Source organism: Amblyomma maculatum, chromosome 3 (assembly GCF_055883805.1).
Source record: "Amblyomma maculatum isolate TAMU_Amacu chromosome 3, ASM5588380v1, whole genome shotgun sequence".
Classification (NCBI taxonomy): Eukaryota; Metazoa; Arthropoda; class Arachnida; order Ixodida; family Ixodidae; genus Amblyomma; species Amblyomma maculatum.
Genome location: NC_139346.1, coordinates 209,951,411 through 210,023,499, shown reverse-complemented (window position 1 = coordinate 210,023,499; position 72,089 = coordinate 209,951,411). Strand labels below are relative to the sequence as shown.

Here is a 72,089-nt window from a genome sequence, read left to right as displayed (position 1 = left end):
CAGAGCAGCGGCGCGCATGGCGCGGGTCGTGCTGCTGGCGCCGGTGCTGCAGCTGCTGCTGCTGGCGCGGCAGCCACCGCCGGCCGGCTGCGCGAACCTCAAGGAGCCGGCGGCGGTTCGCGTGCCCGTGTGGCCCGTGAAGCGCGCCGCCGTGCTCGAGGGAGACGTCGTCCTCGGAGGCCTCATGATGGTGCACGAGCGAGAGGACCGGCTCACGTGCGGTCCCATCATGCCGCAGGGCGGCATCCAGGCACTCGAGTGCATGCTCTTCACCCTGGACTGGGTCAACCGGCAGCCGGACGTGTTCCCCTTCGCTTTGGGCGCCTATGTGCTCGACGACTGCGACAAGGACACCTACGGGCTCGAGCAGGCCGTCGACTTCATCAAGGGTGAGCCCCTTCTTACATCGCAGCCGCCAATATCGCCGGCCGCGCTCTCGCTTGGGCTAGGTTTGCCTTCGTGGCATCTGCGTCGCGGCCGCACGAAGGCGCACCTCGTCCGGGCGAGCGCCGGCCTCCGCCATCGATCGATACCCACACACGCCGGCTTGGAGAGCACGGCCTCTGCGCCATGCCCGCATTGCCGCTGCCTTCCCCTCGGTGCTCACGCGGCGATGGCGCTTGTGACACGAGGCAGTGTGCGTACCTTGCCGGCGGACACTCGGCGCGAGCTGAGAGTGGCTGAAGTCATTTGTCATTCACGGAGACAAAGAATGCTCGACAATCTCAGCCGAGCGTGTGGCTGACACTGCATGCGGCACGCGTGTCAACGCGAAGAGCAGGCACGCTGTAGGCGAAACTGCAGCTAGGCTCGCGCTGTAACGCAGTGTTGCTTGGTCGTCTCGCAACAGGTGCGATCCGGCGCGCTACAAGTCTGCATGCCGTGAGCGCATCGTATGTGTCCTCGGAATGCAACGCGTAGAACGAGCCGCGATGAGGTCTTGATGCGGCGCGAGCGAGGAACGCGTGAGACAGATTACGTACGGCTGCTTTAAAGTGAAAAGTTTAATATATAACCTTGAAAAGTTTAATATATCCTTGCCTAAACATGCATAGTTGGCACTGTTAAGCTTGCAAGCACGTAAGAGCGTTGTTGTTGTTGTTGTTTTATTTTTCACGTAAACGAAATCAAGGTGTTCGAAGGCGAGGCGAGGGCCGCTCTGGTGCAGTGCGGCGAATCGAAGCGGTATGACTTTTTTTTTTATGACAGAAAACAAAAAGCGTGATTAAAAGCGACTGCAGTATCTCACCAGTATGGCATGACGTATCGTTACGCCGGTATTACACCATTCGAGTGTAGACAAGTGTATATGCATAAGCTTATGACTGACTATATGCGCTAATGTTATAACGCACGCACTATACATAAAAAAACATGTCCATCCTCTCGCGGGCTGAATAATGCGCAAGCGTGGAATTCTATTCTGCCGATTCAAGGCCATGCCTTGGGTGGCCCACGTCGGCAAGGAGCAAAAGCGGCTTCGTGGTCAAGGCGGTGTTCAGGATTTCGGCTTTCGCCAGTGGCCATGCTCTGCGCGCGCAGCGGCGTGGCGGGGTGCGGAGTGGTCAGAGCCGGTGTGTGTGTTTGTGTCTGTGGTTCGTGGCACAGGCTCAATGGGCAACATCGAAGATGGCGCCTACCGGTGCCCGGACGGGTCGAGTCCCGAGCGCGTCAAGCAGACCGTCATTTCGGGCGTGCTGGGCGCTGCTTCGTCGGTCACGTCCATCCAGGTGGCCAACCTGCTGCGACTCTTCAAGATCCCACAGGTGAGCCGACTGTTTTTTGCAGACGCTGCCAATGAATGATCACTGAAAAGTCAGGTTTTCCTGGCCTACTCACATCGTTGATGCATCCAATTGAGTATGCCAACAACGCAACAGTGCTTGATGCCAAGTTGTGTTGATGCAGCCTGGTGTCCAGACTCAACTAAGATTGAAGGCGTATATGTCTTTTTTTTTATTCTTCTCACGAAGAATTATTAGTACATCATGAACCACCTGCGGGCATCAGGTAAACTTCCATCACGCAACATCTGTCTTCAGTTTTTTTTTCCTCGCCCACGAAAGCTACTTTCTTCTTGAGAGTCTTTCCTTTGTCATCTATAATTATCGACACAGATGAACTTCTCTTTGTCCTCAGGGTCCCTTTAGGGGGAGATACGGATGAAAAAAATACGGCGATTTTCATTTCAAAGTACCAATTTTTAGTTCTTGCTCATTTTATTATATCTATAAGAAACTGCAAAAAATAACGATGAAATACGCCAAGTTTGAGCAAACAAATTCCAGGGGTTCACCTCAAGTCTGCTTAGGTGCAGTAGTGCGAAAATATTGCGTTTTCTCTCAAGCCGCCTGGTGGATTCGCCCGACACTACGCTAGCGGACCTCGACCGCACTCAACATACGTGCATGACGTATTTACCTAAGTTAAATCAAGGATCGGCGCAGATGCAGTTTCATGAAGATGATGATGTTCACTGCACAGAGCGAGAGGCGTGATTCCGTTCTCTCAACGGTAGGGTCCTTTGAGCAATCTCACCTGGCGACAAATAGCCGAAATATTGTCAAAACGAATAAAAACGCATCTACAGGCCGCCATTCCCATCGCTGCTGGCACAGGTTGCGGTATGCGACCGGGTTAAATCGGGCTTAAGTACTTCCATGCAATAAAGAAAAAAAAAAGCTTTTGTGACGCAATGAATTAATACCACTAATCTCAGCATTCAAAACATCTGTTCAAATCTCTTGGGTGCATTTTTTTTTTCATTTCTTTTACAATTCAGAACTTTCAAATTAATTACTAACATCTTTCCTGGGGTGTTTTTCCTTTTATGTTGCATTATGTGATGTTTTTGATTCTTAATGTCCCCAGCATCAGCCTTGAACAGAGCCAGGGGTGTCGGTATGGAAACGGTTACACTATGATTCGCCTCTACCATAACCATTTCCAGCCTTCAATTAGAGTATTTTACCTTTAGGTTGCATTCATAAACACGGCTCGGCAACAATCGCCGTTTAACTCGACGAGAACAACCAGTGAGGAGAAAGAAGTTGCAGGACCCTACCGTTTAGAGAACGGAATTACACGAGCGAGAGTGTGTTGCAGTTGGAACTTGATAACGGGGAAGATGTTTACTGCACAGCGCCAGAGTGTGTTCAGTTTTACACAAGGCGTGATCGGCAGCGGCTGTAGTATAGTGCTCTCGTGCCTAGGCCAGGAAAACTGATCTGTTCGTTCTGGTGCGGGTTCATAGCCCAGTCATGGGACATCTTTTCCTCTTTGACAGTTCGTGCGGACATGCAGGAAATAATTTTGTATTAAAAGTAAACAGAGCTGCTTTCGCGGCAGCGGCACCGTTCCATCATAAGAATTGAATAGCTGTATTCACGTCATTGCGGTTGTGCAGACTGGTAGAGAAAAGGCCTTCCTATTTCGAATGCGTCATTTGGTAGTTTCGTACCAGAAAAAAAAAATTCGTTTTTCGCATTCCCCAAGAAGTAAATCGCCCTTGTCTCTTTAAATCACGCAGCACTAAACTTTACCAGTGGCCAAGGAAACTATGTTGGCCGCGTGTAGGCGCTCAATCTTGTACCTAGTGGCGCAGTGAGAGCCTTACTTTTCCTGAATGTCTTCAAGGATAGCTTCGTAACTGCAAAAATAAATGCGTACTGGAAGTTTAAAATGTCCATGCTTCTACATTTGCCATTTTCTTACAACTTCATTGTTTTTGCACAAACCCTTTTCACTATAGGAAAAAATTTGAAACAGCGCTAACACAAACAACCACAAAAGATAGACGACCGACGAGACACAAGCGCTGTGTCTCATCGGTAGTCTATCTTTTGTGGCTGTGTGTGCTAGCGCTGTTTTAAAATTTTCCTATAGTCAAAATGAACCAGCTCGTCCAAAAAGAAGTGTTAATGAATACCCTTCTTGTCGAATCACAAATCAAATTCAATATGGATGTGCTTTACCGTGCACAGAATACAACTGTACTACCTTTATAGCAAGTTATAGTTGCGAAAAGGTCTAAGGTTTGTTAAAGCTATTGCAGTCCCAGCAAAAATGGGTATTTTGAGGAATATGGCGTTTTTTTATTTCAGAAATACTATACGTGACGTACTTTGTTCGCACTGCATAAAAGGAATCATGGCGAGAGAAATGAATTAATAACATGCAGGAGTACAGCAACACGAACAAACACAGAGATGAGGCACAGCGGACGCTCACTTCAACTTCTTTACTCCGGGAAGGAACGTAAGCATTAAAAAGATTGCGCAGACAATAAACACAAAATAACACATATATAGAACAAAATAAACACGCAGAATACCGAAAAACTAAAATGGCATGCGAGACGTCTATCGAATAGGCACTCACCGAGTGCCTGTTTCAAACGAATCAATCTCAAGACTTTAACCATGTAGTACAAGGGGAAATGGCAATAGCTTTAAAAACTAGCAAATGTCTCCCAGCTGATCAAATTTCAGGCATATAACAGCAATATTTTAAAACCTTAGTTCTGGCACATGTCCCCTAGTGCACAGTTAAAGTTCTACGATTATTATTAGTCGGCAGCCTGACGCTGAGATGATAATAACTCGACCGTTTTGTTGTACATAGTGCTATCGCGAACTAACACAAAAGAGATGAAGATAATGGGTCCGAGAGCACGCCTACCAAAGTGAACGCTGTCGACAACAGAAGAGTAACATGGGCGGAAAGAAATATCCTTGAGATATATCTCAAGCCGACCTGGTATGTACTTAGTCCATAAGTACAAGTGGGTGTTACAATCACGTTCCATATTTTCAAAAGCCTAAACCATAACATCAACTAACATTTCTTTTTTTTTCTTTTTTTTTTTCTTACTGGACATACACTACACACACTGGAAATTAACAACACCAAAGGAATCTGCAGCTCGCTTGAGAGCATACTCATGAATTACAACGCTCGACACCAGTATTATGGTTAATACCCGCATCTGGGACTGCAATTAACCACTGCAGTCTGACCAGCCGGTATGAATATAACAAGACAAAATGCCACGGCAGCGAAGCTCGTCTAGCAGCTCCGATGCAGCGCAGTCCGAACAGAATATGGAGGCAATCGATCCGTGCCGGAAATTAGCCTATTACAGTCTCAGGGGAACGCAGCGCCGTGTGAATCGTTTAGCGCTCTCGCCTTATGGAAGTTGTAAGTGTGTGTCGATACCGGTAGAAATGCAGGCGAGCTGCGAGGCGGTCGGAAATTTTCAGCGACAGAAGCGCAGTTTCCAGTTTCCGCAACATTAAAGAAGTGGAAATTAGCAGAGGCTTTACATAATACATATCAAATACTCAGCAGTGCGTTAAGGGCAGTTAACGGAGACACGTGCGTAAAGTATTCGTCTTTCTTTACCTCTTCTTTTGTGAATTACAACAGAATGAAAGAAACGAAACGAATGCCCGCGCTATTCTAGAAGCGCGCCAACACATGGAAGGCGCCGCTTCTTTCTTCGATTAAATTCGATCGGCGACATGAATTATGTGGACTCTCTGTCTTCACAACCTTCGGCAACGGAAGTTCTTTGCTACATACTCCAGTGGCGCACCCTTCCATTTCTTTTACTTTCACTCGGAATACGAAAGTAATTGCAAGAGATGACGGAAGAAGGTAACAATGAGACATTATACCGCTAGCGGAAAGGTAATTTTAGGGTCCTTTGCAGCTCGAGAGCAAAAGTACTACTTTTCGCCGAGATCGACATGCGTTCGCGCCATCTTTCACGCTGTGGAAGGTTTTCCCGCGTAACGAAGGAAGGCTGCTGCTGCTGCAGGTGAGCTTCTTCTCCACGAGCCCCGAGCTGAGCAACAAGCAGCGCTTCGAGTTCTTCCTGCGCACGGTGCCTTCGGACAAGAACCAGGCGCACGCCATGGTAGAGATCGTCAAGCTGCTCAAGTGGACCTACGTGTCCATCCTGTACGAAGAGTCCAACTACGGGCTCAAGGTGAGTGCACTCATCTGATCCTTTTACTGGCTGCTGCTGCTGCTGCTGCACGCCAGGAGTTTCCACGTGAATTATTATTGAGCGAGTATTTTAATTTCCTGGCGGTGGGAGGAGGGGGTGGGGGGGCTGCTTCTTTGACTTCGAGGTATGACGAAGTTTTTACGAAAGAAACAGACGCACTTACCGCCGACGTAACTGAATTATTAAATCTTTCTTCCAGAGAACTCGTGACAGTGACGTCCTTAACGCAGTTGAGGGGTTGTCATCGCTTTGAAGTGAGAGCGGTGTAGTACAGTATCTGAGATCCGCGAAAAAAAAAAATATTGTGGTGGTTCAACTATCTTTGAACAATGTCAAGAGCGTTATCCATCGCTGCCGCTTCGATCTTGGCTCAATTCTGCGCTAGGTAAGCTCCTCGGCAACGAACTATAGTCTGGCTTCTTGTTCGACGATGGCCTCGGCAGCTTGTCTAGCATGGTTGCGGTTCCGTCTTTAGCGGGAGTAGCCTCCTCTGCACGAATTCGCCTCTTTTTGTCACGCCGCCTGATATATTCGCCCGCCACTAAACTCGTGGTCTCAGTCGCACTCGCCCAGATGGCGTATTTACCTAGGTTAAATAAAGAGGGGCGCAGATGGAACTTCATGAATACGATGATGTTCATTGCACAGGGCGACGGTGGGTTGCAGTTGGAACTTGAAGAAGACGATTATGTTTACTGCACAACGCGAAAGTATGCTGAAGTTTCATACAAGGTGTGATCGGTTGTGGCGATAGTATTGAGAGAAAAAACAGAATGATATGGTGGATTGAACCTCTCAGCATTTGGACGTCCCACAGTTGGCAATCTTTTCTTGGTCAGCAGGCTGTGGTGCGTGGTGCAAGTGCTACATTGTTCCCGTCTAAATGTGCAAAAGTTGCAAGGGTGTTTGCAGTGTTCGTGTCGGGTTCCTCTTGAGAAAGGGCAGGTCGAACCAGTCTGCTTCGAGGCGCACGCGCTGGAGAGCCTGGTTTATGCCACTTATTTGTGCGACACTTAGTTAACCGCCTTTTTTTTTTTTTTTTTGACATGCTAAGGATTCCTTTTTCAGTTGAGACTGGGCATAGTTTTGCCTGAATTTGTTGTTACATCCCACTGTATTCAAGATCTTTGAGAGAAGTCGTGTGAGCTTGCTGTTTTATTCACACACGATTTTCATTGGATTACCCGAGTATGGAAAAAAACTTAGAAGCGATAAATGTGAGACTCACTGCTCCGTCAACCATTGTACAGGACCATTTACAGTGCAGGCCCATGCAGGTCAAGATGTTCCAAAACTAGTTAAAAAAAGTGAACATTACGCCTGCAGCCAAAACATTCTTTTTCAGACTACATAGCGGGACTTTACCAGTCAAAGCGTGGTTGCAATAGAAAGGATTTTTTTTTGCTTGTGGGTTGGGGAGTCCACTGTATACTATACGAAAATAATGAAACCATTCAGCTTGTTTTCTTGAACTGCTGGGACGCAGTTTTCTTCTGGAACATCCTCCAAAAGCCTCTTAAAAAAGCTTTCCACTTAACCCTCACGGTATCAGGTATCTCCCGAATCGAAAACGAAGACGGCATACCATATGATCTTGTGAAGGCGTCAGGCCTGTATAGTGTATGGAGAAGTAAGATGGTGGTGCGTCACGCAGATCTTGACGCGCGGACAGTGAGATATTATTTCATGGAAGCCATTGCAAAGCATTATGAAGTTATCAAACTAGTGAACTCAGCACCTGACTTGCTCCCGTATATTGAAACATTAAAGACATTGAACATTGAAAAATTAATACTGTGCTCTGGTACATGGGCCAGGAAAGCTGATCTGTTCACTCTTGTGCCGGAGCAATATTTGTTGAGGAATATTCTGGAGCAATATTTTTTTTCCCGGCTTTTTTTACGATTTAGTTACAACCCAGGTCACGTGGCATGCGCTGTTGCTATGCGATGGATTCGCGCCGTTGCCATGGCGACCACCATTGTTCACGCACTGCGGATTAACGCGACCTCTACTAACGTGAGCAGCAGAGCTAAAGCTCTAAACATGGCGTCCACGCACGCTTTTCACTTGCGAAACCAGACGCTTTCGGCGACGCCAGCGTCTCACTTTTTGGTCTCTTTTAGGCTGTAACCGTACCAGTTTGGTGAGAGTGGTCTCCTTGCAACTAGAACACGTGGTTCTCTATCGATACAGGTCAACATTTATTAAGGCGAAAGCCTTTAATGGCTCATGCTGTCGTGGACAAGACGTGTCCCGCTTTTGCGGCGGCTGTGATTGGCCGAGGCGGAATGACGACATAGAGGTCTCGACCAATCCCAGAGCACCACCACAGTATGCGCGATTGCGTGCCTTATATGGCCATATGCCAATCAATGACCAATTACTAATTGGAGGTTAATTAACGAATTATTCAATAATTGACTAATTGACGACTAATGAAATGATCAATTATCCACTTAATAACAAACACATTAACCAATGACTGATAAATTAATTAATTACTGATTAGTGCCAGTTGCGTAGCAGAATGTGGCACTCAGGCTTTCCCCTTTCACTACTTTAGTCGTTAAAGTCCCTCGTAATTTATTAGCCCCCAACGCCCCCGTAAGATTAGGGGCTGCGGATGCTTACGAACGCAGCGAGGCTTTACATACATGAACCACTGTTCGCAGGCGTTCAACGAATTGGAAGAACAGCTGCGCAGCCAGAACATCTGCATCGCGGTCAAAGAGAAGCTGACCAAAGACTCCGGCGTGGCCGCTGAAGGAGCGTACGACGCCATCATAGACAAGCTTCGCTCCAAACAGCGCGCCCGAGGTACGTAGTGCGTGCGCAGTTTGCGCGGGCGCCGCGCCCGTCCGTATCTGAACGGGCAACGATCATCCGTCGGCGCAGGAGTGATCGTGTTCGGCTCAGACCAGGAGGTGGCGGGAGTGATGCGCGCCGTGCATCGTAGGAATGCCACGGGCCACTTTGCCTGGATCGGCAGTGACGGATGGAGCGCGCGCGAGCTCGTCTCTGACGGAAACGAGCCGCAGGTCGAGGGCACGCTATCCGTGCAGCCGCGCGCTCACGAGGTCAAGGGATTCGACCAGTACTTCCGCGCACTCACCCCGGACACAAATCGCCGGAACCCCTGGTTCATCGAGTTCTGGGAACACTTCTTCCGGTTGGTATCTGCTCGCACACGCGCGAGCTTGTCTGCTTGCCGTGCGGGTGTCTTTCACGCTGTTTCACGCGAGAAGCATGGTGACGACCGAGCAGGCAAAAAAGAAACGAAAAAAATTAAGGCAGCGCTCTCGCAAAGTGGGCCGAGTATCAGAATCAGGTGTTATAGGCGTAACTGTTTGTCTCCCAAATTTCATAAGTGGAACAGAGGACAAGGGATGACAGCACAAAACAGGACGTGGGCTTCGTTGTGTGTTTAAGGAGGTTAAAAGAGAATTTTGACGTTACACGAGAGTTAATGAGCTCATGAGGTCACGTGGCCGATGGCATTGAGTCGTGTGACCTTGTGCCGCAAGTGCCGCAATCTCATTCCATGCGGACAAACGTTCGCTGGTAATGCAGGATGCACGTCAACGCACTGGTCCGCACGCTATCGACGTCAAGCTAGGCACGCTACCGGGAGACGGGCTAGCGATGTCAGCGCCATGACATGGCGCTGGGAAGTTAAGCAGATTTACAAGAGCTGCTAGCAGAAGGCTGCTTAACTGTTGTGCGAATGGATGCCGGCATACGTGCGACACACAAGCGCAGACTTTCACTTTTATTTCATGAAACGATTCGAGGCACTTAAGCGTATCTAAATCAAAGAGGTTAAGCGCATGGATAAGTGCGCAGGAAGGACAAATGTGTAAGCGAGAATAAAAACTGCTCGCTGTGATGGCTCTGTGTTTATTACGCTCGGCTATTGTGCTCGAGAATCCGTATTTAATCCCGGTTGTGGCGGCCACAAAGGAGTAACGCAAAAGGTGCCAGTGTGCTCCCGATCTCAGCGCACAATCAATAAATTATTCTCAACTTTTCATTATGGCGTCTCACATATTATCGCATGTCTCGTTTTGGGACTTTAAGTCTCATAATTTCAATTTTACTAAAATAAGAACCGTGAAAATAAGGTACACGTAAAAGTTGTATACCACAGTGTCCAGTTCTGCTCGAACAACCATATCTTCGGAACAAATCAATCACTGCTTTGCGAAAAAAAAAAAAAGTAATTAGCTAGTATGTAATACAACACACGTAACAAATAACAATGTGTCATCGAAAGAACTCAAAATAAATAATCAAGAGAACCAAACGTGCTGGTAGCAAATATGTCAGGACCTAAGCTAACAAATAGCAATAACTCACAAAGCCGTGCTTGTGCTCAAAATGCTCAAGGATGCTGCGGTACATAAACAACATGAAAAAAGAAGAGACCGAAAGAGAGATGAAAACAAGCAAGAAAACACTAGAAAAATTGTAACCGTATAAAACAGCGAAAGCAGCTAAGTGTACTCTACAGGCTAACACAAGAAAAACTAAAATTTTATTCAGGACATCGAGTCATCATCGTACCTTTAAAGGAATGACATAGAAATAAAGCAGCATTAAAAAGAATGCCAGCGAAACACTGTGCCAATTCGGGAGAACCTTTCTTTCGTGGCTGCCCCTTGTGAACACACACGTTAATGTTAATGCGATAACATTACCTATAGCGTTCCACATTCCAATAAAAGCCGTGTGGCGTCCTGCATCTGTCATGAAAATCTCTGACTGGTCGATAGAGCGTATTGCGGCTGTCATTTGACGAGAGAGCTCGCTTGGGCTCGCGACGTTGCACACCCCGTCGACCAAAAAGAGCTCTGCTGAACCACGTCACCTTGTTACGTTGTAGACATTTAGGTACGTAGCTGACAGGTACTTTACCACGTGGGCGATGGGCAGGTGACATGGCTAAGCACTAAATGGCCGCCTGATTAGTAACGTGGTAAGAATAGGTGACAGCCGAAACGGCAGATGCTCTGACACGAACTTCATCCACAGGTTCGCGACTTCAGCTAAACAAGTGTCTCTGCTAAAATCCACTTTCACTGAAAAGAAAAAATAGGAGGACGTATAGGCTTCGTCTTAAGAGTGTACGCGATACCTCTACACCACAGCGGAGCCTTCCTCTCAGCGCAATAGTTTAGAGGCCCTATGAAACGGCCTCATATCGAGAAGTAGATAACGCCACACATTTCATTACAGCAACACAATTAAGAGCACTAATTAGCACTACTGATTAACGATGTTGTTTACTGCTACTAATTATCGCCACTAACGAGGACAGCTAATTACTTAGCAACAATGCGTAATAGCTATATGGCAGTGCTTTTATCGCATCAAATTTTATTGATATTTACCAACGTTATCCGTTCTTTCGGGGCAATCTTTTATCATGAAAATGGCCAGCAAAGTATGAAATCAAAAATGAAAGGCAGCAAAAAGGAAGAACTATTTGACACAAACACAAAAAAAAAAAAAAATGCTGTGAAACAAAATTCACTATGCACTTTGTGTGTAGACAGTTTTCACAGAAAGTTACAAGTTCTGAACCCCTTCAGCTGTATAACACCTACCTTTATTCTCCATTCCAGAAGAAAACTTAAACGTCATCACTGTATTGAAATAAAAGGAGCACTTTATTAAAAACATCCAAGCGAGCATGTCCGTGCGGAGAGACAACAGCTCAATGTGCCGGAACGAAGACCGCAAGTGTTATGGGCAAATACAACTAAATCAGTTAAGCTTCCCGAGGGACAAGCGCAAACTCTTATTTTAAGGCTCACCTAACGATTCCCCAGCAACAGAACTCTATGTTTGCGTCCAGAAAGAGCAATTTTAATTTTCCACTCGAGTTAACGTATCCCGCTAAAAAGCCTGCATATGTTGACATTCGTGGTCCCGATGCACAAGAACTTTCTAAGTAAGTGTTTGCTTTTCCGATCCAGCACTTACCGCGAACGACGCTATGTTTTCTCAAGAACGCCGTCGTTTTCCTCCTCTCAAAGTTCAGCAATCGATTGGTTGCCTCTTATTCCTCATCCCTTGTAATCTCTTTTTTTTTTTTTTTTTTTTGTCCTGCCTCGGGTTTCAGCGTCTAAAATGTTGAAACTACGAGCAGCGTCTCCGTGAAAGTGTTTGCCAATTTGCCGAGATGTCTATGGTCTCGCAGATGTACCCCCGTGTACGCTCGTCTTGTTTCTTCTGAAGCCTGTATCTTATTTTGGATTTTTTTTTTCTGTTGTTTCTGAACCTCTTTTAGGGCGCAGCTCTTTGGCGCCCGTTCCTGGGTTTCGCGTCGGCGTCGCCGTTGGCCTTGTAACCAGCTCCGTCCCCCTTGCAGCCCCCCAGCTCAGCCCCACTCTTCCTGCGTGGCGCCGACCGCGCGTGTTATCTGATTGCTGCACGCGCTCCCCCGTTCGCCGCTGCTTATACCCACCTCCCCCCCCCCCCCCCTTCCTCTTCCTGCGTGGCGGCGAGGTTGCTCTCCAGTTGCCGAAATGCCGGCTCGCTATCAGTGGGTCACGGTGCGTGCATCCCAAGCCGAAACGCAGAGTCATGTTCTCTTCACTCGCTAGCGGCGTCAGCGGCATCAGTCAGTCGCTGCTATCTGTTCGTCGGGCAACGTTCCTATGGGCCCACGTGCGGCCTCCCCCAACCTCCCGATAACTTAATTGCTCTCTTCATTTCTCCGACCACAAAGCTCCTTTTATGACAGCCAAGAACTGTTAGTGCAGTGTTTCCTGAAGGAATACGTGTGAAAAATTAAAAAAAAAAAAGTTGTCTGTAATTGCACATACGTGTCTTGATCGAAATCTTTGCCTCACTCTATCGAAAAGGTGAAACAGCTGATGAGTGGCGCTCAAATTTCGCATTAGAAAGTAACGTAATTGTCGGCTTTTTGTGTGTGTGTTTTTTGTGCTTCCTTTTCGCACTGTCATTTATTTCTTACGGCGAAGAATAAAGTGTAAGCTGATACTGCTGTATGAGCTCATGCCACATCAATGGCACATTCATTATAACAAACAACTGTAGTAAAACTGACCCAGCGCGTTATAGCGCGCAAGCTTACAATAATAATGCATTTAAGTTTATATTTGCAGCTGGTATTTCAAAATAGGATTAGTTTTACAAGGAAAGTTCAGAAGGCACTAGAATCGCACAAAGTTCTTATTTTGACATAAAAAAATACCGCTTCACAGCACGGCTCCTTGCCTTAGTGTATTTGGACAAACAAAAATAGAAAAAAAAATCTCGAACTTACCACCGATGCATGAAGAATGAAAGCATTGTTCAAAAAAAGTAGTGTGCAGTCAGAATAGCGGACTCGCAGACGTACAGACTATCGCCATCGCTAAGGTAGCACCGCTTTCTTCGTCATTACTGCGGCATTCCTATTGCGGCGATAGACGCAGCAGTTTGTACATTATCCAGCTCTCGCTGTCTTGAATAGTCCCAACCGACTCTGCTTTCATTTTGCACTAACAAAACAATGAAGCAACGAAGTAGGTCGTTTTCTTTAGGTTCCCTCGCCGCTCACATTTTCCTGTAAAGGGTGCACCACCGCAGATAAGGCTCCCCTGAGGCAAAGCCGTCTTTCGAAAACGGTTTTCTTGAAATGGCGTCGTTGCGCCTTGATTGAAAAGAGGTCGCATGAGCCTTTGATGGTCACCTCCTAAAGGATATACGTGGAGTGTATAAGAGAGGGAGAAAGGGAGGAGGAACGAATAATCCTGGTTTTGGCCTCATGGACGTAAAACAAAGAAAGAAACTCAAATCGTGCACGCCCAAGCTGATCCGCGGTTGAGGCAGACGGTACGCTGGGGAGTTTGGGCCATCTAGCAGCTGAGACCACTGGTCTTGCAAAATATGCTAATGCCACCTTTAGGGGAAATTTGCTCCCGGTCGGCGGCGTCGGTGCGAGGCGTAGCGAGAGGAATTAGACGAGCTGCTAGGGCGCGTCATCCGAGATCGCGAATGAAGCTTTTTCTCATTTGGCGGTCTCACGCAAGGTCGCATTATCATCTTGTGGTCGGCCATCTTGGACAGCCCTTGGTGGGCTCGCCATCTATTTCCCTTGGCTGTGGACCAATTTTGTCCCTGTAAATGAAATCAGATTTCGTTGGCTGTGCAGTTGGTAGAAACCAGTCAGAGTAATAATGGTGACCGAGTTTTTTCTCAACCATGGTTCAGAAATAATATTCAAGCAGGTTTATCTTCATCTCCACATGTAGAACAGGGAAATGCTTGCGTTTTCTGCTCATCTCACCACTCACCACTGAAATGTTGAAATGAGCGACGTTAAAAACATTTTACCCGCAAGTGGTCAAGGTAATTGTTTAAGAGAAGCTGTAGAGAGAAAGGAAATAATGAAAATCACAGGAAGCAAATTCTTAAAGCATCCACAGAACTATACTACCCGCAGGTATTGTAAGACTGTTTTTCTTTTTCCCCCATTTCACAAAAAAATGAGGCAGGCAAAACTGTGCCAACTGCGCCTGCCATTACGTCTAAAAGGCCTGTTCAAGCACGCAAGCAAGGCTTCCAGCAATGAAGTATCGATTAAATTACCAATTATTTATAGGGTTGAACGCAGGAGTTGCTAATTGCGTGTATATAAATTACAGCTGATCTTGCCACTGGGGCGGCAAAAATGCGCGAAGCGCTTGGCAGTACCACCCAAAGTGCATGTTCCGGTCATATCGATCGTAGCAGGGAGATACACGCGTTATTCTTCAACTGTTTTGTCCTGGCAGTTTTGTATGACGCTGCCGGAGAGCCATTCAGAAGAGCGTGTAGGATGCGCTTGGTGTGACCACGCGATGTGTACCCTAATTCAGGGCGGCTGGGCTGTGCGGTGTGCGTTGGCGGGCTCAGCCGAAATGGAAATCAATGTCGCGTGACTCCAGACGTTTCTGTGCGAGGAGTCAAACGAGAATTTGTGGCTGCGAAACGCGACCTCCGCCGCTTAGACGCTTAAAGTCTGGTCAGTAAATTTTAATCGGTCCTTAATAACTTTCCTTCACTACCCTGTCACTTGCGAAAACTTTTCGACGCTATGACTAAAAAAAAAAAAAAACTGTGGAGGAGACTTAAGTTCAGTCTTTAAAGGTATGACGCTATGCGTATCAGCCCACATATTAAGCCCCGCTTTAACAAGCCGCATGAACGTACATGCGTGGCCTAGAAATAAGGTGAATGCAGGGGTCCTGCACTCAGACTGATATCAGCCTCCTTTATGACAGGAACGACCCGAGTTGGCAGCTCCTGTCAAGCGTAATATCAGGTAACCTTACGTTAGGTTAAGTGTTCGGCCATGTCAGCTGCCAGCTACCGCCTGCCAGCGCCATGCTCCTAATGTTTCGCTCACAAGGCCAACGACGGCGCGGCGCCGACACCGGATTTTTGGTGAACGGGGCCTCAACGTTATCGCGTTAATAATATCCACTGTTATATTCGTTATCTTTCTCTTTTTTTTTTTGCATTATATACCCCAAACTAATTAGAGTAAAATTGCACTTGTTGCGTATAATTACGACGTTATAATTATTTGAATGCTCAAAATAGGTTCCTTCTCATAGTAAAGGAGCCTGCACAAACCAGTACGCGCCGGCTCTGATGTTAGGCTAAAAACATTAATGCAATGAAAGCTGAGAGCAGCACGAGGAAAGCTGACTTAATTATGCAAATAGACACCTAATTACTTGCTGCTTTCTTTCTTCTGAAGCTTCATACGTCTCCACATATCTTTGCTGCCAGCAAACGCGTGGAGGGATGAGTATTGGTCATGCCGCGCACGCCTCGCCCCGCTTGAGACTGAAATATCTGGAGTGAACTCTGATTGCGCATTATGTACGGTAAGGGCTAAGCAAGTATGAGAAGAGCTCTCCCAAACGACCATTTTCTAGTCCACCAGCCACTAAAAAACTAAGTTTGGGAAGCAAGAACAGCAGTTATAAATAATTCGGAAAAAAGAATACGGTCAAATCAAAACAGCACAAAGGCCAGCTGTCGCGTGCTGCAGGCAACGGTTTAGTTATCAATCGAATATTTTATTGTCATCAAACAGATTTTGTGATGCCCACAGAAGCGAGTGTTTCAGATGACAGGCTTATAGAAGCAACGATGTTGACCCGGGCGAACTGCAAACTAGTTCGAAATAATGCGCTTCAATATCAGTCGCTTCGCAAAAGCAGATTTCTGACCCGCCTCTCAGTTTTCCCGTCTGGCATGCAGGCAAAGAAAAACAGGCGTTGAGATGTGATAAGGCTCGAAATACCATGACTTCTTGTGACATACCCTTAGACATGGCAATTTGTACGATTCCTGCAATAAATATAAGTGACAGCTTCAGTCGAAAAGCCACCCGAATCGCTTAGTATACCGATTAGGCTGGTTTTAATAACACACGCGAGCTTCCTCCCATGGTGCGTGTGAAGCAAAGGTATCCAGAAAGCCGGCAGTATAGGCACAATACAGCATTCATGAAAACGGTGTTCGGTCACGACTTGCGTATGGACGAGAGCTACGACGGCTCAACATGACGCCTTCTAATGCTTCAGTGACGTGCCGGTGGGCAGTACTGGTTGCTGTAAACACAAGCATCTAAATGGTTTATCGATGAAAAGAGACCGGATATCTGCATTGAGAGATTTGCCGGAGCGAGCCATAAGCAGCTGCTTGCGAAGTTTTTCGAAAAGGAAACCGCGATAACGGTAGCATATTTTCTTGGCATCCTAAACAAGCAGACAGCAGTCTGTGTATCGACGTCGCGACATGTATACACCACCTCTCAAATAACAGACTGCTTGTACACACTCTGAGGAGTTTCGGCATTTAGAGCATATATGCGAACACCATGCGAGTATGAAAAGGCGTTAGTCAGCGTACACACACGTGGTTGGCACTGAAATATAGGTAGATTTATGTCACTCAGAGACGGCAACGACGAGTTGAATAGAGCTTAGGTCTGATCGACTAAGCCGACGGCTGTCACCGAAGGGAGGTTGAGCAGAAGATTCTATGGAAGGGAGCGAACGTTGTCTAAGGTTAAAAAAGAGCACTACAGTCGCATTGAAGTTTTAGAAAATATTGACGACTGAAAACCAACTGCAGTCTAAAAGGGACATTGCAGACCATAATACATATTTTGACGATAGCGTTTTGTCAAGGCGCATGAAGCGAACCATTTCCTCAAGTACGTCACCGTGAAATATTTTTTTTTTTTTCGTGCGTTTCTTCACCTCCAGCGCTTCTGTAGGGACCTGCTACAACCGGCAATGCCAACTGCCACTTCTTATTGGCTGCGCACGTGATGCGCTATATGTGTAAACGCCTCTTCAGTGCAATATGGGCACTGCAGAGTTGTCGGGTAAACAATCAACGTCCACGTGCGTCGCGTAGGGTATCTGCTGTAACGACATTTCCTACGCAGCTGCAAATGGAACAACAGCCTCGTGACTCCATACAACCAGAACCACCAGCAGAACTGCACGGGCCGCGAACGCATCAGCGACAACAAGAGCTACAAGCTCGAGGGGCAGCTGCAGTTCGTCAGCGACGCCGTGCTGGCCTTCGCGTACGCGCTGCTCGACATGCACAAGGCCAAATGTGGAAGGGCCAAGGGCCTCTGCGAGAGCATGCGGCCTGTCAATGGCACCGAACTGCTCGCCTACCTGCAGCGCGTCCAGTTCAAAGGTGGGCGAGAGTCCTTTGCCATGCTTGATCTTCGGGCATAAAGGGACGGAAACGCGCGAACCACTCCTTTGAACGATACGACAGTGTCAAATATTTTGGAGCCAGCATTGTGACGATATCTGGCAGCCGGAAATAAAAGCTAGCGAGTAGCAAGACCATTGTGGTCTAGCTCAGTTGTATTAAAAGCCAAAGGTATCGTATTTCAAAAACTCTCCATGTGTTCAAAGCGATCAAAAACTCCTATTTGTTTTATTTTTTTTTTCTTGCAATCGCAGTACATACAAATACCTAATGTCCAACCTCTACTGCTGTAATAACGATAACGTGCACGTGCAGTACACAGACTCGATAAGCATAGAACACGTGTCGTCGTGAGGTCAAGAACCGGCGATTTTTCGACGAACCCATGATGTTCTTCTGAAGGCACCCCTTTAATTTGCAAAGATCATTTTAATCCGTTATCGCTGGTGGCCCACTCGTAAAGGACACCCTGCGTCAAAGTAGAAAGCCGAAAACAAGTGTGATTAAACAAAAGCCTTCGTAAAAATTGTGATTTATGGCGACTAAATATGACTCAGCAAAAGTAAAATGACTACGAACGGCTTTGACAAAAAAAAAGAAAAAAGAAGACGATTAAGGATGTCTCCGCACCAATGAAAATGAATTACGAGTTAGCAAAATTACAAAGGCAAAGGCACCACGTAATCCAATGCACTCTCATCACGTAATAATAATAATAACTAAGTGCGCCCGTAATTTTTATACTGATTACCAAAAGTTATCACCACTTCCCTTTATTATCACACCTCCCCTCGCCCTCCCCACAAAAAATTTAAGCACAACCCCCTCCCTCTATTTTAAAGTCCTGGGGAAACTTCTGTCTGGGTTCCATCTTAACACTGCGGCGACTTTCCTCCCTACGCAGGCCTGAGCGGCGACCAGTTCCGCTTCTCAACACAGGGCGATGGCCCGGCACGGTACAACATCCTGCACTTCAAGCAGGTGGAGCCCGGCAAATACCGCTGGGTACCTATTGGCGAGTACCGAGACGGCACACTGCACCTGGACCTGGCCAAGCTGCAGTTCCAGCTGGGCTCCAGCGAGATTCCGCGCTCGGTGTGCAGCGACCCCTGTCCGCGGGGCTCGGCTCAGCGGCTGGTGGAAGGAGAGCTGTGCTGCTGGCACTGCGTGCGATGCTCAGGCTACACGTTCGCCGCCGAAGGCGGCGTATGCGCCGACTGCGCACCGGGCACGCTGCCAGACGCACACCACGAGCGCTGCCTGCCCGTGCCAGAGTCGCACATGAGCCCGGACTCGCCGTTGGCAGTGGCCACGCTCACGCTGGCCGCCGTAGGCTCAGTCTTCACCTTCGCCACACTCGCCGTCTTCGTGCGCCACATCGATACGCCCGTGGTGCGCGCCTCCGGCCGCGAACTTTGCTGCGTGCTGCTCGCCGGCATCGTCATGTGCCAGGCGACTGCGCTGCTCCTGGTGCAGCGACCCAGCGTGATCGTGTGCGGTGCCCAAAGAGCCGCGCTGGGCCTCTGCTTCGCGGTCGTCTACTCTGCCATTCTGGCCAAGACGGACCGCATCGCGCGCATCTTCCGTGCGGGCCGCCGCAGCGCCCAGCGACCCGGTTGCATCTCGCCCCGCTCTCAGCTGGCGCTGTGCGGCGCCCTGGTGTCCGTTCAGGGGCTCGTGGCAGCGCTGTGGCTGGCGCTGCGTCCGCCTCGCGCCGTGCACCACCACCCGACGCGCGAGGACAACCAGCTGGTGTGCCTGGCGTCGGTGCAGCGTGCGGGTTACGCACTGGCGCTCGCCTACCCGCTCTGCCTGGTGGCCGTGTGCACCGTGTACGCGGTGCTGACGCGCAAGATACCGGAGGCGTTCAACGAGTCCAAGTACATCGGCTTCGCCATGTACACCACGTGCATCATCTGGCTCGCCTTCCTACCCATCTACCTGACCACGTGGCGCCACGTGAACCTCAACCTGACCAGCATGGCCATGGCCGTGTCGCTCAGTGGCACGGTCACGCTCATCTGCCTCTTCTTCCCAAAGCTGTACATCATCGTGCTGCACCCGGAGAAGAACGTGCGCCAGTCCATCATGGCCAAGTACGGTACGCTCAAGAACCGCGTCGAGTCGGCCACGCAGTCGGACGGTACGGCCCGCACCCGTCGGGAACCCAAGGCTTGGTGGCCGCCCGCGCAGTTTTTTATACCGGTGGTTGTTTGGCCAGCCACTTTACATCTACACGCGACAGCGCACGGTAAAATGCAGACAGTCTGATTCCATAGTCTTCTGCCTGGGAGGAGCCTCAGCAGACCTCGGCAGCAAAAACTTGCGCCATTCGATCGATCTTGCTGCGAGACGCAGCTGGCAAACAGTAATCAAAGTATCGTACGCAGTTGGAGGCACACAGATTCCACGGTGACTGACACGCGTCTAATTATTCGATCAATCGTGTTCCGATCTGGTTACCAATGCGAGCTAAAATGCTATGCAGTAAATTAAGAGAACAGTCAGTCACTTCAAACTGGTAGAATGTTAAGGGATCAAACTTCCGTGGCGTCAGTCGAGGAAAATGTATCTGCCGAATTCAAACTGTTTCATAAATCATATGCAGCTGATTAAACCAGCCTTATTACCCCGCAACGCCTGAAGATACCCTTTTTTTTTATTTGCACACAGAAAATGCAGAACATGGAGCCCCGCGCCAGGCAGCAGATCGTGGTCTCGGAAGCGTGATCCTTAACCAAGCCGCTGAAGACTGATAGACCGAGAGAACGTTGCTAAATGGAGACTGACAAATGCATTTTTCGCCGGGAGGTTAATCGAAAAAGCATACAAATCTCCCAAGGTCTAGCGCAGTTATGGAGCGCGTGATGTGAACAGCGCCTGTGCTAATAACGTGTGACTGTACAAGGAAATTTAAAGGGGTGGGGTTTACTGGGCTGCTATTGTTCTTGCTCGGGGTTAGGGACCTGTCATCGCTAGCCTGCTCAAACCCGTATTTTGTTAGGATACGCATTCTTAATTCGCTCCCCTCTACCACTGCCATCAGCCATCGCCTGCGACGTCAATGCAGACTGCGACCAAAGGCCTTTGCCACGCTATAGAGACCGGTAATGAACCGGTAGATTGAACGGTGCGACAAACGGATGTGGCGAGCTTACCTGGCAGAGAGAGTGACCCGAGGAGCCGGTGGTTCCGGAAGGAAATGTCATCTTCAGAAAACACTCTAAACGTGCGACCTCCTTGCGCATGACAAGTCAAAGTACATAACAGTCACGGACATCTGGCTAATGTCTTTTAAGAGGTGGTTGTTTTTTAAGACAAAGATTAAAAACGGTTTTAGGAATCTCACTTTGGCCTCGATGTTCACTATGAAACGCGTAAAATCAGATTCCAGCATAGGTTTGAAAATATATATAAATTAAGTTGAATTAGAGTGAAGCACACCACGTTTCAGTTACGGTTACTTATCGTGCACAGGAACCCTGTTGGATTCGTGAAGGGAATCGTACGGGTCATGCGGCGCATGTTCGGTAAAGCTGGTAATTTAGGGCTGTTTAGAGTCGTTACTAATGGTCTATACACGTGCCGTTATGTGTCGCCCACTCATTACATTGTAAAGGGGTGATAATAAGGTGAATAGAAATGTCCTCCTATGAAGGCGGCGCTGATGCGGGGCCCCCTTTCTTTGCTTGCCCGTGCAGCAGACTACGAGATGAGCGACAAGCAGCGGTCTGCCTGTTCGCTCGTCTCGACGAATAGCCGGGCCAGCTGCGCTACGCAGACCGACGAGCACGATTTCTGGGACATGGATGTCCAGCTCTGACCATCCGAGCACGGTAAGCTCCATCGGTGTTCCTATGTATGCGTGCGCACCGAGCCACATTGTTCTAGCATAGATATCTTATGAAGTAGTTAAATCGAAGTAGTTAAATCAAATTGGGGCTAACGACAACGCGCATGCAGTTCGTTAAAATGGCTGCGCTACGATAGGGAGAAACGAAATAGCTAACGATGAATGGACGACATATACCACTCAGGGGCATGAATGGGTCACGCAAGTGGATAAAATGCATGTTTCTCTGTTTTTGCGCCATGAACGGTGGAACGAAAAGGGCTGAGAGCAACTATCAGGTGTCATCTGCAATCCGCCTGTGAATCAGAACGAAATAGCAATGAAATGTGTCTTGGTTGTGTCGTGACAGTCCCACTTCGCTAACAGCGGATTGCTCGCGCAGTTTGGCTCTGTCGAAAGAGAGCAAGAACGGACTTGGGGGATATTAATTTTCACCAGCTTCCTAGCCACGCATAACTATTTTGGAGAGGTTATAACAGCAGACCTTCGCCCATGGCTTGCTTATGTTTAAGCGTCCAAATCTGGCCAGTAACCTTATCAGAAAAGACCTCACACACGCTCGCAGCGTTCGAAATGGGAGACGTTCAAGTTACGCTGATTTTCTTTAGTGCATTCGCGATGCTGGCAATTATATGCAAGGCAGCTTTAAGAGAACAAAGTTCAATCATTCCAATTAAACAGGAAAGCAAGAATTAAGTCTCTTTTTATCTGGATACGCCTCCCCAAATAAAAAGAAAATGTTTGATTTATATAAAAGTTTAACACCCCAAAGCGAACTGGGCTATGTGGGATGCGAAAGAAGAATAACGCGTGCACCTTTTCAGCCAAGGTGGAAAGGGCGAAAGTGGCGATGATGAAGTCGCCGTGAATGGAAAACAACACGCGAAATGGCTATAAATAGGACTCGATAGGCAGCCAATACAAAACAGACAAAATGCGCTGTGGTAATTCTCACCTCAGGAAACAATCCGTGCTGAATGATTTGCACTGTGCGGCGTATGTTTGTACCGCGCTAGCTTCGGGGAAGAACTGCATGGTGCCGGCCAGTAACCGGTCCGCTCAGTGACACGCGATGCGCGTGGGAATCGACAGCAATGAGGCGGGCAGGTGGCGTTGGCGTGAGCAGCCACTATGAAAAATGAGCTCGCGTGCCAAGGAAGGTGCCTAAAGAGTGACGATCCGCCAGTCATATCTTCCCGGCGTCGATATGTTCCTCGGCGCTCACGTACGCAGCGCCTGTCGGCCCCCGCACCAATACGCCGCTTCCCACAATGCGCAGAGCAATGAGACATCGATTTTTCGCTTTGTGGTGATGGCGGCGTAACAATAAAAAGCATCGGCACTAGAAGGGCACCGCGCTAGAATGAAGCGTAGGAAAGAAGACACAGCTACATGGAGGTTTTGCAGAGAATCATTTTTAGCTGACCAGTGCGCGCGCTCATTTTCTATTTATTCTGTTTGCTGATCTATACACAACCTTAACAACAAGACGCTACTGAATTTATTGACTTTAGTATGTGCGGGAATCATTCGCCAGTTCTTTCGATCTCCTCATTATTTTCAGGGAAATTGGCTGAGCGTGCCGCTGCTCAAATGACAAGGGTTAATCGTACGTCAACATTTCTTTACTTCATTCAGCTTACAGTTATAACGATTAGCTTTCGCTTTTCGCCATGTCCATAGCAATAAGTGCTTAGAAAAACCAAAAACCCATGCGCGTGCCTGGTGTATCCGCTTGAATAAGAAGAAATCTTGCCGGTTATTAGTACTTGTACTGTGAATACAAGCTTGATATATAGTGTCCCCTTGGATTCATGATAACGGGGTTCATCATTTCAATTAACGCGGAGACTGACGTGAACAACAAAAAATAGCGGTGTGTAAGGCTGGCTGTGTAGCACAATGCGCTCGAAGCCCACCCTCTTAAAATAACCCCTATTGTACTGGGGCTAAAAACGGTTAGCCACGGCGCAGCCACTTTCAAGATACAAATCCTTCGAGCTTCTAGTATTTTCTTTCAAGCGTATCTTCCTAGAGATAAGCCCCATCAGTACCCAAGGTTTCTGACATGCGATGGAAAATATCAAAGACTAACCCGCACGCGTCTTACTGCAGATACTGCCGTCTTTCATTCACTGCCTGAAAGTGCAGTACTCGTTAAGCCCGACTCGCTTTTGCAATTTCAAAACTACACTGAGCCTTATGCCTCCAAACTGCCCTCTTAGATATAATGATTATTTTTTCGCGGTATAGCATGCATCTATGGCAACGGTTAATCACTGCGGTCACAGCTGTGATAGTAAATTTAAAAGCGCTCCATTCCTGATCATGGTCATGCAACAATGGAGAACGAGCATAGGGCGATGATATTTCGAGCTAAACTGTAAACCCTGTAAAGAAGTGTGCATTCAGTTATTGATTACTGCTTCATTATGTGGCGACCTGATTTCTTTTTTTTTTTTTTTCGTTTCTTGTCCAGTTCTCTTCTTGGTGTGTAATTTCAATTAAAGCAGCAAAACGTCAAAAAGTCGCCTTTCTGTGCAAACTGGTTCTTCGTTTTCATATCGAAGGGATTTGTAGATTGCGCCGAAAGTCGTTTTCACGAAACGACTTGTGCTAGATATGTGAAGACTGCATTACGATGGTCGTGCTGGCCATTGGCCGCAACTCCTGGGAATATTTTATCTACAAACAATATTACGGTACTGACGCAACATCGGCGAGACTAAATTTCAAGTAATGTGCAATACTAGGAACAAAAACGGGGCTGATTAATATTGTACTGTGCTCAATATAATTTGTAACGCGTCCGATTGGTATCAACCGACACTTCCACTTTACAGTAAATCAGTTCACCTTCACATAGATGACCCAACTTGCACAAATTCTGATCGAGCTCACCCCTCCGAGCACTGCAAGCCTACTGATGTAAATGGATACAGGCATCCTTTGATGTATCGAACAAAGTGCACTGAATTATTCAGTGCACTTTATTCCTTGCACTAAGGGCTAACTCCAATCATTTGTCGCATGATTGAATTTGTAGTGTACTCAGAACTGAGCTCGTTCCGTACTTTGCGCGTTGCAGTAATACTGAAAGCAATAGTACATTAACGTTTTCACAAGAAGAACGAGACAAGTACAGGCTGGAACGTCTCATTAATCAACAAAAATTCATGCAGCCCGCGAAACACATGCGCTAAAACAACAATAAAAAAGAAGCACGACATCAAATAAAGCTCGTTTCCATGTGCAATATCAATGAAGAGAAGATGGCGCAAATTTCGAACTCTCCCCGAATAGAAATCCGCCTCAGTGATCATCCTCTACGACGTTTCGAGCCAGAGTTATGGTCATATTATCTTAGCTTAAGTTAGCATGCAGTAACTGCTGACTCAAATCCCCCCCGCCACCCCCCACCCGATAAAAACAAACAATAGGAGTGCCGCCGTTGTGCTGATAGTGCCCTTAGTGCGACCTACTAGATGGCGCCAGCTGTGTGTGTTTCGCGCGCCCAGTACGCAATGCTATGGATGTCAGGACGCAACTACAGGTTAATTCCTCGTACCAGCATTGAAGCCAGCGTCCTCTTGGCTCAAAGCCCACTGAATAGGTATTAGACGGCTCCGAAAGCCTTCAGTTCAGTGTACATATGTAGTGTCTCACATGAGCAACCCGCTGCTAGGTGTGCCTGCTTCGGACGAAGGAAAGTTTAAATGCACAACCCCGAGGACCAGTTTATCCGACGTTCATTCTTGCAAAAACCGAAACTATGGCCCTTTCTTTGCGCGTTGACGTTGGCGAGAAAAATGAGTTCAAACATTTCCTTACATTCATGTTTTCTACACTTAAGCTGCGTAATCTGCGATACGCCTAGGCTATTCCACTGCAGGAATGAAAGCGTGCTGGCCCATGTATAATTGGAATAAAGCACAGATTGTGAGGAAACTTAGTTTTAATCACACGTGTGCTGTCGCGCAAGACAGCGAGTAGCATGCAGAGAGCAGCAGCGAGCATGCGATAACTAAGCAACATACACAGTTCTTGCTGGTTACATTTACGTCTGTAGTGCAAAGATGTAATCAATGCAAGATGCAATTCTGGTAGTGACCTGAAGTGGTCAAGCGTCTCAGCAACATAGGTGGTCGTTCATGCACGACTTGATAGCGATTGAAATAAAATTGCAGTGCGTGGTAGCGCAGGTCCAATAAGTTGCCGTTAATGCGCAGTAGCAGCTCGGCGCCGGGTTAGAAGTTAGCAATCTCGTACCTTCGCTATGTCGTTACTGGAGCTAGTATCCACAGTTAGTATTTTTTCATCTGACATTATTTTGGAGAAACACTTAGTACAAAAACACATGAAAATTTCTGAAAATCGTCTGATAGTAACCGTTCCACGTAGGGATGTTCATCTGCCTTGGTGGACGGGACCCATGACGGACAATAGGAGCTGAAATGTAGCCGTTAAATGCATTACTGCATCAAAAGATCGAGATGACCGTCTGTGGTAAATGACGGTGTGAGCGTGGTCTCGGAAATCCGCATTCCGCATACATACCCTGAGCAAAATTTACCCGTCACAATATCGAGACACCTGCCCATGGTGTGGTAGCAAACCTTCGCTACACCACATCACGTGTCAATGTAAAAATAACGACAGCTTTCGCAAAGACCCGAGTGCGGAACAGTGGGAGAGCCGGCTCTCCAGCGGCGATTTGGATTGCCAACTAGGTTTAATCCAGCACGCCCAGCGAGCAGCGAAGCTCAGCGGAGCCCTGGAATAGGGGCACCGACCCTGTGAGAAGACGGAAGATGGAACTCTTCCGCTACTAGCACAAGACCCTCCTAGAGAAACTAACGTATTTCCTATCCTATCCTATCCTATCCTATCCGCATACACAGAACTTTGTCGGCGTAGAGTAGTTTATGCTTGCGAAATTGACTGCAACTAAAAAGAAAACTGAGTCTGAGCCGCAGCCCGCTGAATCTTCTGGCTATTACTCCGCCTGGGGAAATTGGGAGAACGAAATAATTGTACAAACCAGTCTCTAAAAATAAACGGAAGAAAACAACATTTTGCCACATATTATGGGATTCCGAAAAGGCCTGTGTACACAAAATACCTTCCTAAGAATTAGAGAAGCAATTAATAATATAATACCCATCCACGAGAAAAGCTTCTTTTCGCCCTCGATTTAGAAGGAGCCTTTGACCATATATGCCACAAAGCTACCACATATGAGCTGAATGGATTAAAGTGTGCGAATAGGGTCTTTATCTACATCAAGGCTTTCCTCTCCGTCAGAGCAGCCGTCATATATAGGGATGGGTAAAGTTCGTTCCCAAACCTTCCCGTAACCAATAATGGTACTCCTCAAATGGCTGATAAAACTAGCAAGAAAGCTACAGACTCTGCCCGACATAAGCACTACGATCTATGCAGATGGTATAACCTTATAGACTACACAGGGCTCTTTAGCGCAAAAAGAAAAAAAAAAAACACTGCACGTATCCATAAACAGGTTTCAAGAATTAGTCGTGGAAAGAATGCCCGGGGCCATTAGGCTCTACAGACTACCTTACACATCCAGGGAAGAACTTGAGCTTTACGTGTGAGAAAAAAATATTATTCAAGTGGAGACAAGTGATCTGGCTTGAAAGTGACCTAAGATAAAACCATGTATGATAAGTACTGTCAAAACAGCAGTTAATCAAATATCAGGAGTGATCCTCCGTATTACCGTGGCTTCACAACGGTATGGAAGAGGGGGATACCTATGTGCTTGTCGAAGCCCTAGTTGTAAGCAGGACAACATATGGCCTCCCTTACAGAAGCCAGGGCACTGTACAAAGTGGAGCTATCGAAACAATCATTACTTATAAAACCTCCCTCAGTCTTCCAGTAACGTATTCAACAGACCGACTCATAGAGCTTGGTCAACACAATGTTTGTCCTCGTACTTCAAGGAGCCCTCCTAGAAAGTAAGAAACAATGGCTTAGCAACACATGCGGTAAGGACGATCCCGTCTAAACTAGGGATACGGCAGGAGCTGGAGGCCAAAGATACCAAAACCACTCTAACGATACAAACCCGAGAAAATATCTTCATTTTTTCAACTCCACGTCACACTCATCATGCTTATCAGCATGACAGACGACAAGCGAGAGCAAAGCAAGGTCACTAAAGAAACTAGAAAAAAAATCGAGAGGATGTCTAAGTGGATACTGGGGCCTACACTTCGCAGGACAAGCTCTCAGTGACTTCAATTAGTCATAAACTAAAACCGGCTATCCGAGCTCCTACCTATGCAGAAAACACTCCTTTTGCAGGATGTCTGGCAATAACTATCCCTACCAAACACAAAAGCAAGGATGAAAAGGAGTCCACCCACATTACAATAGGCTCTGAGCGACAACCCAAGTCTCTCTAAATGAATGACTTCGCTCGAAAGCCACAGAAATGCTTGGAACTCTAAGCGAAACTCACAAAATAATCTCGACACCAGGTCACAGACTAGCTGGAAATCCCCGGGGTATCCAACGATCTTCCCCGAGATCATTGCCCCGCACCCATGCCTATGGCATCTATGCGGGCGGACAGACGGACAATTAGGCTGAAGAGCAGCAAATACCCAACCCCTCACAAAAAAAAAAAAAAAAAAACTCAATTCCACCGAAGTCATACACTGGAGAAAAATTCAGACCAACACTGCCTAAAACTTGTTCATAGAACGGGAGAAAGAAGATGGCTACGTGCGCAGTACGAAAGAGTACTAAACAAGGGCAGAAGGGAGTCCTCAGCAAGCAGAGCCAACGTTTTGAAAAGTGGACTTGTCTTCGTCTGGGCAGCGCGATCACCACTAGCGGGTGTTTAAATACGCTTTTGGTTTCGAAGAAAAAAGCTAGCGAGGGGGGAAACAAAAGTAGGTCAAGGAGTGAAAAAAAAAAAAAAAAATGTTCCTTCGGTGCATATTTCTCAGCCTGCAACCAGTGGTCTCGTGCCCTGAAAAAGAATATAAAAAGCGGCAACAGCAGGAAAAGCTACATTACCGGGTAAATGCTATTCATCTCACAAACACATCTTATCATTAACTCTAACCATATGAAAACGCATGTTGCTGATGAGGAGCTCGCCCTACGCTCTACAGCATATAATCGAAATCCGCAGCCAAACCAAAACACTTAACAGCGTCTAACACGACATATGAGAAACGGTAGGTGGACTGACCAGCAAGACCCTGCATTACAAATTAAACTTGGTTCAGTCAGCAAACGCCAATACCCTTGACTAGGCGTACCACTCAAGTTCCTCGACCAACCTTTCTGCATCACATTAAGCGTTTTATCTCTCAGTATTACTCCGCTGACCAAATGCAGCAGTAAACAAAACCAGATATTCAGTGTTTGGGTATACCAATCAAAACCAGAGGCATCAAACCTTATAGCAAGCTTGCGTTTAAAAAAAAAAAGATTACTGTGCGTGTTGTGCGTTCCTTTCGCCAGCACAATGCGCTTGCAACAGTTCCGGAGAGTAAACATTTCGATATCTCTCTCGCTCGATCCAAAGGTCTATATTTCTCCTTGTCATTTGCGTTTTGTTCAGGTAACCGAAAAAAACATTACCTCTATGAAGGAGTAATTCTGTGTGGCAGTCACGCATATCGGCAGGCCTTCATTGCAGACTTGTCACAGCACCGATCGAGTTCGGGCAAAAGAGACGATATTAAAGCTGTTTTCTTTGCGAACACAAGACGCCAAATGTCAGAGCTATTGTTCAAAATCTCTTCGTTTTATTCATAGTGCCACCGAGTATGTTTAGTCATTAACAGCCGGTGTGCCAGCATTATGGCCAAGAACAGAAGTAGTCGAATGTATTTGACGATAGGAATATACTTCACGACAAAGGCCCCATATTATATACATGCATCGATCGTTCGGCTGAGGGCATCGGCTTCATATGTTACCATTTATTCAAGCGCTCGCCGGATTGAGTTCGCTCTAGTATTCCGCAAAAAAATGTGAATGATATGAGACGGCAAATAATATAAAGCACGGTATATGAGGGTTCTACGTCCTAATGTAACGGATGAGCCATGAGGGACGCCATAGTGAAGGGCATCGGATTAATTTCCACTACATGTGTTTCTTTGGTGTTTTCCTATACGCTACCACGCACATACGTGAAGTTAAGATTCTTAAACTTACACCGACACTGCGTAGCGTATACGGTAAATGAAAATTGGTCTTGAGGAAAAGAAAGGCACAGTAATTTTCCAGTTTCTAGATGCAAACCGAAGCCCACACCGCAGAGGAAAGGGTGAAAGATGAAAGAGGGCAGGTGGTGCCTGCCGTATACGAGAGGGCTCAGAAACAATTTCAACCCCCTGGAGATCTTTACATATACATACATCGCGCAGCGCAAGGACGTCTCCATCGAAACGCGGCTGCCGCTCCCGAGATCGAACCCTCGTGTACGAGCCGAGCCTATGCGTAGGCAGTGAACAAAAATAAGGAGTGCAATATATGATACGCCATATTGTATCAATAAACAGCCACTATAACCTTCGAGAATAGAATCCCATCGTGACAGTGCAAAGGTCCTCTTTTGCATAATCATATGCAACGAGCCTACATACTGCCTGTTGCTGCGCACTCCCACTCCCCTCTTTACTACGCGGACGTTCGCCGGCGTTGTGACGTGCTTTTCGCTCGTAACGCTCTCCTTTTACTTCTACGCACTTCGCTGCTTTCTTTTTATTTTTCTTCAAGAGAAAATACACTGAGAAAGGCGCGACAGCTAGCAAAGTACAGAGAGCCCCCGCCACAGAGTAGTTTTGCAAGTTCGTCTAGCTTCCTCTGCGCTGCATATAGTAGTTTGATACGAGATAGATTGAGGCCTGTTCAGACAGATCGCTGCTGTCCGTATCGCGCGAGTCGACGTTCGTGGGAATCGAAACAGACGTCAAAAAGCGCGGGCGAGGAAGCGCGTCGAGCGCAGCATAGGCAGAGAGCGATCGTGCAAGATGTTTGATCGGTTCTCAAGGAGATACAAGTTTAAAAATAAAAACATTGATATTGCAATTTTTCTCGGGTATATTACGCGGCTAGGCGCCTGAGGGTAGCTTGCAAAGCTCTGGTGTGTGTGTGTGTGTGTGTGTGTGTGTGTGTGTGTGTGTGTGTGTGTGTGTGTGTGTGTGTGTGTGTGTGTGTGTGTGTGTGTGTGTGTGTGTGTGTGTGTGTGTGTGTGTGTGTGTGTGTGTGTGTGTGTGTGTGTGTGTGTGTGTGTGTGTGTGTGTGTGTGTGTGTGTGTGTGTGTGTGTGTGTGTGTGTGTGTGTGTGTGTGTGTGTGTGTGTGTGTGTGTGTGTGTGTGTGTGTGTGTGTGTGTGTGTGTGTGTGTGTGTGTGTGTGTGTGTGTGTGTGTGTGTGTGTGTGTGTGTGTGTGTGCGTGTGTGTGTGTGTGTGTGTGTGTGTGTGTGTTCTCTGAGAAGCGTTCGTTGCAGTGGCACTGTGCGCGAGTTACCGCTTTAGGCCCGTAAAAATACTGCGTGCAAACATTTCCGTCAGCTGTTTTTCAAGAAGAGATCTGCCAGTTTTGTATCCACGCTTTTCGTATGCACCTTTTTATTAACCAAAGAGGCATGCCTCAGGCAGAAGGCACCTTTTGGTGGTCTCCTGCGCACGACAGCTGCGGCACGAGTGTAATCGTCGCCAACATATCGACCTGCCGCTGCAGCGGGACCGTCGAGTCACGGCCGCAGCTGATCTCGTTCGCTCGACCACAGTTGAGAGCAGCGCGATCGTGGAGCGCGAACGCGCTATTGACCTGTTTGCTTTTGTATTTCGCGGGCTTTCTTTTCTTCGGCTATGCGAATAAAAAGATACACCTTTCCCTTATCGCAAATAATAAAATGGGAGTTTCTGAACGTGCTCTCGAACTTTGCTAATTCTACTTATTGTCTAAAGTCAACTGAGTATTATAGTATAGCATGATCAGCGATCCGCCACAGCGTCTCGCTATCACCCTCAAGGCAATCGAATGTATGGTGTACGGTAAGGCGCATACACGACAATAGGGCTGACTTTCCCGTGCCGGCTTCGCTCAACCAGTGAACTCACAGAAATCTTCTGAACCGCTGAGAAGAGCATCACAATGCGGCTTATGACGAAATAACCATCGTTCCTCATTGGGAGGTCGCAATGAACGCTTTCCTACTGACGAAAGATTGTCCAGCAGTTGGCTGTGTAGCGTACAAATGCCACACTTGAAGGCAGGCACGCAGCTTGTCCTTCATTTCCTCCAACATTCTGCGGACTTTGTCAACTACTCCTCGAGGGAGAACATGTGCATACACATCTCACACACAACTTCATATTCCTTGGACAAGAAAAACCTACATGTGAGACGTGCAATGAACGACTGACAGAAAACCACCTTTTATAATATCATGCACGAAATATCAGGAAATCGGGAGGAAATATTTTATGTGTTTCTATAATAAACACATTCCATTTCATCCAAGTCTTTTGCTAGGAGAGAATGCCATTGTTGAAATTTCTTCTATTTTTGATTTTTTTTTAAAGAAGTAAAGCTAATAAACAAACTCTGAGTTATTTTTAACAAGAACTGCTTTACCCTGAGTTTGGCGCATGATGGCCGTAGTTGCCTATGTGCCATAAAACCCAACACAACCCACACAACCCTACCCAACATGTGCACCTTGATACCAAGTTGCAGGCTTTGCAGGAGTCTAATAAAATCTTGATGTTCAACAACGAAGAAGCTTTAGAAAGGTCCTTTGACAAACTTTGATATAGTGGAGTCTACCTCCTGCTGCGACGCAGCGGACACTCGCTTTCCTTCATAGCCTTCTAGCATCCTCTGTCTATGGACAGACAGAGTATTTGACAGCGCCGTCAGCAAACAGTTTAAATTATCCAATTCCGTATTCTTTTACCGCTTATGGATGCGTTTTTCAATGAAAAAGATTACCTGCGTCATTAATCTACGAAGCAATAAACATGAAGTGCAAGACAACAAGAGAACATACTTCATCATAAAGTGGACTTTATGGCGAATTATTCTGCTTTTCTCAGCTCGCATTTCATTTTCCATGAAAACTGGTAACCTTGAACAGTTCGTGAAGAACGATCTGCATGGAAAATTTCGCTTCAGTGATCTCCCGGTCTAGAGATGCTACTTTTTGTTGTTATTTTTATGCACAAACAACACACATAAATAAGGCACTCAATGCGTCGTGGCTTGTGGATACCAGGATGTGCCATGCTCGGACACCACCACCAAGACGCGTACGATCATAATGCCCAATTTAGAACTCCCCTACTATGAATTAAAACTTCACTACGTCAAGTATTTAAAAGAGGTAAGACAGCAAAACTAGAAACAAACACCGCTGTGGTGGCGCAGTGGTTAGGGCGCTCAACTACTGTGCCCAAGTATGCGGGATCGAATCCCGGCCGCGGCGGCCACTTTTCGATGAAAAAAGTTAGGCGCCTGTGTGCTGTGCTATGTCAGTGCACGTTAAACAACCCCAGGTAGTCGAAATTTTTGGAGCCCTCCACTACAGAGTCTCTAATAGCCTGGGTCGCTTTGTACGTTAAGCCCCACAAAACAAACAAAACAACAAACAACGTCCACGACTTCCAGTACTCTGCATTTGTCACTACTGGAATGTAGAGATGCGACAACATAACCAATTGCCCAGTATCTGAATATATTAGACATGTTTATTGGCTATATATTTGACATCCCAAATAAAGCGATACCAAGGAAATACGCGGATCGTTAATTCTATGGCTGATAGCTTGCCAGAAAAAGGGACAAAGCATATAGCTTTCTGTGCAAACGATTTACCATCAGAGAGCTAGTGACGTTCCCCTCGTAATGTACCAGAAAAGTGTATATTAGTGCGTTTCTTCTGAACATTAGATAGTAAAGCATGATTAAAAAAAAAGGCTTACCCGCAGGTGATCCAGCTAGTTTGATGAAGCCTTAAGACAATGTCTTAGGTTCTGGCAGACGTAACTCGCACTTGGAACGAAGACCGCGCAAAAAAAAGGACAACTACAGAGGAGGACCACCACACGTCACCTACTAGCCTAGCACCATCTTGCACATTACGATGACATTTTCGCTTATTTTGGAATACAAAATAAAGCTTGCGATCCGGCCCGGAGGCCGGATCTCAACGTCACTCACCAATTTTACTAGCTCAAGTCAGAACCAGACCCCGATGTTTACCCCAAACGCACTTCCTATGTCCCTCCCCGGCCTCGTGGCGACGACGCAACTTGAGAGCAATTCGGCCTGCGTGGGTGCACCCACGGTTATATCTAAACGGGGTAGTGTCTCCGCACGCTCACTCTTCAGGTCTCGCGGATTACAGAAGTGTACCGTCTAATGGCTTGCTCGGCTTAAGAGTCAAGTTCTCCAACTTGTTTTCTCGCAGTAGCCTAGACAGGGCAGAAATTTCTACAGATTCCAGCTAATAGTTAAATTGCGATGTGCGCCGCTTCAGCTAGGCGTGCCATGCTTGGGAGTACTCGCACGTTACGTATCGTTTGCTTCTGTTCCATCTGTCTACTTGAACGTTGACCAAACATGCCGTCGCCCGGGTTGTCTAGAGCTGTTTGTGGCATGCAAGCACATGTCCGCGGCCTAACAGATTACGGGCGGGCAGCAAACGCCTTGTCCAGACTCGGCAACAAGTTGCCGCCAAGGATTGCTTCAGCTACGTGTTCCCACTCTTCCCCACCCTCTTTCCCACCAATGCATTAGAGGGACGAGGCGCCGGCAGTCCGGCGAACGGCTCTGCCTGCCGATCACCTCTCTCACACGTGTCGTTGAACGCGAGCGTATGCAGTTCTAAAAGGTACCCAGCTTCCCATTCGTTAAACTTGACTTAAAAGCCGCATGCACACCCTCATGCAATGATTTTGTGCGCGTGAGAAACGCGTGCTTGTCGCGGAGCTGTGTGCGTGCGTTAAGGTGTGAAAGCTACACAGCTTTGTCTTCGTCGCACTCGGGACCAAAATCACGGTGTTTGCCTGCGCACACGTTGCCCCTCACCAGAGTGTACGGCTTCGCTGGTCTGGTTGCCCAGCCTTGCCGTGCTTTTGTCCCTTTTTCAAGCCATGCGGCCACGGGAACAAGAGTCCAAAACAGGCAGCACAAGAAGCTGCAGTGGCGCATTTCCAACAAAAGTAATTTCGAGAGTAAATATACTACTTTCACTACGAAATTATTGGTCGAACGTAGCGAATTACATTGCAATTATTGGAAAAGTAATCAAATTATTGTAAATACATTACTGAATTTATTGCCACATCTGGTGGGTCATCGATCGATCAGATGAGGAAACGTAGCAAACGGTTCGCAGCTGCCTGCTACAACCTAACATGCTGTGTTCTTTTCTGCTTTTTCCCACACCAGAAGCTCTGGCCGAAGCCGTCCAGTAGCAGCAGCGGCGGCGGCGGCAGTGACGGCGGCTGGCCGAGCTGGACACGTGCCAAGAGCGCGCGCGACGCCGACACCCCAAGCGCGCGCGTGGGACGCCTCAGTGCAGGCGCCGTCAGCGAGAGCCGGGACCAGCGGACGGCGCGCCGCTACACACACATCACCACACACACAGGAAGCAGAACGAAAAGCCCAGTGCGGATCGCAATAACCCTGCTCCTGCTGGGACCACATACAACCAAAGAGAGGGGGGCGACCTTCAGCCACCAACACAACGTCGACGACGATGGCACGCCGGTGACGACGACGCTCTGTGATGACACTGCCGCGCAGATATGTAATATGTCTCTATTTCTACACGATCAATCTCCTTCGCTCTCTCTCTCTCTCTCTCTGTCTTCTACACGCATAATATAAATATTCATATACCGCAAATTATATACATATTATATTATACATATATATTATACATATACATGGACACGGCCGAGAATCTACAAGTGGCACTCATCATATCGTCTCCTCAGTTGTTGGTGCATTTATACATGCGAAATAAAAGCCTACTGTTTACGTTTTCACAAAACAGACCTTTGCACTGCGTCCATCAAGGTGGATGTGCCCGCAAAAAGCCGTCCTTGCAGCCACGTGATGAAGTTGCCAGTACATCCACTGTACAAGCTTGCAGGGGCTAAGCAGCTGTCCTACCAGCAGGCATTGACTCGACTTCGGAAAACAGACACCAACCAGGTGATGTGACGGGAGCCCAAAATTCCCTGAATAATCATCAGACCAACTACATCCACTACGGGGTAAAGACAACTCCCATATCCTTCCAATTAACCCGGTCCTTGCCAGCTGCATTCATATAATCTCAGCAAACTTTCTAACCTCACCCGTCCAGCTAACTTTTTTCCGCCTACCGCTACACTTGCCTTTCCTAGGAGTCGTCTGTTCCATATAGCGATCATCGCTTTATTTCGCCTTATGCTCTGCTCATGGAGCCATGCCCATTTTTTTCTTCTTGATTTCGTCTAAAATCTTAAATTAGTTTTCCGTCACACTCTGCATGCACGCTTCCTCTTATTTATTTATTTTATTTATAAGATACTGTAGGCGAAAGGCCCAGGCAGGAGGGGCATGCAAGACGTAGAGTACGGTGAAATACAAGCACAAGATACATAAACTGGAGCAATGGTACGTGATCAGGGCACAAAAGTAAACAAAAAAAAAATGATGATGAATTGATGCGGTGCCTTTACACCTATCATTTTCCGCCGTTGTCCTCATTTTAAGTTCAACCCTTTTTCGCACCACCCACCGGTAGTGGCGCAGTGGTTAGGGCACTTAACTGCTGTACCCAAGGCTGCGGTACCAAATCCTGGTCGCGGCGGCCGCTTTTTGATAAAGGCGAAAATCAAAGCGCCTGTGTGCTGTGCGATGTCCCTGATGGTCCAGATTTACGGAGTCCCCCACAACAGCGTCTCTCGTAGCCTGAGTCTATTCTGGAAGTCAAAACCTATAAGCCAAACCAAACCCTTTTCTTACCAGTAGTATATAGCTGTTATATATTTTCCTATCAAGTGTATCCTGGTATCAGCTGTCGTTCATGGTCTGAGAGAACTTGCCAAATGCGCTAAATTGCTAATTCTTCTAGAAACTTCCTTGCTGTCCGTATCCGCGGCCACTACCTGACCACAGTAGACGTATATTCCCTTACCACTCCGGGCGCCTCAATCGCTATGTATCGTTCCTTTCCGGGGCTGTTGAACATGACTTTAGTTCTACACATATTAAATAACTCTAGACATACCATTCTGATTTTCACGTCCATTAATCATCCTTTGCAATTCATCCCCGGAGTTTACTTACCAAGGCTGTCATTAGCGAATCGCGAGGTATCCTGCGTCAACCTTTATCCCTAAATGTTCTAAATTCGTCTTTGAAACCATAAAATTCCGAGCAAGCACCTCCCACCCTCGCGCAAGTCGAAATTACCGGCTAAGTAGGGGGACGGCACCGAAGTTTAAAATGGCGAAGGCAAAATTTTCGCACCAGAACAAAGAATGGAGCGCAGTGCACATGGATTATATTTAAAATTTTATTTATCTCTGATCGGGTTTAGAGGTGTACGCCGAGATGTCGGAGGCCGCCGCCGACGCAAAACTGTTCGCCGCGCCGCCGCTACAGTCACTATATATCGGCGCGTCATTTAAACGTGTTCTTTCGACATAGCTCCCGCAAATTACAACAAATACCAGATATAGAACACTCTTTATATACCGACGATATTATCTATATACACAAAAAAGGACCCCGCCGGCACAATTCAGGACAAGCTGCAGCAAGCAGCAGATGCGGTAGCGGACCGACATACACTAAGAGGGTAGACACTCTCAGGTAACGTCAGTTCTCCGTTCAATACACAAAATACTGGAAGTCCATCTGCTGCCTAAAAACATGCACCTGGAGTTTCACCTGCAGCGTCGGGTAGCAAGAGCCCAAGCATTAGAGAAACAGTATTAAAATCTACCACAAACTACGCATTACCACGCGGCAGAATACGGAGATAAGAGAGTCTATGCCGTTGCATAGTCGATCGCAAGTATCGCTTACAAAATTCAGCAACGATAAAGCACAAACCCCACAGGAGGCCGAAGAGCTCTGACGATCGTCACGATGAACTCCTAATTCATTTTCAGCGACTCGAAAACAGCCTTTGTGGGTTCATGACGTCGTAGGCGAGGAGGTGCGCTACCCCGAGCCAAGTTCGGCTCGCGAGAGGCCCCATGCACAGAGGAATTACGAACTACCAGCTGAAATATCCAGAACCCCCCTCTACACGATGAACTCCTAATTCATTTTCAGCGACTCGAAAACAGCCATTCAAATTTTCACAAAAGACAGAATTCATCAACCCGCAGCCGATATTTTGAATGCTCTTGACACTAAAAATGTACGTTCGATCAAAATTTTGTGGGTTCCCGCGCACAAAGGTGGGTTCCCGCGCACAAAGTATGCCCGAGGATTCGTCGTAGGCGAGGAGGTGCGCTACCCCGAGCCAAGTTCGGCTCGCGAGAAGCCCCATGCACAGAGGAATTACGAACTACCAGCTGAAATATCCAGAACCCCCCTCTACACGATGAACTCCTAATTCATTTTCAGCGACTCGAAAACAGCCATTCAAAATTTCACAAAAGACAGAATTCATCAACCCGCAGCCGATATTTTGAATGCTCTTGACACTAAAAATGTACGTTCGATCAAAATTTTGTGGGTTCCCGCGCACAAAGGTCATCCTGGAAATGAGGCGGCGCACCAGTATGCCCGAGGATTCGTCGTAGGCGAGGAGGTGCGCTACCCCGAGCCAAGTTCGGCTCGCGAGAGGCCCCATGCACAGAGGAATTACGAACTACCAGCTGAAATATCCAGAACCCCCCTCTACACTAAGCAAACCCTAAAGAACACTCCTCAGACAACTTCAGACAAATGCGCGCTTTAATCCAGATAAATTAGCACAGTGGAATCCAGGCGAATACACTGATTGATTTATAGGAAGGGAAAGGCGCGGTAACTGTCTCTTATTTTCTGTGGACACCTCAACCACGCCGTAAGGGAAGGGAGGAAGGTGGGAGTGAAAGTGGAAAGAGAGAAAGAGGAGGCGAATACAGCCCCTCATGTTCCCTTTGCGGTGAGCGGAGGGCAGATCTATAGAAGACATCATTTGTAAATGCGAATACATGCAACCGCTGGAGGGCCTGCACATTACTAATTCGGAACAATGGGGTCGAAATTGCTTAGCTCTGATCCAGGCCGGCAACACGCCGTCATAGCCTGGCCCAAGGAGGTCGTCGAGCGCCAATGAGGGACGACCACCCCTCGGGCGGCTTGAGGAGAAGCGTCCTCTCACCAAGAAAGAATACCCAATTTCTCCCCTAATAAAGTTTCCTCCTCCTCCACCTCCCGCCTAGAAAGCGGCCAGTCTGCTCTTTGGCGCGTGCGCATTTGTTTATGACGTTTTTGAGAGTTAAGATTCAATTGAACTTTTGGACTGGGCGGGGCTGGTCAGTGTCGCCTGTGCGTGGTGCGTGATATGAGCGGAGAGGGGGAGCTTTCCCGGAACGGCGCGGAGATGTGAAATTAGTGGTCATGGGGATGAGGGCGCTTACTGTGAAATGTAATGTATGTACACATGTGCGCACGCAGCACAATTTAGGGTCCATTAGAAATGAAGAAACATGGGAGTTCGAGGTTCTCGTTCTCAGTTCGGACCCAGATAAGCAATATGAAGTCATCAATCAAGGTCAGGAAGCCGCCAGGTCACAGGGATCCTGGTCGACTACTAGGCTTGGAGTTTAAAACCTTACCAAATATGACTAAAGTTTCCTATCTCTCTCATTCTACTCTTCAGGTCACAAACTTTTTAACAATTAACTGGGAGCGGAGTGTCAGCTGAATAATGGGTGTGTGTGGGAAACTAAAGAGCAGCGTTTAAGTGCTCAAATTCTGTACCTCAGCACAGCACAATATGCAGCTGTGCTCAAATTTCGCCTCACCGAGTACAGTAATCGCCTGCCAATTTTATTGCGAAAGCAATACTACTCTAGGTTTCGAGCCTTCAGCGTAGCGCGGCGGTAGCCACGTACGTCTTACCTACGTGACTCTAGGGCGAGAGCTGGGCTACCAACTCAAGCGGTCGGCGTAGCGCGGCGGTAGCCACGTCCTACCACGTGACGATGTGACGTCCCACCTCACGTGACACAAATGCGAGAGATGGGCTCCCAACTCAAGCGGTCGTCGTGGCGCGGTCGGAGCCACGGCTCAGTTGGCAGGAGCTGCCAACTTGGGTCTCTCGTTTCACATGGGACGGTTATGTCAGAATCAGCCTGCAAGGACCCTGGCATTCACGTTACTCCTAGAGCCCAATAAGGCACGTTCATACGGCTTGGTTAAAGAGGGGCTTTATATGTGGGCTGAGGAAGAAGAACGCTCGGTCATCTGCAGCTAATGCTTTCGTTCAATATTTGGTTCAGCAGCATTGAATTCTTGTAACTTTTTTTTTAAATTTTTTAACTTTTTAGACGTGTTCTTTGATGGTTTTTACTTTTCTCGTCATAAAGAAATTGTTCATTTTTTTAACCATCAAATGTGATATCGCAACATTCCCTTTTCTTTAGCTTTAGATTTCAGTTCTTGTTAGCACTGACGCATTTGTCCTTTGAAGGAAAAAATTCTAAGGACGATTACGATACTCCTTAATGCGAAAGCTGCTTGACTGATTGAAAAACCTTTATTGAGGTGCAGAAAAGGCGACGAGGAGTTGATCATGGGTGGCCTCCTCTGTACAGACTGCCAAAGAAAGCCTGGCAAATCAGTCCTCGCTGAACCGCCAGGTCAGAGCTGAGCAGACAGTTCTCCCACTCATCCTCAGAGATGTATGTTGTGATATGCGGGGGTTTCTGTCCCTTACATCCCGCGGTGACGTGGTAAGTAGTAGGGGTGTCATCACACCATGAACACGAGTCTAAATAATCGGTCGGGAATGTGAGGTGTAGGCTACGTAGGTTAGTGTACGTGTTGATCTGGAGGCGGTGCCAGTCTCTAGCCTCCTCGGCGTAAAGCAGGCGGTGTGGCAGTCCTCCCCCTCCCCCATTGAATATGAAATGCGAAAGGAACTCTAGAAGCTCAGGAATAAAAACAGACAGCTTGCACTCAAATTAGTGCACTCGAAAAAGCTAGGGCAGATACACCGGAACCGGTGTATCAACCAGGCGGCACAGTCTGCTTTACAACTGCAAACACAGCATATCATTGCCATGGTTACACACCAGGTAACTCAGAATATTAAGGCATGGATACAGACTAACCTGCACCTCTGTCACCGCTCCGGACTCATGCGCGAGATTGGGCATCCTACCGAATTCTCCAGCACAGCAGAGGATGATGAACACGAAGAGTTTGCAGACTCCTTTGATACCCTGCAGAGTGCTGGCACGATTCCCTTAGTGAGTCCTCCTGACGCAAGCACACCTCAAAAAACAAATTAATCATGGCTAGAGACGGGCAAAGGAAGTCTAAAAAGACCGAACCAATCTCTATAATACAGTGGAATTGTAGAAGCTTTAGTGATAGGCACAAACGAGCCAACTTGTGCCTCGACTTTGAAACTCTGGACTACCTTGTCGCTGTGGTTGCATTGCAGGAATCCGGCGCCCAAGCCAAAAGTACTGGCTATGTTTACTTACCTTAACGTACCCCGATTTGTGATTCTCTACTAGTTCCACCAGTATAAACATCAGCTCATCTGTTCAACTTCATGAGCTTCCAACACTTACATGGATCTACTAATGCCTTTAACAAATATTTTTTACCGGGCACAATTCAAGAATGGAACCAGCTTCCTGAACATGCTGTACTAATCAAATGTGACCCCATAGATTCAAACAATGCCTGATATGTCATCTTACATAAACATTGCAGCTTCATCTTTGCTTTCATTATAGCCCCTCTATAATTTCAAGTGATTTATGCTCCTGTCCTAGCCATCTATTTTTGCGTTATTTTCATGAATTATCTTAGACCCCCTACCCGTTATGCAATACTCCCATCCAGGGCCTTCAAAATATATCATGAAATGATGAATTAAGAGTTCAGAACACTGCAAGCAGATTAGGATCCCATATTGCAGATGACATGGTGGCAATTCTCTAGCGCTGAGCCATCTGTTCAGCTGCTCCTTATCCTTGTAAGAAAACCTGTGAATCAAAATGTTCGCTTTGCTTGGTGTGATTTTACCTGCAGACTAAGTTCAGAGACCAGGAGGTTTTCATTCACAGGTTAAGGACGATAGATCACACACAGCTCTCACTGTGGAGGATCCAACCTGTAATAAAATTTGCAAATGCAAAATGAGGCACGTTTACTCAGTCAGGGGTGGAGATATGTCCGATAATTTTAGTGATTTTGCCTTGCACACAATGCATGAGACCACTAGCAGTTCTTTTTTATAAATAGCTCCTTAATTTAAGTGGTTTGAACTTGCAAATGCAAGCCCAAAAACTGAAATTTGAAACTAAAACTCGCGGAGAGTTCGCCCACAAACATGATTCATAATCGTCCTATAATTTCTTATGCCCCAATCAGTGTCACAAAATGATTAGGAAATATGCTTGGAAACATTGAAGAAATGCATAAATCTCTTATACAGTTATATTATCAACTGTAGTTTTCGAAATTCCAGTTCAATGTTATCGCTAACCCTCCTCCCCCTCTTCATGCCCAAGGAGACAATGTTTCAGCCCATGCAGTGCCAAAAGCCTAATGTATCTGACCTCGGCCGCCGCTCTTTAACGTGACAGAAGCATTGGAGCAAGAGAAAAGGTAGTAATTAAGTGAATTCCAGAGAAACCATCATACAAATTAAGTGGCTTTAAAATGCATTCGAAATGCACCCTGCCGCTTAATATTTGACATTTGTTTGAATAAGCAAAAAGTATGCATTACTTCTGCACATCAGGAATCCAGGGTAGAACGAGATGAAGGAGATGGCTACACAATATGAAATAGAACTGAACAATGGTTGTGGGGGAGGCTCGGCTTGCAAGCCAAGCCAATGTTTCAACAAGAGGACTTGTCTTCGCTCAGACAAAGACAAGTCCCCTTGTCACAGTGCTGGCTAGGCTTGTGAACTGAACTCTCCCTCAACCATTGTTCAGTTTGCTTTCATGCTGCATGTCAGACAATGTGTACTTGAAGTGCACATACTTTGCATATACACACAGGCAAAGTAGTTCAAATGTGCAGATGCGTAGCTCTCCACATTTCTCTGCAAAACTAAAGATTTATTAAATCTCTTCCACAGTAAATCCTCTCAGATTTTTCATTTACGTCAACCAGTTTTTCATATCGCATTTTATGTACACTTGTGCTTGCTGTACAGAGAAGCAATTATACAGTTTTGGTTATTTTTACGATTTCTGAGAGTGCAGGTCAGTCTTATTATGGCACTCTAATGCAGTTAAATCAACACAAAACCACAGGAAGAAGATCAAGCGCTTGTACTGCCTTCGCTCAGAGTTTTTGTGTTGTTTGCGCTGCATTAGAGTATCGAAACGACGAACTATTAGATCTAATAGTCCGAATTGCTACCCTTCATTCGGCCAGTCTTGATCAGGCCCTCGTGCTGGCTGTAGCAATTCTGCATGCACTGTGTACAACGGATGCACTATCCCTGCTGAATTTTCAATTTTTAGGAATGGCAAAGCACATGTTGCACAACAAGTTGTGAAATGCAAATGCAGCAGCTCCATTCAGTTGCACCCATTTAAATCGACGGATAGCATCTAGCAGCAATCCTAGTTTTTCAGGAATGGACTTTACAAGAGAGAGTGTCTCAGTCCAAAAAATTGACTGCACAGTGTGGAACGCTGTCAATATGCCACAGCCAAACTGACGCAAAGTGTTAGCATAGCCTGGCTCTAACCCTCAGCTATCGCTTGTCAATGCGCAACAAAGACTAGCTCCTGACAGATGCAGTATGCCATACAAAAATTGTCGTATTTATGCATGTGAATTATGTTACCAAATGCTGCAATTCTGTGTCAAAATAAACACAACATTCAATTGGCTGACTCACGCTAGGCCTAGTCAACCAGTTAGTCAAATTCATGTCAACAAAGGCCAAATAAATAACAGCAAGCCTGAGGACATCGATTGGCATCCATCTCAACGCATATGCTGCTTGTTTTAAACGATAGAGAAAATGGAAGCGGCTCGAAACGGGCATCAAAGCTTCAACAAACTGATGGTGGGTCATGTATGCAGACAAAAATTACATTATGCAAGTCCATGTTGCCAAGAGAGTGTCATGATCAATATAAGTGGGCTTCAACAGACACTAACCCTTTGAAACGATAGCGACAACAAATGTGACGTCGCCCTGAATTGCCAGAGAATGGCGCCGCTCTATTCCAGAGCAGCGAGTTTGACATAATTTCCCAATTTTTATCATAATGATGCACTTTTTTGGTTTGGCGAAGCTTGGCACAGTTGGAGTAAGGGTGGTGTCATTGACTGCATACATCTATGTTATGTACCTAGAACAACCAATACTATCCAGATCAGTTTGAAAGGGTGCAAATAAAAAGGATAATGTATATGTAATAGACAAAGAAGCCAAGCTCGACAGATTCAAAGGGCTTCAATGCGTTTCTTCAGCAAATGTATCCAGCATCTCATGATAGGTGCAGATATTTTTGTAACTAGGAATATGTAGAAATGTAGTTCTAGGTCTGCTCCTTTTGATATTTTGTGTCAACTTAAAGCCTGATTGCAGTCACACAACCAGAGCCTTGTCAAAAAAGACATTCTGAAGTGATGGTAAAAGATTTGTCTTGCAACAGAGTTGGTACTTCTGATACAATACTTTTCTCACAGGGACAGTAGTCCCATAAATCAAGCTCTTCATTCATCACATCCCAAGCATCTCTGTCATGATATGAGACAGTTACAGTTATTAAGGTCAACTTTTTCACTACAAGGGTACCGGGAAAATGTCAATCATAAGAAACAATAATTCCCATTATCTCAATAGAAGAAAGCTCGCCATTTGAATGTTCCTCTCTAAAGGGTAGGCAGTTTAGTGTTGCGACGTCTTGCTGACCAAGGTACACAGGATGCACAAGAGATTCACAAGTGAGTCAAGCAAATTACCTACTGCAAACAAAACTATCTGTTCAAGCACAATTAAGCATTCTTATCATGTGACACTGACTGACGAAATAGCCAATCAAAAGCTGGGAACTGCATGAAATAAAATACATACGAGAGAAGAAACACAATGCATGCAAACCTTCTCTGTCAATATTTTCTTCAAGCAGCTATAAACTGCAGATAAGCATTACATTGTGAGCTTGCAGAAAGCAGTCATTTAAGAGAAGCAAAATTACCCACAAAAAGAGAGCACATCCTCCTGTGAAAAAAAAAGGAATGGAACAAACAAAATAGTGCACCTCATGAAATTAAAGGGCAACAAACTGGGAAACCAAAACTGAAAGTAAGTTTGGCCAACCTGTGACGTCCTGGACGCAACCATAAAACCTATTGTGCGCATTTTGATTAAGTAAACTAGCAACTGTAAGTTAAAGCTGGAGCCACTATTTGTCTAATATGCCCAAAAGGAAGCTCACATTTTCGTACTGCAGCAAACACATGGCAAATATAGACGGCCGTGAATCGTGATGCCATGCATCCAATGTTGCCCATAAGAATCGGCCCAATCAGGGCCACGAAATAAAAAATCCCAAGTTAATTTGCACTGCAACAAAAAACACTCAACTACTACGATATCAGGTACAAATGACCAGCAAACTGAAGCAAACAAAGTGGAAGTGCTAGAAAAATCCTAGGAGAACGAAAAAACAGCTGATACAAGTTTCAACCTCCCATCTCAACCAACCAAGAACGGAACAAAATAGAGCAGAGATCTAATAATGCAGCTTCCTAAATGCTGCACCAGGCTGAATTTAGAGTGCTCTAATGGGCCATGGTTGTGCACTATCAGAACATCAATATCCCTACAGCTTGCCGTGTTTGATGGTACGCGCCAGTCACCGCATGCAGTATAAACATAACTTTCCTCAGTGCCACAGTACTATTATAACAAATAATTGCCAGATTCCTAGGTATGCACTCAGTAACATTAAACTAGCTCTCTTTTTACCTTATCTCTTGCCTCGTCGACCACAATATTGAAGAACAAAACAATACCCCTCTAAACGAGGAGTAAAGAGCATGCTTGCTAACAGTGTCCAGCAGCACCTGTGCCAAACGAAATGTACTGATCCTCTGCTCCTGCCACTACCAGCACACCTCTTGGTCAAGCAAAGACAATATTGAGCCAAGAGGAGTAGGAACAGCACTTATATACCACCCCACATTTTTGCTGCTGCTAAAAAAGTAAGCCTTTAACTATGAAAAAAAAAAACTATATAGAAGGCCAAGGGCGATTCGCACGTCAAAGTCAAGGAGTCATTCACAAGGGCACTTGTAAATGCAACCTTTAGGCCACTTGTCTGTGCAGTAACAATGAGGAACAAGATTTGTCGTGGAACCGAATTAAAGTCACATGCAACTGCAACATTCGTCCCTGTATGGGGAGGCATTGGCCCCACGCTGCTGCAGTCACGCCTTGAACACGTGCACCACGCGCACCACATATTGCCGGCAGATGGGGCACTCGCTGAGTTGCTTGCCACAGCCCGTGCAGGTGCACATGTGGCCACAGTCCAGGATCACACAGTCCACACAGCCCTCCATGCAAATTTTGCACAGGTCCTCCTCAACCAAAGCGTCATCTGGACGAGCACAGAGAAGAAAAGGGAGGCGAGAGAGAGTGTGAAAGGTCAACTAGACATGCAGACAAGCTGGTAACCACCATAAAAAAAAAAAAAAAGAATCACGCAAGAATCGTGAATAAAAGCAAAGGTCTTAGGACAAAGTTCAGCACTCCATCTGTATATCTTCTCCTATGATCCATCCTTCCTGAGCACCTCTTTTGTTGTCAATTCTTTGTTTTTCTCATAAGAAAAGAAAAGTCAGAAAGAGCCAGCCTAAAGCTAGGTTCCTCTATCCTGAGTCTCATCACAGCAGCAGATCAATAGATATGGTTCTTCATTGCACAGCCCGAGGTCCCAGCAAAACACTATAGCAGCGCTGGCTTCGTTGTGATAGAGGCAAAATTCAGAAAGCCCGTGTGCCAAAAAGGTTTAAAGGAATGTGAGGAGACACTATGAACGCTTGAAATCAATCTGAAGCTTTCCGTCAGAGCATACCTCATGGCTTTGCAGTGCACCTCTGGTATGTTGAAATCAATCAGTCATTACGTACCTCCCCTCAAGGCCAGGCCTTTCTAGTGGTGCCGAAGGCAGAGAGAGTGGTACGGAAAGCTATGCGAACAATAAGGCCCCACTTCTGATTAAGGCATAGCTTTCGCTTTAGCAATATAATGCTGCCCCTTACAACTGATAACTAAAGAGTGATTAATTAATCGTCTAGTAGTCATCAAGCTCTACCACATCAAACCACCTGCGCAGGACCACACAGACGTGCAAGTTTAACAAAGGTATTAAAAAAATCATCGGTGGTATGTGCTCTTAAATATCACGAGCCAACCTTGGCAACCATAGTGCAAGACAATATATTTAGTTGTTGAACTGACTGCCCGCCACGGTGAAGAGCAGAGCATTCCCAGCACGCTCTAGTACACGCACTGACTGCGACGGCGCAAGGGTACTGCAGTGCAATGGCCAGCTGGTTTCAGATGCAGCTAGACCGGCTTTCAGTGGTGTTTAAAGCAACGTTTATCTGCATTTTAGATTGCCAGTGTGCATAGCAAAGCATGACCATTAGATTCTCTGTTTCTATCATGAGGCAGGCACCATGGATGAACAAGTTTTGCTAAAACGAGGCTTTGTGTCGTGGTATGATGCCAGCCATGATAATCGCTGTGGAAGCTCTTGTGTTGTCACAGACCAAGCACATGGGTAGTCACCGCAATCTGCCGTAAAAATACGATTATAATACAAGGTTTTTTTCCCGATTTATCATGTCAGGTTTCCACCTCATATTATATACAAATCTGAACAAATTGGAGCCTAAATTCACAGTTCTCGCCTCGCTATTAATCACCGCTATCAGCACCAAGCTTCCAGCGAGACGAAGCATTATTTAGCTGTGGCATTGGCAGACTGGTTTAATGGTTTCCACTTCACCACACTGACCTAGCGATCCTTACAACCACAGTGCCTGCAACACAGGTGCGACTGGAAGCATGCTGAGTACACCTTGCACGATGTAGGGATGGCAAAAGGATCACTCGGCATACTGCACGGGTATCTCGTGGACCATTCCAGCTATGTTGGCCAAGCCCTACAGCAGAATCGCGAACGCCAGATCACTATGCATTCCAAGCAGTGCGTTGGTCGCAGTCTTGAGAAATGCGGGATACCAAACACGTTTAGAGGTGCCAAAAAAGATTTTATACACAAAGATTACTTTTGGCAGACGATACACGGACCAGACAACAACGATCACGAAAATCTTTTATCTGAGAACACTTCCTGGGTCCACATGCCGCTCGCCTGCATGTGGTGTTAGACGCGAACAGGCCCGAGTGCGGCACATGATGGCCGGCAGCTGGAGCGCTGCTGTCCCGCATCTGAGCTGGAAGTGGCCTACTGGTTCAAAAAGAGCCAGAGGACCAAGTGGCCGCTATTGATGGGGTGAATGTAAGCTGCTCTTCTCCTCACAGTGCGTGAAATTCTCCAATCGTGCGTGTCAGCGTGAGAAGGGAAGTAAACCAGCACCACGGCATGTGAAGGTTCGCGGCACTATTCGACACCTGGTGCACGGTTGCATTAGATGAGAAAGTGCACAGCGCACATTGTTTGTGGGGCAACCGCGAAATGTAGTGCAAATAAATATTTTTGCTTTTCCTTCGCCCACATTATATGCAGATGAAAGTTTGTTTTTTTTTCTTTCTCCATTTTTGCTATCCCAAAATTACACCTCATATTACATATGCAGATCAGTATTATATGCCGGTTTTTACAGTAAGTGCCCAGTGGTTGTGAATGTGCTGAATGTTGTTGTGAAATGCCTGCAAACTACTGCCAAGTCAAGAAGCAGATGCAACATGATTATGGCCAAGAAGTGATGTGTACCGAAGTGCAGTTTACAGCTACAAGCTTGGCAGGATCGACTGAAACTTTTTAAAGCTTCACTGGCTCATGCTTGCCTGGAACAGTGGCACTATAGAGCAGATAGGATATTGCAACCAGGAAACTATAACATGTAGTTATGAGTTGACAATTAGTGAGTGTTCTTGAGAAGTCTATGCAGTCATTGACAAAATACTAGTTGGATGCCCTGATTGTCAGAACTGCTATTCCATGGCCTGGGCTACTGGTTACATGAAAGTACCCTGCTAAGATGTGTTTCTTGCGGTAATCAGGCGGTGTGCGGATGGAGGGAGGGTAAGCTTTTGGTAGGATGTCACCACGTGCTAGATAAGGAAAACAAAAAGGAAGTGTCAAAATACGGAAGTATTTCATGGTCCCCTTTGAGAAAGACTATCTGGGTTTGACTCTGTAACTTTGAAAATCAGCAATTTTTGCGTAGATGTTACTCAGTTGTGTTATCTACAGTCACTAAAGATAACATTTATAGGCACTCCTGGGCTGTTTTGGAGACAAAGACTTTTTGGGATATGGTTAAACAGGCCATAGACAATTAGAAGAATAGAACGTTCTCAAAAGCGCAGACAATGAGATCAATGCACTGTTGCTGCAGGAGCCGGATCACAATATGTGCTTCACCATGTTCTGCGCACAAAACAAGATGACATCTATTGTCAAACAGCTTAGTATGGCGTGTTGCATATCACTAACACACCAACCAACCCTCGGACTATGGCACGCACCCTTGCAGAAAGCACTGAACTCACTTCAGTCATATGATCCGTTTAATGTGCAAAGTGATCTTAGTACACAAGGATTTTTACATTTTGCATTGAGCAGCCATAGTAGAGAAGCAAGCAGATCTGTTGCTGCAAACTACATCCACACAACTGCAACAGGCCGATAGCAACGAGAGTTTATACTCTGAATGGGACAAAGTGGAAATGCAATACAGTGCAGTGCGTTTATAATACAGTAGAACCTCGGTAATACGAATCTCACACTCGCCGGGGTGGCGCAGTGGTTACTGTGCTCGACTACTGTTCCCAAGGATGCGGGATCAAATCCCAGCCTCGGCAGCCGTTTTTTTGTTGGAGGAGAAAACCAAGGTACCCGTGTGCTGAGCGATGTCAGTGCACGTTAAAGAACCCCAGATGATCGAAATTTCCAGAGTCCTTCACACTACAACGCCTCTTTAAGCCCGAGTCACTTTGGGACGTTAAGTACGGTAGAGTCACCAATTCCAGCTTCTTGTCATAGATACTAAAGAAACGAGTGTATCAGCGTCGCAGAAACTGCACCTCTCCATCTGCTATGAGTTGGCCAAAGATGTATTTTCAAATGATAAACCCCACAAACCAAATCAAAGAAACGAATCTCACGGGGTAGCGAAAAATTTCGTATCATTCGAACATTCATATCATCAAAAGGAAAGAAAATAAGAATGCAGAAGCATGGGAAAGACGGTCGTGTAGATCTGTTTACATCCAAGAAGGTTTATTGCGCGATCACAGCTCCGTAGTTGCGGTGCACACAGCACAATAGGTGATCACGACGTCGGCAACATGCGGACTAGGTGCCTACGTGGACCTTTCGGGGCACGTGCAGCACGACAGAAGATGGCGATATACGGGGCCTCACGGATCGCGATTGCGGAGCCAGCGATGTGCGGCCCATGCGCGCCCACCGCCGCCAGCTGCTGCGGTTTGTGGGCCACGTGCAGCTAAAAACTTCTCGCGGCGTGAGCCCGACAGACAATAGCAACGTTGGCAGGTGCAGACAACACATCACCACCAACTGCTCATGATGCGCACATACAGCGCACATACAGCGCAGCTGGCGATCGCAGAGTCAACGATGTGCAGGCAGTGTGGTCACAGTTCGCGCATTCGTATCATCTGTACTGGTGCGGGAGTGTTTGGAACATTCGAAATTTTGCACACTGTACACAATGCACTCCAGCGGAGTAATTTCGCGAATTCGTATCATCCCGAAGTTCGTGTCAGCCGGATTCAAATGTTACATGGTGACAAAAAGAGACAGCAAAACATGGCGACAGGATGAACAATGATTTTATATCTGGCCTAGCGCGAGGGCTCTTCTCGCGCCACTGCCGCTTTTCTTTTTCGCAATACTTCCCGGGGCCCCCGAGTGATCATCCCGGTCGTTTCGTTGAAGTCGATGGTGACGTGATGGTGTAGATGTTCAAGAAAAATAGAAGAGAATGATGCGCTAGCCACCATGATGACAATGAACACGATGATGCTTGGGTGATCCGCCTCCCCTGGAGCTGTTCAACCATTCGCCACCAGAGTCCATGGGACCGATGGCTCGAAGTAGCGACGAGCGGCTGGGCAGAGGTTGCATGTACATGTCCGGTTCCTTTGAGTCCTTCATCTCGGGTCTGGTTGGCCTGTCCTCCTTGTCTTCAGATCCAGGCTGGGGGCTGGGGGCTGGGCAGTGGTAGTTGTTCGGGTCTGGGCAGGAAGGGCTGGGGCGAAGCTGCTCGGCGATGTCCCAGGGCTCTCGGTCAATGGTCCCGCAGATGGCGTCGATGCTCCAAGGCGAGGATCGGAATGACATACCCCGCACCTCCAACCAAAATGCTACGTGGTGACAAGCAGAGACGGCACAATATGGCGACAGGATGAACGATGATTTAATGTGTGGCCTAGCGCCAGGGCTCCTCTCGCGCCACTGCCGATCTTCTTCGCAACAGTATCACCGAGATTTTACTGTATTGAGAAATCCAGAAAGTCTGATCGGTAAAACCAATTATCATTATATCTGGACTGACAAAAAAACCAAAAGAACACATCCACATCTTTTCCAATTCATGTAGGCTTATCTATTTATTAATGATGAGCCATTCGGGTTGAACAATGACCATCATTGTAAAGAACATGGCAATTTATCACAGGTTAAATAAATAGCCTTGAACAAACTTAATCATGCTTAAAGGGACACTGCAGTGGTTTTAAAATGTGCAAATACTCTATAATTTCGAAGTAGATTATTTGTTAATCATGTCTGTGAAGCTTTTTTTTTTTTCAATTATGCATAAAACACCTGCGCAATCGCTGACTGAAAGCGTGCAATTCAAATCTTCCGCGCCCTACGCGACTACTACAAAGCAGGAAAGCAGAGGGAGAAACCTCACTTCTCCGCCCGTTGCAACGTCGCTTTGAGGAGTCGAAGGCATTCAGAGCTAACCGAGAAAGCTTTCGGCGTGCGCTGTTCTTCGTCTTGCGTGCATTGCGGACACACACAAAACATGTCAACTTAGTGTTGGGCACCCGATACAACACAGCTATGCATGTGTTCAGACGCACAAACAATTGTGGGCGCGACGATTTAGTTTTCCATCATTTCTTGCAATGCCACAAGCTTGCGGCGCGATGCGACACTATTGACAAATGTGTTCAGACGCACAAACAATTGTGGTCACGACGATTTAGTTTTCCATCGTTTCTTGCAATGACACAAGCTTGCGGCGCGATGCGACACTGTTGACAAGAGATAAATTCAAGCCAACCAAAGGAAACATTCCATACAAAGCATTTTCGTGACTGTGACTACGTGCTGTTTGTTCCAGATGCGATTTCTATAGAGCTTTGTCAAAAAGGCATGGCTGAACCATGACCCAGTTCCTTCTATTTCCTCGCACAAAAGAGTCGTGCCAGTCAACATTTCCTAGAAACATGTTTATTAAAGGAGGAAAAGGGAGGTAAGGCTTGTACTTCCAATTGTAGTTACATTACTTTCAGACTATTCACGTCTCATTTGTATGTGAGCTCTCGCGTTTAGCGTGACTGCGATCTGTTCACAGACTGCAATCTCGCAATCTGAAGTGCAGAAAGCATCGACGCTTGGTTGTACTTGCGTGTCTCTCTTTTTTTGCGAAAGGTATGCCAACAGCTTCTGTGCTAAACATCGGACAACTCATCAGCAGCGCGCGCTGATAATCCTTTGCGAACGACCAGATAATTAAGAAGGGCCCACTGTTGTGTCGCAGCTAGGTTGTGACGGCTTTGCGAGATCCTCTCCAGCACACGCCCGATATGTTCGTGGAACTCCTACGGGAGCATTATTAGAAGATAAGGCATGTACCGCTCAGATGAATATGAACGCATTCAGGTATGGAGCGTTCTGAGCGAGGTTTCCTTCGATGCATCCAAGCAAGCAATCATCAAAGTTGTTCATACATGGCCTAATGATTTTGCACCCGTTGCTGTCCCGTCATTTTACATAGCCCTGTCTTGTTTGGGGATGCAAATCAAATCAGAAATTAAAACGACGAGGCTCTTGTAAGAAAACACATTTCAGAACATGGTTTTCTCATGAAGCTATGTATGAGTGCGGTGGAGCTGCGACCTGGCTTTTAACATACATCAGCCGTCGATTCAGCATAGTGCGGTGGAGCTGCGACCTGGCTTTCAACATACATCAGCTGTCGATTCAGCATACAATAAAAGGGTAAGGTTCTCTATGTCTGCTAAATGTCCCATGACTCAAGCAGCATTCTGCGCGTGTTTAACTTGGTCTCCAGCACAATAGCTCCGTCAATGCCTTGCATGCATCGCAAAGCTCAGCAACCGCGCTTCGCTTACTGTTCATTTGTCGGGTGGCAGCTGTGTACTAATTCACCTTTTCTATAAAATTCTTTGTTTCCCCAAGGTACGACGCCTGGCACTCAAAGCAGGATTTGGTAAACCACGCTTTGGGCCCTTTATTCACAACAATGACTTTTCGGGCAGGGCAGGAGGCCTGAGACGGAGGCAGCCGGCTAGTTCATTGTTCGCTATGCTTACTTTCCAAGAATATGCGTGCCAAGGTTTCGCTAAGGACCATGTACAGTTGCCGACGGATTTTGCAGACCTTCAAGGGGTCGAGATAGCGTCCGGACAATCAGGCAGTCCGAAAAAACGAATTCACGTAAAAAAAGTCACTTTATTTAGCGAGCGGCTTGAAAAGTGGTCAATAAGCTTCTGCGGGGCGCTACGCTGCCGTACAAGTTGGCTTGCACGTCGGCAAGGATGACGTCCTCGCTGTACAGAGCTCGGGTTAGTTCACTGCTAGTTGGCAGCACAGCCTCTGGCTCCTCACTGCCGGAGCTCGAGTCATCACTTTCAAGCACCTGGCGAACGATTTCGTCATCGATGAGCTCAGTGCAGAGTTCGATCTCGCTGCCAGCGTTAGCAAACTGCTCCAGCGTCACTTCTATGGGAACGGCTCCTGCAGCGCGCAAGTGCTCGATGAGGTTAGCACATGAAGATGGCTGATGGGATTCACTGGCGCTATCATCGCATGACGACGGCACTTCATCTCTGATCGCAAAACCAGAGTGGTGAAAACGATTCCGCAGTGTCTCCTTGGCCACCCCCTTCCATGCATCAGAAAGCATGCCGATGATGAGTGCAGACAAGTTTTGCCGTTGTCCACGCATAACACCATGCGACTGAGCACGCGTAACTGATAGAGGTGCTTGAGTGTCCAGATAACGCCCGGCAATGGTGTCCGGTAGTTGACGCAGCGATGTAAACAGCACAACGCACAACACATGAATGACGATCGCGGCGACTGATGACTGTGCATGACGGCAGCATGGAAGAGCTGGCACTGGCGGGACGGTGCAGCAAGCGGTGCCTGCTATTGAGGCTATACCGGATATGCGAGGTTCTGATCAGTGGAAAATGTGACATGTGGGTTCGAGGTTGCAGAAAACCAAAATGGCAGCACCCAGAAAAGCAAAACGGCACCACCGTTGTTTGCGTTTTCGGTAGCTCTTGAGCCGTGAATTGAAAGAAAAAGTCCGGAAAATCCAACAAGAAGGATTTCAAACCTCCAAAATTTCTATCGGTGTTATACATTGACTCTATGGAGTGCAGGGTGGTGCCATGGAAGGTCCAGATTTTCAGGCAGGTCTGGAAAATTGGGCATCTGAAATATAGGTCGGCGACTTAGTGTCTTCTAATAATGACACACACTATATTTCGAAATGCCGTACTCTATACCAAATCAAATTTTCATGCAAAGCTTACGCTCCCCGCAATTTAATGCTGCATCGTTTGTGGGCACATTTGGTACGGATACATGCGGTAGAAAACCGATGGTCATTCAAAGAGAAATGGCGTGCCATAATGACTTTCACAAAAGCCGCAGAGAGCTGCAATCAGCACACAGCACAATGACGGAGCCGCATCAGGAGCTTCCCTGGTCCTCAAAACGTCATCATGCGATGTCTTGGCCAATCACAGGTGACGGGACGACCCACGGTGAGCCCCGTCGCATGGGCTGCTTATTTTTGCTGAAAAAAGCTATTTCTGCTTTTTTGTGTCTATGCCACAGGTAATCGATGTGCACATTCCTACATTTGAGTTCTCAACATGAAAAACTGGGTTTCTGAAAGCACGATTTTTACATAAAGTGCCACAGTGTCCCTTTAAAAAGTTAGAAATTTGTGCTTGCTTGAGCGGCTACTGAGACTTGACATTCACTTTGTGCCTTGTTTCCAGCTGTTGCATGTATGCTGACGCAGTACTTTTGCATGCATGAAACCAATGAGTGACAGGGTTGGTCATTGAAATCGTTGACTACGAAAGCCCACATTTTTTCGTGAGGCTTCGAACTTAAAAGACCTGCCGAAATCCCAATGAGTTTGCTGCTTCATCACGAGATATCGCCTCGCACTTATTCAGCACTGCATTTCATGAACGCGCATTGCAGCAATGGTGATGACGACATGGCTTCCTCTTGACCTTGGCACAGCACTGATTGCGACAACAAGAGCGCCTATTTGCTAAAGCCACATGTGATGCCTCCTCATACCAGTCCGTTTGTGGTACTTTATACGGAGTTTTCACATGTTTCTCTTCAACATATTGTAATTTTTATCAGACACCGTGACAAATTTTCGTGGTAAAAGCCTTCCGGCCGGCAAGAATTCTATGTTGCATCTGATGTGTTGCCTCTAAACATATGGTTATATATAGCTTATGTTTATTTAGTGGCGATGGGAAATCTTATGATCAGATGATCTAAATTACTTGATCATCATAAGCAATATATCAGTTATATATGGCATCATTATAAGTAATTACACTGTATTGACAAACGGTTTTTAGACATCAGTTTATCCACGCTGTTATCTGCACACGCAAACCCAGACAGGCCAGAGACCTATGTTTTTCAACCTTGGGGAATGCTAACGGCTTTCATTAGGTCCCTTTCTTCCTAACACGCATTGTGAAAAGAGAATGCAGTCTAACTACCTTTTTTAGTGAAACAGTGTGAAATTGGAAATTGGAAGACATAGCCTGATTAGTTAAAAACAAAATGAGCATAGGAAAGGTTGGCACCGAACTATTTCAGGTGTTGCGGGAGCCAAAAAGCACTCTAAGGAGCTCGATGGTTTCACAGACCTCAGTTTGCCACCTCCTGTGCTAAGCATGGTGTTACAGATTCGCATAAGAATCGGCAATTGGAACAACAAGGAGGAAGAAGAGGTTTTGGACTGGAGAGCGTGCAGTAGAGATTGAGGGCCATGTTGGCATAATGATAGCCTGGACAGCCGGGCGACAAAGAAAGTGAGCAGCAAAAAGCCCCTCTCAAAGAGCTGACAAGTGCAACTTCTAAAATGAGTATGTGAAACGAAAAGACCTCGACAGTGATTCTAGTAGACATGCCAACCTATGTAAACCTTACGAAAGAGGCCGAGGTGGAAAACAAAGCGCTTATATTCGGTGTTATTGCACAAATGCAAAAACTGAGTCCTGCAATCCTGCAAGCACTTGTGCACAGCACAAGGGTGGGAAAGAAAGACAAAGAATCATCGAACAGCCTGGAAAAGTGGTGGCCACTGTTTCTCAAGCACAGAAAAAAAGAAAGGCCAGTGCGCAGGAAAAGAATGTGGTCAAAACCCAGAGTGTTGAGTTGGAGTGTTGTGTTGTGCCAGAGTGTGCATATGAATTGTGTCAGTGTTGATGTCAAGGATGTTCATCTAGAACTTCGAGCCGCGTTATGAACTTCCAGCTTTGAGATCACAGTTTTACGTATGCATGTGAACAAGATCGATGCCAATTTAGCTTACAGTGAAGTGCGACGAAGTCAGAAGACCTTGATGCCGGAGAGCAAGGGTCCAACAATCAGATGGCATCATCCTGCCCCTGTCCATGGTGTGCCAATTGTTCAACCTTGGCTATATGAAGCCCCACATGACAGTCACCATTAGGATTGAGAGCGAGCAGGAGCTTTACAAAGTGAGCCTCAAGCCAGAGGTCCAGCACGAACTACATGAAACCATCAGTGCTCTGGGAATCAAGACAGATACTCTTCCAGGAAACGCGGAGAAGTTGAGCGAACCTTTCTCTCAAAGTACCACGTCACCTGTAAGCAGACAAAGAGCAAAACTGAAGCAGCTGACGGACGAGCACAATCAACTTCTGGTCTACGACTTCAATGACAGCATATTGGGCAACATCCATTAGTTGCAGGTCATTATCATAACGGGTGCCACAGGCTACGAGAAAACTACCGAGGTGTTACAGTACTTACTGGACTCCTACATGAACTATGGGATTGATGTTGAGTGATGTATTGTGGTCACTCAGCGCCAACGAATCTGCACAGTGTGTTGCTGGGCCTACAGCACAAGAATGCTCAGGAGAACTTGGACAAAGTTTCGGCTAGAGTGTGCAATTCAAATCTGTGCTGCCATGCCCCTATGGATTCATCCTGTTCTGAACTGTTGGTGCCCAAATGCGAAAGTTGGGTGCCAGTCTTCGTGGAGTAGCTCATGTTATCATTGACGAGATTCACGAGCGAGATGACAGTACCGAATTCATCAGGATGGTCATCACGGATCATTGGTGTGATACAGTTCCAGCATCGAGCTATGTCTTACCTCAAGGTGAGAAGCGTGTTGCAGATTCGCATAGGAATCTGCAATCGAAACGACAAGGAGGAAGAAGAGGTTCTGGACTGGGGAGCGCGTGGTAGAGATTGAGTGCCATGTTAGCATATTGATAGCCGGGACAGCAAGGGATTAAATGCAGTAAGAGGCGACCTGGTATTTGCGCTTCTTCTACATATGGTGCTCAATGTGCTGTTCAAAATTCTTAAAGCTCAAAGATACATCCCCAGAAGTCACCATAGCAAAGAAGCGGTAGTAGACGTTATTCGAGCTTTAATATCTGAACACAGTATGTTGGCTAGGAAAGATAAAGGTTAATTCCGACCATCTCCAAACATTCTTTACCACACATTGACAGTACAAAGAATGCCATCGAAACACAGCGGTCATGGCCCTTGTGCAAGGAACTTGTAGTCAGAATCAGTGGAGGCAGTCTTAGCTTACCTCGGTGCTTGCGTTTCTGATGCCAGAGCCAGCTGAGCTTCTCGTATAGCTCGGCCTTCTCGCAGCAGCCACGGTAGTCAACGAAGTTGCGGGTCAGCATGAGCTTCATTTGCAGAACTGAGAGCTGGCCCAGCTCGTCCACACTTTCAAAGTGCTCAAGCGCCATTTCAGTTGGCACAGCTACTGGTGGTGCATCTGTGCGGTCACCCCCTGTCACATTGGTGGTGCTGCTACATGTGGGTTCAGGTTCTGGTGGTTGTGGTATGTGCTGCATAGAAAAAGCACACTCATGTAACTTTCATTCTCTCACTTTCAGCTAATAATAGGGAGCCCTTCCTTGTACAGTGGTGACTTCAAATTAATGAGGTTTTACTGTACTAGCAATGCAACTCGAGTCACAGTGTACTATAGTCCAGAAGTAAACTATACAGACTAAAAATTTATGACAAAGACTGTATAACTGTGCTTACCCTCTCACCTAGCATGGGCCATTGAAGATGTAAACTATAATATACCACTGGATCTGAAGTTAGTTTTAAAATTGGGGAAATTCGGAAGCGAAGCAACATTTTCGACCAAGTTACTTTTTCTGATTTTTGGGTGATCCGCATTATTACATTTCATCACATCTTCCCTGATTTTCAATGAGGCATTCAACATACGGACAACGGGGTAGACAGGTCAAGCAAGCGATATGCAATGCTTCCATCAATATATCTGACAACCTTGCCAAGGTCAAAAGCCAGAATATTTTTTTATTGCCACCAACAAAAGAAGGGGGGAGAATGCCTAAACTTTCAGGCAGTGTCCAATGAGCCCTTTTGCAAGGACCCTGTAATAGCACTTGGCTAGCTTTAATAATCTGTTGGGCTAGTTCTATGATGCCCCTTCGCTAGCACCAGATATTGGAGGTTGTGTTGCACAGTGATGGGCAGAATTCAATTCCAGTTTCTCTTTTAGGTAACCTTTGCCATCATGTGACAGTGTCACATTGCGTTCACATGCTGTGTAAAGTGCAAAATGTTAGCCTTTTCTCAATGCCACAAAGTATGTAAATTTCGAAGTATAAAGTTGCCAGAACTCGTGCAAATATCTCTTCTTGGGCTTTGATAACACCATGAGTTCAAACACACAAGGATTCTTAACACTGTGCAGTGCATAACCTGTGGCTTATCTAACCCTAAACACGCACGCAATAGCTGCAACAGCGAACATGAAATGCAACCAACCACAGCTACTTTGGCTCTGGCTTGACTTGGCTGTAATCACCTGCTTAGCTGATAATTCCAATGGTGCTAATGCGGCCGTTGATGGCAATGGTTTATGGAGCAGCTGCAGATTCCATGGTGCTGATCGCAAAAACAGTTTTCGCATGGGCAGAAGCAAGTGTTCGGGAGATATGGGGCAGAAGTCGTGCAATTCGAAAATTGTCAAAAATCGAGTTTCCCGTGCAAATTGGGAGGGCTGGCAGGTATGCAACAAGTACACCGAAGATTCACTCCATGTGGAAGAACAGGAAGACACGCACAAAACTTGCCAACTTGCCCCACCAATGGCAGCATTGTCCAGTTTACCAGACCCTCGTTTTTCTTAGTTTGCACAAACAGGCCATCTGCCTCTCTCTTGAAACCCCCCCAAAAAAACCCCATATTTCTCGGGAACTCCAGTGTTAGAGTTAAGGCGCTTCGAAAACCTTTAAAGCTATTAAAGCTTTAGAATAGGAACACTGCTACAGTATAATTCCACTGATACGTTCACTGGTTCCGGGTTTTTCTTGTTGCTAATGTTTTCGTGACCCAGTCCTGTCCAAGCTGCCATAGAAGCCTAGGCAATAAATGTTTAGGTGTTACATCTCAACTTCAACAGCTTTCTTGCATGCAAATTTTCCTTTGTTGCAGTGCTTTACCCTGTGCCATTTTTTTACAGGCTACAAATAGCATGCACAGAAAGGTGAACCAACCAAAGCAGAACTCTAGACTCCCACTGCAGTGTGTTTGTCATCCTGTTCGGCAACTTCCAGCATGCTGCACCCATGCCAAAGCCGCTCACATTGAATCTTGTTCTGGCAGTGTTAAAATTGTTGCAACTGTCCTTCCTTCGAGACTTTGTCCTTTGGGCATTTTTTTTTTTTTTTTTTTTTTCATTTGCCTTTGGACGGACAAAATGACTCTTGTCCAGCAGGACAAATTCCTTTATTCAACAGGATTGAGACTTGTGCATTATTAAGCTGCACAGGCAGGGGCTTAGTATTTTTCAATATATTAAGGTTGGCCTCACATTACAAAATATCCTTTTACTGTAGTTCTATCACCACTGCAGCGACAGTACAAACAACCAAAGGTGCAAAAGTGGAACTATGTTACGGCACTGTGAACTATGTTGTGCTGTACAGGCAGCACTGCACAAGAAACAACTGCGGAGGTTGACTCCGAGACTTGTTTCTATCATTCACATTTTCCTTTTCACCTGCCGCTTAAAAATGCAAAGTCAAGATTTTGACAGATGAAGGCTGTGTAGAACTTAAGCAGTTACAACAAAAATCGCCCACTCAATGCACCCTCCTACTTTTCTGCCACCTTCTTTCCGCAAATAGCTACTCAGGCACACAGAGAGCCACCACAGGGAACAATGTTTATGGTATTCTGTAAATGTGAACGACCTGCACAGAACTGCAGGTTTCTATTGTATTTGCCTCAGTCATAGCAAATATTGCATTATTTTCTTTCGAAACGCTTGGATATTCACAACACTCGACTGATGTTGAAAGAATAAAAGCATCGTTCACCTCAGAAGGTGTCTCTGCTGGAGAAAATGGAGCATCTGCAGGCGGGAAGGGATCCTCTGCTGCAGGAAACGGGCCACCCCATTGTGATGGGGGTGACGGAACATAGGCCGGTGGTGGCCTTTGTGGTAAATCTGGACAGTCTGGTTGCGCCTGCCGCTCCGGTCGCTCAGCCTGCCCAGCCCAGTCTTGACCATCTGGCCATTCCGATCGCGCTGCCCTCGTAGTCCCAGGCTCCTGCATAAAGTACCGGCTATGCTCACCTCAGGGCACTTCAAGCCTCACCAGAATGCTTTGTGACAGAGAGGACTGCAGGGATGTATGTATACAGCGCGTTAGGTTGAAAACTCATCATTGTACCCTAGTTTCGGCCAGGTGTTTTCGTGGGAATTGTTGCAAGTGTTTGAAACGTGGCAGGAAAAATGAAGGCCTGCAATTGATAAGTGCTAGGTAATGAATATGAAGTGTAATGGGTAATCAGCGGTTATTACTAAAGCCATAATTGATTGATTAATTATTATAACTAAAGTAAATAAAAATAGAAATTAAGAAATCAAAATAGAAAGCATGAAGAAAATAAAAGTTACATATTAAAACAACAATAAATAAAAAGTGCTGAGCCATACATCATAGCTAGAATGTGGTAAGTCGAGTCGCAGTCCATCCTAACTAGTTATTAGTCACAAGTGATCAGTCATTGTGCCATTGTCCATCATAATAAAACTGATGATTCATTGTGCTGTAGTCCATCGTAGCTAAAAAAGTAGATGAAGCAAATGGAAGCCCTCTGTAGCGTTCATTCTTTTTGAGCTTATTCACAGAACTCGCGAAGCCCACAGCATTATCTAGAAACTAACAAACAGGGCCCTCAGACAACACCAGGAAATCAGGCATTGTAGGGCTATGCTGGCATCATGTTGAATCCTACAGGAGGGAGCGACCCCCTACAATTATAACAAAAGATACTGTACTTAATCGCAGATCAGTTGACCTCCTCTTAATCAATTTTTTTTTTTTTTTTTTTTTCGAAACAGCACTTCTAAGCTAGGCGATTGACCAATATGCAAACCACAGCCAAGGCAAGGTACAAACCTGGCTACAAACAAAACATGGAAGGATGATAATGAGGGCAAAGGTCAGGTTGATGAAAATATAACCACAATGTAAATGCACGGCTCCACCCTCCACCACATCATCAAAGAATGTACTACAGCCTCGTGAATAAAAACAACACTTATCCCAGTCACTTAGCTACACAGCGAGTCCTACCTCTCAAACACCCATGACTGTTCTCAGTAGCATACAAGCAAGTCATCGTCTTATGCAGAGACGTCCAGAAAATTTGTGCACCAGCACAGCCAGTTAAAATTTCACTGAAAAGTGCGTCAGATATAAAGAAAGGGGCAAAACCATCTTTTTACATGTCTTACAAGAGCAAAGTTTTTACGTAACAACGGAAAATCACTGCCGTTACCACGACCCCAATGGTGTTGCAGATGGAAAAAGTGCCTGGCAAAGTATTAAAATATCTGGGGGCACTCGAGCCCCGCCTGTAAAGGTATGACACGTTACTTGTTATTGTCAGCGGTTCTACTTACCCATGCCTATATAAATACTATTCCGTCTTCTCCAACAGATCACATAGCATGTGATGTCACATGATGCGTCACCCACCCGGTGATCCTAGGTTGAAACGGTGCCCCTTGGGATTTTTCGGTCATGAACGCACACGCCTACAACGCTGAAAATGCCAGGTTTTTTGCAACACAGAGCCCTTACGCTTTTGCATAAAAACAATATGAAGGCGGTTGCATCTCGACTGCTGTAGTGCACATTCCCAGGAATGAACTGTAAAATTTACACATTCAGTCATGTTCTATGGTACCACATCCGCTTTTATAGCTCATGCACTGTGCCAGTCATCACAATAACTGTTGACACTGCTCGACCTGTATTACATGCAAACTGTTTTCTTTCTGCTTCATAGTTCCCTAACCTAGAGAGTCGACCTGTACAACATAAGCACCAATATGCAAGAAAATAGTAATCTGTTCAAATCCTGTTGCACATTAGAATATCTCGATGCATATTCAGTCAAAAACTACATGACACCAAAGTTGTTTTTTCTTTTTTGGAGTTAACAAGGATGATAATGTACATTATGCAGAGATCAAGTAAAGTAGAACTAAAGCCCCTCTTGAGCATGGAGATTTGTCGCATCTTATGGAAAGACTGCACTGCTGTGTGCCTCTCAGCCAGATTTGTAACTGATGCAATTACATTGTACCTGATAAATTACATTCCCTTTGAACTTAGTCATGCATTTACCACTTTGTTTTTTTTGTGAGATACAACACACTCAGTAATTCCCCCCCCCCCCCCCCCCCTTTTTTTAATAACCAACAGCTAGTAATCTGTTGGTTTTTTTTTTTCACAACAGGTTGCAACAAAAGGTATGACTGCAAGAACCTGAACTCATTGCCAAACAGTGGTGTAACATGGAATACCCTCCTGTTAAAGTGCCAATAGTCACGTTGCACAAAAGCGACACACACAAACATGTTCGCACATGCAAGCGAAAGCGACCTGCATTTTGCTAGCCTCGTGTTTTCAAAGTTGGCACTTCCCTCATTCCGTCATGACAGCATCTGACGAAAGGGGAGGGGGCATTTTTGTGCACTTATTTCCAAAAATTTGGTGGCTGCTGCCACAGGCCTCCAAGCTTTCGTCAAGTGCTAGTGACAAAGCCTAGCTCCGAAGAGGATGGACCAGTAACAGCACAAGCTCGCTTCTCTCGACTTTCATGCCACTTCAACAGAGCCTGCACAGCTGTCAAGAGCATGTGACAGCACCACCACCAGTAATGCCCAAGCATGGGGGAAAAATTTTATTCTGCTACCAAGGCACTAGATGTGCATCAGTCTTGTGCTCCAAAAAGTACTGCTGTCAACACAGAGAATGCCAATGCTACTTAATTTGGCGATACGCCAGGCTAAGCAAGGTCTAAGATTTTGTGAATTTACAGCACCCTACATGCAAGTAATCGGAAATCAAAAGCACATAACACATGAAGAAAGAGCATGAATTGAATGCACAGCAAAAATACAGCCATGATGCAATGATGCATTAGATTTCAGCACTAGATCAAATATGTGTCGTTATTTGGCTGCTTTAAAAACTGTCCAAAAAGTTGAAATTTTTAGCTATACTGCTAAATAAAAGCGCACACGTGCTGCTAGAGTACTTTAGCAGAAAATGACAGCGAGCTAGCTATGTTAAAATCAAGGCCAGCATTGTCATGATACACTGCACCCGCTAGAAGAGCGGAAAAGAAATGCGCTGCACGCTGCGGCAGATTAGATTGTGGTGTGCAGCATAAGGGACGGCGCAGGCTTCACACTACACAGTCAGAACCCATCAAGCAGTACCCAGGCGCACTCAGTTGACGAGAGGGCCGGAAAGTGGGCCTACACAAATGCATAGACGCACTCTCACCTGTTCACAACACTCGAACACCACACTAATTGTATTTATAGCCTTTGGCGCTAGCTACAGGGGCAGATGAAGCTCTTTGAGAAAAGGTAAACCGCGATTTACAGATCAGCGCAAGCATGAATGTGGAGTTTTCAGACCGGCTGCTCTCGCATACTTAGCAGTACGCAGGTCGAGTCTGTGGAGAAGAGTCACTTTACCTGGCCGGCAGCAGTCCCAAGCAGCAGTAAGTCAACGAGTTCAGCCTTCTCACGGGCACCCAGTGGAGGGGCCAGGCCCCTGGCGTGCAGCAGGGCGCGTAGGTCTCTCACTCGTAGGGCGAGGAGCGCGGGCCTGCCGCCGGCCAATGCCCGGCAGCGCGGGCAGCGGCGTCCGCGCACACATGACGCGCAGAAGTCCGTGCCGCACTGGTCGCACGCATGTCGCCGTTTGAGGAGCCCGAATTTTGCCAGGCAGCTGTCGCAACTCCCCAAGCGAGAGTGACTGCTGCCGAACAGACCGCCGTCAGTGTGCAGGTTCATCAGTTCGCGGAACTCCCTCATGAAGGCTGGCGCTCCCATGCTTGTCCGGCGCGACGCGTAGGAAACAGCCCTCCTGCGCTCACCACGACCACAAGTAAGACAAAATAATACAGACAGAATGAGTGAAATTCGTCGCTGGATCTCGGAACATGCGCCCGACCGACATTTTTGACGGGAAGCAATGCCAGCACTTATTTCGAAACTACCACGTCAAGTTTAGTCGCAGCGGTTCTGGCAACTAACAACCTACCTCGGTCTGAATTAGGTATCCGGGTTTTCTAAGTTTTCTTTACTAGGCCATGCTGTTAAAAGCGTATGCCTTTTGTTTGCGCACAAGCATAGACACACCAGCTGACGGACATCAACCGCAACAACGCCATCACTGCGCTTTGGATACGGCTGACCGGCGCAATGGCTTCATGGTGGCTAACGACCCTGTAAAGTTCAACGGTTGCAAGCGTCGCATTTATGTTACTGCCATATTTAATAAATACGCTACTTTCTGTATTAGTGCCTTCTGTATTATTTACCTGACAACACTTTCGCGCATCCACGCTTGGTAGTTGCATGGGGGAGTCTTTGTATTAACTCTATGCATGGGGGCGCGGGGGCGCTCCATGAGCTACCTTTTAAACCTTTTGACGCCTTTTGTGTGTGTGTGTGTGTGTGTGTGTGTGTGTGTGTGTGTGTGTGTGTGTGTGTGTGTGTGTGTGTGTGTGTGTGTGTGTGTGTGTGTGTGTGTGTGTGTGTGTGTGTGTGTGTGTGTGTGTGTGTGTGTGTGTGTGTGTGTGTGTGTGTGTGTGTGTGTGTGTGTGTGTGTGTGTGTGTGTGTGTGTGTGTGTGTGTGTGTGTGTGTGTGTGTGTGTGTGTGTGTGTGTGTGTGTGTGTGTGTGTGTGTGTGTGTGTGTGTGTGTGTGTGTGTGTGTGTGTGTGTGTGTGTGTGTGTGTGTGTGTGTGTGTGTGTGTGTGTGTGTGTGTGTGTGTGTGTGTGTGTGTGTGTGTGTGTGTGTGTGTGTGTGTGTGTGTGTGTGTGTGTGTGTGTGTGTGTGTGTGTGTGTGTGTGTGTGTGTGTGTGTGTGTGTGTGTGTGTGTGTGTGTGTGTGTGTGTGTGTGTGTGTGTGTGTGTGTGTGTGTGTGTGTGTGTGTGTGTGTGTGTGTGTGTGTGTGTGTGTGTGTGTGTGTGTGTGTGTGTGTGTGTGTGTGTGTGTGTGTGTGTGTGTGTGTGTGTGTGTGTGTGTGTGTGTGTGTGTGTGTGTGTGTGTGTGTGTGTGTGTGTGTGTGTGTGTGTGTGTGTGTGTGTGTGTGTGTGTGTGTGTGTGTGTGTGTGTGTGTGTGTGTGTGTGTGTGTGTGTGTGTGTGTGTGTGTGTGTGTGTGTGTGTGTGTGTGTGTGTGTGTGTGTGTGTGTGTGTGTGTGTGTGTGTGTGTGTGTGTGTGTGTGTGTGTGTGTGTGTGTGTGTGTGTGTGTGTGTGTGTGTGTGTGTGTGTGTGTGTGTGTGTGTGTGTGTGTGTGTGTGTGTGTGTGTGTGTGTGTGTGTGTGTGTGTGTGTGTGTGTGTGTGTGTGTGTGTGTGTGTGTGTGTGTGTGTGTGTGTGTGTGTGTGTGTGTGTGTGTGTGTGTGTGTGTGTGTGTGTGTGTGTGTGTGTGTGTGTGTGTGTGTGTGTGTGTGTGTGTGTGTGTGTGTGTGTGTGTGTGTGTGTGTGTGTGTGTGTGTGTGTGTGTGTGTGTGTGTGTGTGTGTGTGTGTGTGTGTGTGTGTGTGTGTGTGTGTGTGTGTGTGTGTGTGTGTGTGTGTGTGTGTGTGTGTGTGTGTGTGTGTGTGTGTGTGTGTGTGTGTGTGTGTGTGTGTGTGTGTGTGTGTGTGTGTGTGTGTGTGTGTGTGTGTGTGTGTGTGTGTGTGTGTGTGTGTGTGTGTGTGTGTGTGTGTGTGTGTGTGTGTGTGTGTGTGTGTGTGTGTGTGTGTGTGTGTGTGTGTGTGTGTGTGTGTGTGTGTGTGTGTGTGTGTGTGTGTGTGTGTGTGTGTGTGTGTGTGTGTGTGTGTGTGTGTGTGTGTGTGTGTGTGTGTGTGTGTGTGTGTGTGTGTGTGTGTGTGTGTGTGTGTGTGTGTGTGTGTGTGTGTGTGTGTGTGTGTGTGTGTGTGTGTGTGTGTGTGTGTGTGTGTGTGTGTGTGTGTGTGTGTGTGTGTGTGTGTGTGTGTGCTTCATCGATTGCAATCTTTGTGCGCACGCGCAGCCGCGCGTTTTATTCAAACCACTTATTGGGGATTGTTAGAGCCTTGTAGTTAATATGCTGTAATACACTGTAGCGATACAGTTGCAGCTGCTGCGATTTTCTGTTCTCGTGTTTGGCTTGACTACGTGTGTTGACACACTGAGACGTGCAAGGTCAATTTGAGATATGCGTTAAAATGTTTGTTCCGTTCCTTTGTGAAATTCAGTTGAATGAAAAATCCTTCTGAGTGGCATAGCACAAATATTTTTCAGGGTTTTAAAGACAGCCTATGCCCAAACTATATCTTAGTATTTTTTTCTGCTCTAATAAGACCGATGTTTTTTTCGTTCATTGTAATATATACATGCATAAATGATATCTACACTGCAACATCTTACATAATGATAATAATAAATCTACATTCGTATGATACCATTAACGCTAAACAATATCCTCGATTAAACAAGTAGACGCTGCCTGATTAAGGGTCCGCTTTTTTGGAGACGCTTCTGTCCCCTTTGTTTGGGTCAACGATGCAGCACTTGGTCTCGAATTATCTATTCGATAAACTGCCCAGTGCATCGCATCGTATCTTTGAGCACATTACTAAAGAGGCAAAATAAATGCCAACAACAACATCATGGCGGATTACTCAGCATGCATCGCTTCATGCAAGCTCCCTATATCTAAAAACTGCAATCAAATGGCGTCGCCATTGCCCCGCCGGGGTGGTGCAGTGGTAAGACGCCCGACCACTGTGCCGGAGTACCCGGGTTCGAACACGACCTCGGCGGCTCCGTTTCGATAGAGGTGTCGTGTGCTGTGCGATGTCAGCGCACGTTAATGATTCCCAGGTGGTCGATATTACTCAGTAGCCCTCCACTACGGCTTCTCTTTCCACTTTCACTAACACCTTCCTCCCTTCCCTTACGGCGCGGTAGAGTTGTCTCCGCCGGGGTGGTGCAGTGGTAAGATGCTCGACTACTGTGCCGGAGTACCCGGGTTCGAACCCGACCTCGGCGGCTGCGTTTTGATGGAGGCGAAACGAAGAGGCGTCGTGTGCTGTGCGATGTCAGCGCACGTTAAAGATCCCCAGGTGGTCGAAATTACTCCGTAGCCCTCCACTACGGCTCCTCTTTCTCTCTTTCCACTTTCAATCCTACCTTCCCCCCTTCCCTTACGGCGCGGTTGCGGTGTCCACAGAAAACAAATGAGACAGTTACCGCGCCTTTCCTTTCCTATAAATAAATCAGTTTTTTAAATCAGTCCGCAGAAAACAAGTGAGACAGTTACTGCGCCTTTCCCTTCCTATAAATCAATCAGGGCTTAAAGTCAAGGGGGACTTCATGAATAGGAAGCAGGCAGCCATTGTGAGATATTGTTTCAGCCTACGAAAAACACACTGATTGTACTGAAAACCAACTAGCACCTTTCTACGCTTAGTGACCAGCTGCCATCTTTTTTCTGTAGCGAGAGCTACATTACGCGCAAGTTTCGCCGTGGCCGCATCGTGACCTTGAGCAGTTGCCTAGCAGCCGCCGCAGCAGAGGGACGCCACAGCGCGCAGCTGTTGTTGTTGTTGTGGCTGTAGGAAGTAGGAAAAGAAATGCATGGGCCTGCTACTGGCTCTGTAGCTGAGCCACCTCCGCTGTCTCGTACAGAGAGAAGAGATTGATTTATTTATAAGAAAGGAAAGGCGCGGTAACTGTCTCACTTGTTTTCTGTGGACACCTCAACCGCGCCGTAAGGGAAGGGAGGAAGGTGGCAGTGAAAGTGGACAGAGAGAAAGAGGAGCCGTAGTGGAGGGCTACGGAGTAATTTCGACTACCTGGGGATCTTTACCGTGCGCTGACATCGCACAGCACACGGAAGCCTCTCCGCTGCCTGATTTATTAAACTGATTTATTTATAGTAAGGGAAAGGCGCGGTAACTGTCTCACTTGTTTTCTGTGGACACCGCAACCGCGCCGTAAGGGAAGGGAGGAAGATGGGAGTGAAAGTGGATAGAGAGAAAGAGGAGCCGTAGTGGAGGGCTACGGAGTAATTTCGACCACCTGGGGATCTTTAACGTGCGCTGACATCGCACAGCACACGACGCCTCTTCGTTTCGCCTCCATCGAAACGCAGCCGCCGAGGTCGGGTTCGAACCCGGGTACTCCGGCACAGTATTCGGGCGTCTTACCACTGCACCACCCCGGCGGGGCCATTTGGTGGCTGGGTAGCCCCCGCCGCAAGCTGCGTTGACCTACCGTCCCAGCCCCGTAGGGCCAGGAACAGCCACCCTTCTCAACAAAGAGAAGAATGCCTTACCAAGCGGAGACGAAGATGCAGACGTAATAGTAATAATAATAATAATAATAATAATAATAATAATAATAATAATAATAATAATAATAATAATAATAATAATAATAATAATAATAATAATAATAATAATAATAATAATAATAATAATAATAATAAACTGGTATAATGATTACAATAATAAGAAATTGGTTTACAGGAAAGGAAGGCGCATTATCTGCCACACTAGCTCTGTGGACCCTTGACCCATGCTGTAATGGAAGGGAGGAAGGTGGGAGATAAATTGGAAATAAAGAGGAGCCGTAGTGGAGGGCTGCCGAGTAATTTCGACCACCTGGAGATTTTTAACATGCACTGACATCGCGCAACACAGGCTTTGGCAACACACTGACGTTTCTCCGTTTCGCCTCCATCGAAACGCAGCCGCCGGCAGAGCCTTAAAACTGATTTAATTATAGGAAGGGAAAGGCGCGGTAAGCAGTGCCTTATAACTGATTTATTTATTGGAGAGGAAAGGCGTGGTAACTGTCTCGCTTGTTTTCTGTGGACACCGCAACCGCGCCGTAAGGGAAGGGAGGAAGGTGGGAGTGAAAGTGGAAAGAGAGAAAGGGGAGCCGTAGTGGAGGGCTACGGAGTAATTTCGACCACCTGGCACCTGGGGATCTTTAACGTGCGCTGACATCGCGCAGCACACGACGCCTCTTCGTTTCGCGTGCGCTGACATCGCACAGCACACGACGCCTCTTCGTTTCGCAGAGCCTTAAAAGCGGCGCAGAGCAGCAGCAGAGAGAGAATGTGAGTAAGAAGGCTAAGAGAGCAGCGGAGGCGCCCGAATACAGCGAGGAACTGCTTGCCAAGCGGTGATGCCAGACTGAGGCTTATGGAATAGTTCAGTTAACGGGAACCGACAGAAGAGGATCTGACTCTCATTGCTAGACATAGATTTCCACAACTTAGTCTTAGTTGTATCAACTCAATGGGCCACAACAAGCTCAGCCAAGGAATTAAACGTACCTCTCGACTTATACCCTGGCATAGCTGAGCTAAGCCACTGCCATTTTTCTTGTCAGTGGTTGTCAGAACATTCCTTCTGTATTGTTCCGACAATTTCTCAGTAAGTTTTCATAAGAAGCCGGGGTGGCGTTGTGGTTACGGCACTCGACTACTGTTCCCAAGGACGCGGGATCGAATCCCGGCCTCGGCGGCCGCTTTTCGATGGAGGCGAAAAGCAAGGTGCCCGTGTGCTGTGCGATGTCAGTGCACGTTAAAAAACCCCAGGTGGTCGAAATTTCCGGAGTCCTCCACTACGGCGTCTCTCATAGCCTGAGTCTCTTTGGGACGTTAAACCTCACAAACCAACCAACCATAAGAAGCCATCAACATATTGTTATGGGCTAGGAAGAAGAAGCGGGCACTAGAGTGGGCAAGCTTGCTCGCGCTGGGTCCGCCATTTTTTATAAAGCGTCATCTACCATCGCCATCTCGGTCATGCTCTGTTTCCTTTCTTCATCGGCTTGCCGCCTCGTAACATTTTTTGGTTGGAGGCGCGTGGTACGTCATCGTCACTCATCATCCTGGCCCGGAGCTTCGGCGCCCGTTGTCTTCTTGCGCCGTCGGAAGCGGGTTCCTGGGACGACGCATCAATGAGACAGTTACCGCGCCTCTCCCTTCAATCATCGCCTGGCGGTTCCCTGGGTGGTTCCCTGAGCTTCCTAGGCTAGGCTTCATCGGCCATCATGGCGGGAAGCCGTTAGCTTCTTTCTCTTCTGTTTTCACCGATCCACACGAGATCATCGTCATGTCATCAATCTCATCAACTTTGACGTCTTCGTCCACTGATCGGAACGATCTCTCGGTGGCCCCAAGTAATGTTACAGGCGAGGAAGGAGCAGACACTATAGATAGTAAATGTGTTCGAATATAACTCACATTTTCACATTTCACAACATTGTACCGGCAAATCTTATTCGTGTGAAACAAAGCTTCTTTTATTACCCATAATCTGCTCTTCATTCTTGACCACCGTTCAGTGTGTGCAAAGGACAGCAGCTCGAATGCGAAACTTCGATGCTCAAAAGCTTCAAGATGTATGGGTCAATTAGCAACCAACCTGTCTCATCAGCCTATATGTGAACATTAAAGCGACACTCTTAAAGCTCCTGCTCATCAGAGAACCTGGGGGCGCCGGCGTGCGGAAGAAATCTGCACTGGTCGAAGATGCTTAATGTCGCATTATGCATAAGCGGATTTGAAGAGTAATTAAAATACTGCATAAACAGTTATTACACTATCGCAACATGACCCATCTCTGAGTTGTTGCGAACCAAATCCGTCGCCGCTTCCACCGTGCTATAGCCAAGCGTACACAACAGCACCAGCAGACAATGTGGTGACACTACGGGAGCCCTCGTTGGAAAGGTTTATAGGTTTCTTTCTTTGCAGCTCAACGCATATTTTCAAGCCTTTCATTTGAACTTTTGCACTTAATAGGGAGGCTGTCGATCCAGCCTACCGCGAATGTTCTCGGCCATGACACATTACCAAGACATCAGCCAGCACACTTGCAAACCTGACCATGACATTGACCTTTTGACGTCACAAA

General features: G+C 46.7%; 2 protein-coding genes across 2 annotated transcripts; one reads left to right on the top strand and one right to left on the bottom strand.

The window, feature by feature from the left end:
* Positions 1-16: 16 nt before the first annotated feature.
* On the top strand, positions 17-21,587 carry mtt (mangetout). The gene is made up of 8 exons (XM_084596497.1): positions 17-389; positions 1,609-1,766; positions 5,822-5,992; positions 8,689-8,833; positions 8,912-9,185; positions 17,481-17,743; positions 18,669-19,907; positions 21,469-21,587. The coding sequence occupies exons 1-8, from the start codon at positions 17-19 to the stop codon at positions 21,585-21,587; spliced, it is 2,742 nt and encodes a 913-aa protein (XP_084452623.1).
* A 20,493-nt stretch (positions 21,588-42,080) lies between these two features.
* LOC146197594 (E3 ubiquitin-protein ligase rififylin-like) lies at positions 42,081-65,384 on the bottom strand. Its single transcript, XM_084599507.1, has 5 exons — positions 65,226-65,384; positions 64,655-65,048; positions 60,966-61,199; positions 58,181-58,448; positions 42,081-46,443 (listed from the first exon to the last, which is right to left on the bottom strand). Exons 2-5 carry the CDS (start codon positions 65,012-65,014, stop codon positions 46,271-46,273), a joined length of 1,035 nt encoding a protein of 344 aa, XP_084455633.1. The 5' UTR covers positions 65,015-65,048; positions 65,226-65,384; the 3' UTR covers positions 42,081-46,270.
* Between the last annotated feature and the right edge of the window lie 6,705 nt (positions 65,385-72,089).

Coding starts and splice junctions, on each gene's coding strand:
- mtt (XM_084596497.1), top strand. CDS start 17: ATGGCGCGGGTCGTGCTGCTGGCGCCGGTGCTGCAGCTGCTGCTGCTG. Junction 5,993..8,688: donor AGTCCAACTACGGGCTCAAG/GTGAGTGCACTC, acceptor CACTGTTCGCAG/GCGTTCAACGAATTGGAAGA. Junction 19,908..21,468: donor GTCGGCCACGCAGTCGGACG/GTACGGCCCGCA, acceptor CCCGTGCAGCAG/ACTACGAGATGAGCGACAAG.
- LOC146197594 (XM_084599507.1), bottom strand. CDS start 65,014: ATGGGAGCGCCAGCCTTCATGAGGGAGTTCCGCGAACTGATGAACCTG. Junction 61,200..64,654: donor TTGGGACTGCTGCCGGCCAG/GTAAAGTGACTC, acceptor TACTTTATGCAG/GAGCCTGGGACTACGAGGGC. Junction 58,449..60,965: donor CAGCAGAGACACCTTCTGAG/GTGAACGATGCT, acceptor TTTTCTATGCAG/CACATACCACAACCACCAGA.